Genomic DNA, 72089 nt, shown 5'->3' on the forward strand with positions numbered 1-72089 from the left:
CATTCCTTACATTTTTGTAAATATTTTATTATATCTTTTCATATGACAGCACTGAAGAAATGACACTTTGCTACAATGTCCATTTAAAATAACTCAACACACAGCCATTAATGTCTAAACCGTTGGCAACAAAAGTGAGTATACCCCTAAGTGAAAATGTCCAAATTGTGCCCAAAGTGTCAATGTTTTGTGTGGCCACCATTATTTTCCAGCACTGACTTAACACTCTTGGGCATGGAGTTCACCAGAGCTTCACAGGTTGCCACTGGAGTCCTCTTCCACTCCTCCATGAGTACATCACAGAGCTGGTGGATGTTAGAGACCTTGCACTCCTCCACCTTCTATTTGAGGATGCCCCACTGCGGCCCAGTCTCCATAGCATTCATGGTTCCCTCAATGAACTGTAGCTCCCCAGTGCCGGCAGCACTCATGCAGCCCCAGACAATGACACTTTAACCACCATGCTTGACTGTAGGCAAGACACACTTTTCTGAACTCCTCACCTGGTTGCTGACACACTGTCAGGGCTGGGCTCAGCCCTTCCTTCTCAAAGCTGGCCACTCAGCTGTTGGCAAATTGCCAGCTCCTATCTCTCCACAGTGACTCACTTGTTGATGATATCCTGCTCGTCGGTCCTGCTTATTTAAGCTGTCCAGTCCAGATGATCTATGATCTGTGCCTTCGCCTTGGTCACATCTCTAGAGACGCTCTCCTGTGTTCCTGTTAAAGACTTGCTCGGCTGACATTCCTTCTGGCTCCAGATCCTGCTTGCTGTTCTACTACGCTCATCTCTGGCTCCCTGACATTTTGGCTCGTCTGACTATCCGTTCTGGTTCCTGAACTCTGGCTATGTTTTGACTATGTTTGCTCTATTTATGTTTTTATTATTATTAAACAAGTGTGATTTATCTGTACTTCTGTCTCAGTCTGATTCATGGTTTCTGACAGTAGGCGAAGGCCATTAATTCAGAAGATGCAGCCAATCCACTTGTTGGTAATATTTTTTCCAGATTGGATGAGCAGGATCATTGCATGGATCAGTTTGCCATGGCGTTACAAATGCTCCTGAGTCGCACGGCTCACCTGGAAACTCCCACTGTGGCTGCTCTGGTACAACCTGTGTTGCAGGCTGTCCCTGCTGCTGCTTCAGGCAGGCACCCGCCTTGAATATTACCTCTATAAGAGGTATGTCTGGTTCCGCTCCACTTCCCAGGGATTTGGGGGCAATCCAGTCCAATGCAGAGGGTTATTCAACCAGGTTGAGATATACTTTGAGATGCTGCCCCAGGTGTTTCCCACGGACAGAAGCAAAATGAGTGAGATAGCAGACCGAGATATACCCACTGAGCTGGAGAAGTTGATCACGTTTGCCATCCTCATTGACTCCAGACTCTCTTTTAAGGAGCGCTTGCGGAAGCCTCCTGTACATTTGTTTCCAAACTTTGCAGTCCCACCCTTGCCTCCCTCACCTCCCATGCCTCCTGGTACCAAGTCAGCCTGTGAAGATGAATCCATGCACTTGGGCTTCACGTTGTCTCTTTTGTGGATGCGAGAACCCTTAGGAGGAGGGAGAGATTGTGCCTTTAGGCTGGATTCACATCTATGCATTTTTAGTGCTTTTTGCATTTTGCAGATTTGTACTACAGAACCTGTTCCATAGGAAACCATGTTAAATGGACTGTAGTGCAAATCTTCAAAATGCAAAAAGCACATAAAATGCATAGGTGTGAATCCAGCCTTATTGTGGTCAGGCAGGTCACTTTTTGAAGTCTTGTCTTACCCATCCAGGGAACGCCCAAACGTTGAGGTCCTGTCATGGATAGACCTTAGGTGGCGTTGTTTCATCCCCAGTTATCCAGAAGGATAAGCCCCTGGTTCCGGTTACCCTTTCTTGGGCTGAGTCGAAATACAAGCTCTAATTGACTCTGGGGCTGCAGGCCTGTTCATTGATGCTGCCTTTGTATCAAAGCACTCGATTCCGTTGCAGCTGTGTGATACTCCACTTGCCATTGAGGCTCTTGAAGGAAGATCTCTACAGTCTGCCCATGTGACTCATGAGACGGTTTCATTGTCCATGGCCGTAGGGGCTCTTCACCATGAGATAATTCAATTCCAAGTTATTTCCTCACCTAAATTTCCGCTGGTTATTGGTTATCCTTGGTAGGGATGAGCCAAACACCCCCCTGTTCGGTTCGTACCAGAACATGCGTACAGGCAAAAAATTTGTTTGAACACGCAAACACCGTTAAAGTCTAAGGGACACGAACATGAATAATAAAAAGTGCTAATTTTAAAGGCTTATATGCAAGTTATTGTCAAAAAGTGTTTGGAGACCTGGGTCCTGCCCCAGGGGACATGGATCAATGCAAAAAAAGTTTTAAAAACGGCCGCTTTTTCAGGAGCAGTGATTTTAATAATGCTTAAAGTGAAACAAGAAAAGTGTAATATTCCTTTAAATTTCATACCTGGGGGTGTCTAAAGTATGCCTGTAAAGGGGCGCATGTTTCACGTGTTTAGAACAGTCTGACAACAAAATGACATTTCAAAGGAAAAAAAGTCATTTAAAACTACTCGCGGCTATTAATGAATTGCTGGTCTGACAATACACATTAAAGTTTATTGATAAAAACGGCATGGGAATTCCCCACAGGGGAACCCCAAACCAAAATAAAAAAAATGACGTGGGGGTCCCCCTAAATTCCATAGCAGGCCCTTCAGGTCTGGTATGGATATTAAGGGGAACCCCGGCCAAAATTAAAAAAAAAAATGGCATGGGGTCCCCCCAAAAATCCATACCAGAACCTTATCTGGTCACGCAACCTGGCAGGACGCAGGAAAAGAGGGGGGGATGAGAGAGCGGCCCCCCTCCTGAACCATACCAGGCCACATGCCCTCAACATTGGGAGGGTGCTTTGGGGTAGCCCCCCAAAACACCTTGTCCCCATGTTGATGGGGACAAGGGCCTCATCCCCACAACCCTTGCCCGGTGGTTGTGGGGGCCTGCGGGCGGGGGGCTTATCGGAATCTGGAAGCCCCCTTTAACAAGGGGACCCCCAGATCCTGGCCCTCCCCCCTGTGTGAAATGGTAAGGGGGTACAAAAGTACCCCTACCATTTCACAAAAAAAGTGTTAAAAATGACAAGAGACAAGCGTTTTTGACAATAAAGTATTATAAAAATCACTGCTCCTGAAAAAACTGCCGTTTTTAAAACTTTTTTTTGCATTGATCCATGTCCCCTGGGGCAGGACTGGGGTTCCCAAACACTTTTTATGACAATAACTTGCATATAAGCCTTTAAAATTAGCACTTTTGATTTCTCCCATAGACTTTTAAAGGGTGTTCCGCGGCTTTCGAGTTTGCCGTGAACACCCCAAATTGTTCGCTGTTCGGCGAACTGGCGAACAGCCAATGTTCGAGTTGAACATGAGTTCGACTCGAAGCTCATCCCTAATCCTTGGTTATAGAGGCACACCCCCTCTTTTGATTAGCTCCGTGCTGAGGTTCTCTCCTGGTCGCCACAATGCAGTAAGACATGCTTCCAGAAGGTAGCCATGGTCCTGTGCACCTCTTCACTCTCCTCCCTGCCGGAGGAGTACCGTGATTTTAGCAATATCTTTGACAAAGGTAAAGTCAGTAGTTTGCCTCCTCACTGGTCATATGACTGCGCAATTGACCTTCAACCTGGTGCCATACCCCCTCGTGGCTGGGTTTACTCTGTCGTCTTGGAGGATAAGGCCATGGAGGAGTATAATATATGTAAATCTGTATAACATCGATCCCCTATTGAGAATCCGTCTTGGACCGATACCCTCTGCTATCTTGCAGCTCATAAGATTTTTTAGATTTCCAGGAATATAAGATTTAGGAAATTCCTGGTATTATTATATTTAATTGTTTTTGAGTCACGTTTTTTCCTCCTTTTGAACATAAAAATAGATAGCTACATTAAATTCATATATATATATTTGGCACCATTGCCTTAGTGCTACATATATATCTGCTACTAATATGCAGATACATCACCATTTGTCTTTATACACTTTTGTTGCACCTTTATTAAATTAAGTTTTCATAACTATATTTACACCTCCACAATCCTAGCATGATCAGGCCTATAATGAAAAATTTCATTTGGTTTTTTAATATAATGAACAAACACTAGGCTATTGTTTATATATAGCTGTCTATCTTTATAGCACACAGCACGCGCTGTACAGTGGAGCGTCCTTTCCCTAGTGGTGGGCGTGCCGACTAGAGCAGACCGCTGGTGACGACATCGCGCCATGCCTACTGTCGCACTGAGGCATGGCGCGCATGCGGCGGACGGCCGCCCAGCTTGCGTTCCACTCGGGCGGAAGTTGACGCTGTACATGTCACGTAGAGCGACCATCCGGTTCCACTCACTTCCTGTGAGATATCCGGATGATCTCTCTCCAGTTCACATTAGCTTTTTAATATCTTTCTGAACTTTTATAACTACATACATCATCACAGACACCCAATACTTATAATATTTGGAAATCCTGCAGTAGATGGGCATATTTATTCCTTATTCTTTTCATAAGGGAAGGTTGGAACGCATAGAGGTCATCAGAAAGAGGCCTGGAACGCACGCAGGGCCGCCATTTTGGCGATACCCGGAAGTGCAAGTAAACAAGTGGCACACGCCGGATTCTCATCAAAGGGGGTCTTGGTACATATATAAGTGAGTATGGCAGCAGTGGTAAGGTACCCCAGAGGAAGTCTGAGTAGACGAAACGCGTCGGGAGACTCCACTGCCTGCCATTATTTTTATTATAAGCGCTTTTTAACATGGAGAATGTAAGTGTTTTTCCTTAATAAATTTTACGTTAAGAAAACGGTATTATACTATGTGGCCCCTTTTCTTACCTTTTATGAGCCACCACGAAATTGGGTTATACATGAAGGAATTCTGTCGGGAGCCCTAGAAACGGCATCTGGATTCCACATTGTTCCATCGGGAGATCCTACTTCATTGCCCGGTGGCAACACAAGTATTTCTGACTCAGGGGATATATGTCTCTGTGAGTCCAACAGTTCCGGTAAGCCTGCATTGCTTCCATATGGGGGATTCTATCATTGTGTATTACCTCTTCTTGATTTATCTACGCAGTGTTTAGACACCACCACTTGTTTGAGACTCTCTATTTGGTCCCCAGAAGTTTTCATACAACAGATATTTATTGAAATCCTTCTCAGTACCATTTTGAATATATGTTATGAACAAAATGGAGGGATACATTTATTTTTCCTGATCTTAGTATTATGTGTTGCCTCTTTCAATTCATCTACGCGGTGTTTGGACATTACCACCTGCTTAGGACTCTCTATTGATTCTCAGCTTTTTTATGCAAACAGATACTTATTGAGGTCTTTCTCGGTACTATTCTGAATGTAATGTGATCCGAACAAACGGTTGAATACATCTGTTTTTTTGTCATTTTAACATCTTCTTGTGATCTAAACTAGCGCTACACTATATATACCCATACTGTTTACAAATTTCCTTATTTTGTGTGTGAGCTGCTACTACAGAGTAAGCGCGGTGTTTTTGAGTATTTTTTTCGCATTATGGGCTATTATAAGAGGTTTGTCCCCAACTTTGCCAGTCTAGCAGCGCCTCTGACTGATCTTACCAAGGGAAAGAACGCAACTGTTGTTCAGTGGAGTGCAGAAGCAGAAGCAGCATTCTGTCGGTTGAAGCAAGCTTTGTGCCAGGAACCAGTGTTGGTAGCTCCCGACTTCTAAAAAGAGTTCCTGGTACAAATAGATGCTTCAAAGTTGGGTCTGGGTGCAGTACTGCCAAAATGATTGGGGGGGTGAGCACCCCGTTGTGTACTTGAGCAGGAAGCTCACGCCAGCTGAGAGGAATTATTCCATTGTGGAAAGGGAGTGTCTCTCAATAAAATGGGCTTTGGAGACACTCTGCTATTACTTGTTGGGCCGACCCTTCAAGTTAGTTTCAGATCATGCGCCCCTTACGTGGATGGCCCAAAATAATGATAAAAACTCCAGAATCACTCGGTGGTTCCTTGCTCTACAGGACTTCAGATTTGTAGTGGTACATAGACTAGGAAAGGTACATCAGAATGCGGATGCCCTTTCCCGGGTCTATTGCCACTGGATTAGTGGTGTCCAGACCCCTGGCCTGGAACAGAAGGGGGGTATGTAGAGGGTCAGCCTGGGGCAGGGTTAAGAAGGGGTTAATCGAGGAGGGCAGGTACTTCCCCTTCAGACCTGCTTATTGTCAGCTGGGCTGAGAGTGTCAGAGAGGAGCTGTTTGAGTAGGAGAGAGAGACACAGCAGCACGCTGTGTGAAAATGTCCATTGCTGGATGGTGTACCTGCTGGGTGAGCTTAACCACATAAAAACTATAGCTCTGATTGAAGCCATGAACTATTACCTATAAGCCTGTGTGCTGCTGAACTGTGAGCTGTACCTGTGTGCACAACCGTGTGACAAGACAAGTCTGTCTTATCTTATGTTATGTTTATTTTGCTGAATAAAGCCAATTTGGTTTAATGGACTGTCTCTGAGCCAGCTGTCCACCCCTCTGGTCCCCTACAATATATATATATATATATATATATATATATATATATATATATATATATATATATATATATATATATATATATATATATATTGCAGGGGCCCTTTTATAGAGATAAAGTGCTTGTAAACCTCTGACATGAAATATGAAAAAAGCACATCATGCTATATGTGTACTTGCCTTTCTCCAAAGCACTAAGTGTGATTTCTCCTTGCTGCCTGGTTCCTCAGTTATCAGCACTTCTGGCAGCTTTAACTGACACCAAGGGCCAGTTCGCACCAAAGAAACGCAGTCCGGGTGCTGTGAACAAGACTTATCAGTCAATGCACATGAGTCCGTTTGTATCTGTTACATTTTTTTCATGTGTAAATAAAATTGATTAAGGACTATTAGAGTTGCCAGCTCTCATTTACCGATGGAAGAGGGAACATCCGAGCCTTTGTGGTTTCCTGTCTTACACCTGCTAAATTATTACACTGCTTTGAGCGGGGCACCATCTGTTTTTCATATATACCTGTATGTTATACCGCTTATAGTTTGTGGCCCTTTTATAAGATAAAGTGGTTGTAAACCTCTGACATGAAATATGAAAAAAAGCACATCATTCTATACTGTGTACTTATGTACCTATGTGTACCTATGATAGTGAACTATATAAACCCATGGGTGACCATGTGTATGTTTAAACAATGCCAAATATCATGTGTAAATAAACAGTGCTAAAAAACCTATATAGGTGCATAAATAGCAAAAAAATAATACAATTTAAACAAAAATAAGTCCCAACAAAAAAAATATATAAGGGCTACATCAGAGACCCAAATAATTCAGTCCCAAAAGGCAAACAGCAGATGTGCCATGAACAAAGGGTCATTCATATGCAGAGGCCAGGGTGTGTGCTAATGAGGTCAGCTGGTCAACTCCTTCCTGTTTCATGACCTACAGTCTGTGAGAAAGAAAAACCTTACTAATGGAATGCTCTGGATTCATGGATGAGCACAAGAAAAGTTGCAATAACACTTAACAGTTTTCGTGGCACAAGGTTTGAAATGAATGAAAACCTTTGACGGCATATGTTCAGCGATTTTAAGAGAGAGATAAAGAAAGCAAACACACACTCAGGTAAAAATCTCTGCCTTTGAGCTTGTCTGACCATTCCGTCCAGTTTTTCAATGCTTGCTGGCTCCTATTATCATCTTGATTCCACCGAGAGAGCACCGGACCGTTGGATGCTGTGCTGACCATTCCGGACTTACCGAATGATCCTTTGGACCTTCCTTACCGTTCCTGCCTTGGTGTGCTTCTATGCTCGTTTGACCTGGTGTCGCTGACATCCAGGTCCACTGGCTCTGGTAAGAGTACCCATCTTCATTTTACCATTGACGTAATTTCTTCCAGATACACACTCAACCGTCCCTGGCCTCTGCATATGAATGACCCTTTGTTCATGGCACATCTGCTGTTTGCCTTTTGGGACTGATATATTTGGGTCTCTGATGTAGCCCTTATATATTTTTTTGTTGGGACTTATTTTTGTTTAAATTTTATTATTTTTTTGCTATTTCTGCACCTATATAGGTTTTTTAGCACTATTTATTTACACATGGTATTTGGCATTGTTTATACATACACATGGTCAACCATGGGTTTATATAATTCACTATTTTTGTTTATTTTTAGCGCTACATTTTCTACTTTCACTCTTATATAATTTTTGTCACATTCTTGTGTAGCAGCTCCCTTTTTTCTTTCCACACAGGTTAGCGCAATAATTTTTCACATTCCATTTATACCATGTACTTGCCTTTCTCCAAAGCACTGAGTGTGATTTCTCCTTGTTGCCTGGTTCCTCAGTTATCAGCACTTCTGGCAACTTTAACTGACACCAATGGCCAGTTCACACCAAAGAAACGCAATCCAGATGTGTTCTGGATGCATTTCTGTCTGCATGTTTTTGATGCATTTTTGACGTTTTTCTTGTGCGTTTTTGATGCTTCTAGCGCATTTTCCCCTCTTTTTTTTCAACCTAACCACTTCAGCCCCGGAAGGTTTTACCCCCTTCCTAACCAGAGCACTTTTTACAATTTGGCACTTCGTCACTTTAACTGCTAATTGCGCGGTCATGCAATGTTGTACCCAAGTGAAATTTGCGTCCTTTTCTTCCCACAAATAGAACTTTCTTTTGATGGTATTGATCACCTCTGCGGTTTTTATTTTTTGCGCTATAAATGGAAAAAGAACGAAAATTTTGAAAAAAAATGATATTTTCTACTTTTTGTTATTAAAAAAATCCAATAAACTCAATTTTAGTCATACATTTAGGCCAAAATGTATTCATCCACAAAAAAAGTCAATCAGCGTATATTTATTGGTTTGCGCAAAAGTTATAGCCTCTATAAACCAGGGTACATTTTCTGGAATTTACACAGCTTTTAGTTTATGACTGCCTATCTCATTTCTTGAGGTGCTAAAATGGCAGGGCCGTACAAACCCCCCCAAATGACCTCATTTTGGAAAGAAGACACCCCAAGGAAATTGCTGAGAGGCATGTTGAGCCCATTGAATATTTTATTTTTTGTCCCAAGTGATTGAATAATGACAACAACAAAAAAATTTTACAAAAAGTTGTCACTAAATGATATATTGCTCACACATGCCATAGTTATATGCGGAATTGCATCCCAAAATACATTTTGCTGCTTCTCCTGAGTACAGGGATACCACATGTGTGGGACTTTTTGGGAGCCTAGCTGTATACTGGGCCCCCGAAAACCAATCACCGCCTTCAGGATTTCTAAGGGCGTAAATTTTTGATTTCACTCCTCACTACCTATCTGAGTTTTGAAGGCCATAAAATCCTAAGATGGCACAAAACCCCTCCCCCAATTACCCCATTTTGGAAAGTAGACACACCAAGCTATTTGCTGAGAGGCATGTTGAGTCCATGGAATATTTTATATTTTGCCACAAGTTGCGGGAAAATGACAAACTTTTTTTTTTTTTCACAAAGTTGTCACCAAATGATATATTGCTCAAACATGCCATGGGTATATGTGGAATTGCACCCCAAAATACATTCTGCTGCTTCTTCTGGGTACAGGGATACCACACGTGTGGGACTTCTTGGGAGCCTAGCCGCGTACGGGGCCCCGAAAACCAAGCACCACCTTCAGGATTTCTAAGGGCGTAAATTTTTGATTTCACTCCTCACTACCTATCACAGTTTTGAAAGCCATAAAATGCTAAGATGGCACAACCCCCCCAAATGACCCCATTTTGGAAAGTAGAAACCCCAAGTTATTTGCTGAGAGGCATGTTGAGTCCATGGAATATTTTATATTTTGCCACAAGTTGCGGGAAAATGACAAACTTTTTTTTTTTTGCACAAAGTTGTCACTATGGGCATATGTAGAATTGCACCCAAAAAAAACATCCTGCTGCTTCTCCTGAATATGGGGATACCACTTGTGTGGGACTTTTTGGGAGCCTAGCCGTGTATGGGGCCCCAAAAACCAAGCACCATCTTCAGGATTTCTAAGGGCGTAAATTTTTTATTTCACTCTTCTCTACCTATCACAGTTTTGAAGGTCATAAAATGCTAACATGGCACAAACCCCCCCCCCCCCCCCCAAATGACCCCATTTTGGAAAGTAGACACCCCAAGCTATTTGCTTAGGGGCATGTTGAGTCCGTGGAATATTTTATATTTTGCCACAAGTTGCGGGAAAATGACACATTCGGTTCGCACCAGAACTTGCGAACAGGCAAAAAATTGGTTCGAACACGCGAACACCGTTAAAGTCTATGGGACATGAACATGAATAATCAAAAGTGCTAATTTTAAAGGCTTATATGCAAGCTAATGTCATAAAAAGTGTTTGGGGACCTGGGTCCTGGCCCATGGGACATGGATCAATGCAAAAAAGTTTTAAAAACGACCGTTTTTTCGGGAGCAGTGATTTTAATAATGCTTAAAGTGAAACAATAAAAGTGTAATATTCCTTTAAATTTTGTACCTGGGGAGTGTCTATAGTATGCCTGTAAAGGGGCGCATGTTTCCCGTGTTTAGAACAGTCTGACAGCAAAATTACATTTCAAAGGAAAAAAAGTCATTTAAAACTACTCGCGGCTATTAATGAATTGCCGGTCCAACAATACACATAAAAGTTCATTGATAAAAACGGCATGGGAATACCCCACAGGGGAACCCTGAACCAAAATTATAAAAAAAAAACTATGTGGGGGTCCCCCTAAATTCCATACCAGGCCCTTTAGGTCTGGTATGGATATTAAGGGGAACCCTGGCCAAAATTTTTTAAAAAAATGGCGTGGGGTCCCCCTCAAAATCTATACCAGACCCTTATCTGAGCACGCAACCTGGCAGGCCGCAGGAAAAGAGGGGGGATGAGAGAGCGCCCCCCCTCCTGAAGCGTACCAGGCCACATGCCCTCAACATTGGGAGGGTGCTTTGGGGCATCCCCCAAAACACCTTGTGCCCATGTTGATGGGGACAAGGGCCTCATCCCCACAACCCTTGCCCGGTGGTTGTGGGGGTCTGCGGGCGGGGGGCTTATCGGAATCTGGAAGGCCCCTTTAACAAGGAGACCCCCAGATCCCGGCCCTCCTACCATTTCACAAAAAAACTGTCAAAAATGTTAAAAATGACAAGAGACAGTTTTTGACTATTCCTTTATTTAAATGCTTCTTTTTTCTTCTATCTGCTATCTTCTATCTTTTATCTTCCTTCGGTTTCTTCCTCCATCTTCTTCTTCTTCTGGTTCTTCTGATTGTTCTGGTTCTTCCTCCAGTGTTCTCATCCAGCATCTTCCTCCACGGTGTCTTCTTCCCTTCTTCTCCTTGGGCCGCTCCGCATCCATGATGGCATGGAGGGAGGCTCCCGCTGTGTGATGCTTCTCCTCTTCTGACGGTTCTTAAATAATGTTGTCACTAAATGATGTATTGCTCAAAAATGCCATGGGCATATGTGGAATTGCACCCCAAAATACATTCTGCTGCTTCTCCTGAGTATGGGGATACTGCATGTGTGGGACTTCTTGGGAGCCTAGCCACGTACGGGGCTCCGAAAAGCAAGCACCACCTTCAGGATTTCTAAGGGCGTAAATTTTTGATTTCACTCTTCACTACCCATCACAGTTTTGAAGGCCATAAAATGCTAAGATGGCACAACCCCCTTAAAATGACCCCATTTTGGAAAGTAGACACCCCAAGCTATTTGCTGAGAGGCATGGTGAGAATTTTGCAGCTCTCATTTGTTTTTGAAAATGAAGAAAGAAAAGAAAAATGTATTTTTTTTCTTTTTTCAATTTTCAAAACTTTGTGACAAAAGCGAGGTCTGCAAAATACTCACCATACCTCTCAGCAAATAGCTTGGGGTGTCTACTTTCCAAAATTGGGTCATTTGGGGGGGGAGGGTTTGTGCCATCTGGGCATTCCATGGCCTCCGAAACTGTGATAGGCAGTGAGGAGTGAAATTAAAAATAAAAATTAAGTACAGCGCTACGTTTAGAAAGAAAGTGAAAAGCAGCCAGCACACCTATAGACTCAAGGCAGAAAAAAAACAAAAGAAACAAAAGTGTGGCGCTATATATCACATCCACAGCCGTGTGTATTACAATAAAGACATAAAAAAAATAGTGAATACTGCCAAAAAATGTATGATCATAAAATGGATAGTGTCAAATAATTAATCAGTGTTGATCACATATAAAGTAAATACACAATAATGCTTAATCATCAGATGTGCCAGTGATTAGTAGAAACCCGTGCTGGTTCCATGAGCCAGACACCAAACATAAAAAACATAAAACTTTAAAAGTCCATAAAAAATGTGTAGAAAAATAGTGAAGAAAACATCAACAGAGTTCAAAGGGGGTGATGCATGGCCAGATGGTATTCACAGAATTTTAGTCAAATTTCTGTGAATACCAGAGAGACCATCCTTTTTCCACAACTTGATTGGATTTTATCCTTGTAAAAAGTGCTTGGTCTGTAAATTTAATACCTGTGGCAGAAGGGCTAGTCATAGTTTTTCTTCCACCGTGACCGGCCATACTTACAAAATTAAACATTTCTGCACGTGTGCCACTACAGGAATAGTTTATCTTTTAACTTGCCCTTGTGGCAAGCAATATGTCGGCCGGACCATCGGATCTTTTACTACACGGGTTTCGGAACACATCAATCTCATTAAAGCGGGCAGTACTAAACACACTGTCCCTAGACACTACAGGGAGGTTCACGATCGGAACCCCGTGGGTACTCAATTCCTCATTATAGATAGGTACGTGCCCCCCTGGCAGGGCAGGTCGATTCTTAGAGGTGTCTCGCGTCTAGAGACCTACTGGGTATATGAGTTGGGGTCCCATTTTCCACAGGGTATCAACGTGGAGTGGGACATCAACTCTTTTATTAATCAAGCTTGAATATAAATATGATCTCTCTTATTGTCTAAATGACAAAGAATACTGTTATGTTTTTACTATACAAGATGATTATTGGTTGTCTTAATTTATGTCATAGAATCCGGAATAATTATGGTTTAATACAGAATGCAATTTTTGTTATGTACACGGTTGATGTCCCCCATTGGCAGTGTCCCTTTAATATTATGGTCCATGATTCTAATATTGATCACTAATTAACCTTATTAGAATGTCCTTGTATCACCTTTATAAGGTGATGTTATTGCTAACATTAGCCTTGTGTAATAATTTTTATCCCCTTTTTTTCTTTTTCTTTTTCAATCTGTTTTTATTTTAACACTAATGCCTTTTTTCAGTGCACTGATTTTTTTCTCCTCTCTGCTGACACTTCACCTCAGATTGAGGTTTGGTTTCCTCCTTATGGAGTGCAGTGGTATTACTTCCTCTCTGTGTGATGGGAAGTGCATCACATATGAGAGTGAGGCTTGAGGAGCAGGCTGGCTGAAAGGGAGGCTTGGCTAGCGCTCTGACCAGTTCCTGATAGATGGACTGATTCAGGGCACAGCTTACCGTTTTTTTGTACTTATTTTTTCATTTTTAATCTCCTAATTTAGAAACATGAGATACATGGTTCTCTGTTTCATTAATTTGTTCTTAATATAACTATTCAATTAGTCATCCTATGACCCTGAAAACCGGAAGACCCTGAAAAACTTCCGGTTTGTGGACACTCCCAGTGGGGGTCATCTTCTGTTTATAAAACGGTGAGGTGAGGGTGGTCCATATCCTAGATGACGGCTCCTTAGCTGAAACATGTCGGGTGGACCCCTCACGATCGCCGCTATTTGATATTTGAGCTCTGTTTCGTTCTTCCAAATGTGAGTTTGTTTTTTATTATTTTAATAAACTAGTGTTTTAAAACGTTATTACGCTATGTGAGTTTTGTTTGCTCCTTGCATGGCATATGAAACTACACATTTGGCTTATGCTGGATTACCTATGGGAGAGGAAGTCGTGCGGACCCCCCCTTTTTCTTTCCACCATCTGTTGATGACATCTGACAAGACGCATTTCCCAGAACCAGTGGTTATTATGCTTTTTTGACTTGTCTGGCGTACGCCATTTCAGGTCAATTTTTTCCGGTAAGCCTCCTCTACTCCTGGTGTTGGCCCCGGCACTGATGTACAATCTATGCACACTTGTGGTTTCCCTTCTGCCCACTCGCCAGATTTGGTGCGACTTTGGTGCGACTTCTCCCCACTCGCCAGATTTGGTGCACTAAAATTCTGTGAATACCATCTGGCCATGCATCACCCCCTTTGAACTCTGTTGATGTTTTCTTCACTATTTTTCTACACATTTTTTATGGACTTTTAAAGTTTTATGTTTTTTATGTTTGGTGTCTGGCTCATGGAACCAGCACGGGTTTCTACTAATCACTGGCACATCTGATGATTAAGCATTATTGTGTATTTACTTTATATGTGATCAACACTGATTAATTATTTGACACTATCCATTTTATGATCATACATTTTTTGGCAGTATTCACTATTTTATATGTCTTTATTGTAATACACACGGCTGTGGATGTGATATATAGCGCCACACTTTTGTTTCTTTAGTGAGGAGTGAAATCAAAAATTTACACCCTTACAAACCCTGAAGGTGGTGCTTGGTTTTCAGGGTCCCGTACGCGGCTAGGCTCCCAAAAAGTCTCATACATGTGGTATCCCTGTACTCAGGAGAAGCAACAGAATGTATTTTGGGGTGTAATTTCACATATGCCCATGGCACGTTTGAGCAATATATAATTTAGTGACAACTTTGTGCAAAAAAAAAAAAAAAATGTTGTCTTTTTCCCACAACTTGTGTCACAATATAAAATATTCCATTGACTCGACATGCCTCTCAGCAAATAGCTTGGGGTGTCTACTTTCCAAAATGGGGTCATTTGGGGGGGTTTGGAACTGTCCTGGCATTTTATGCACAACATTTAGAAGCTTATGTCACACATCACCCACTCTTCTAACCACTTGAAGACCAAGCCCTTTCTGACACTTTTTGTTTACATGAAAAAAAAATTTTCTTGCAAGAAAATTACTTTGAACCCCCAAACATTATATATTTTTTTTTTGCAGCAAAGGCCCTACAGATTAAAATGGTGGGTGTTTCATTTTTTTTCACACAGTATTTGCGCAGTGATTTTTCAAACGCATTTTTGGGGGAAAAAACACACTTTTTTTCATTTTAATGCACCAAAACACACTATATTGCCCAAATGTTTGATGAAATAAAAAGGATGATCTTAGGCCAAGTACATGGATACCAAACACAACATGCTTTAAAATTGCACACAAACGTGCAATGGTGACAAAGTACATACATTTTTAAAAGCCTTTATCACTTTAGATTTACAGAGGAGGTCTACTGCTAAAATTACTTCCCTCGATCTGACCTTCATGGTGATACCTCACATTCATGGTGCAATTGCTGTTTACATTTGACGTCAGACCGATGCTTGTGTTTGCCTTTGCGCGAGAGCAGGGGGGAACAGGGGTGCTTTTTTTTTTTTCTTTATTATTTTTTTTTTGCTTTTTTATCTTATTTTGAAATTGTTCCTTTCAAATTTTTTTTTATCATTTTTATTGTTATCTCAGGTAAATATCCCCTATGATAGGAATAGGTAGTGACAGGTACTCTTTTTGGAAAAAAATGGGGTCTATTGGACCCTAGATCTCTCCTCTGCCCTCAAAGCATCTGACCACACCAAGATCGGTGTGATAAAATGCTTTCCCAATTTCCCAATGGTGCTGTTTACACCCGGCGAAATCTAAGTCATGAAATGCTCATAGCTTCCGGTTTCTTAGGCCATAGAGATGATTGGAGCCATTCTGGTCTCTGATCAGCTCTATGGTCAGCTGGCCGAATCACCGGCTGCATTCTCAGGTTCCCTGTTGGGACAGGAGAGCCAGAGAAAACCATGGAAGACGGTGGGAGGGGGAGGACATTCCCTCCCACTGCTTGTAAAAGCAGTCTAGAGGCTAATTAGCCCCTAGGATTGCTTTTACATGAAAGCCGACCGCTGGCTGAAAAGAATGATACCAAGATGATACCTAAACCTGCAGGCATCATTCTGGTATAACCACTCAAAATTCAGCAACATACCAGTACATTGCTGGTCCTTGTTGGGCATATATTGTAATTTTTTTTCATGCAGCCTGTGGGCTGCATGAAAAAAAAGATTGATCGGTGGGTATGCCCACCATTAGAATACCTCCCTTCATCCACCCACTTCTAATGATGGGCATACATGCACCATTTATTTATGCTGAAGCATGGGGGCATCCACCCCAAAAGTTAGGAGCAAATCTCTCCTTCGCCCCTGCTGCCCCCATGCTTCGGCATATATGCTCTTTTTTTTTAACTGTGGTGGTGAAATCACCTCCAACATCGCTGTAGTCACGGCTTTATGTATCATGGGAGCAAACGCTGTTGGTTTAAAGATAAATAAATCCGCGCTGCAACTGAATAGCGTACCTACTAAGCAAATTATGGTTAACAATAGAACAAAGTAACATTACAGTATAACAGTAAGACTTACCATACCTGCAAAGCAAATACAAAAAACCATAGTAAAAAATAAAACATTTTTTAATGCAACCTGTGCCTAAAATATATATATGCCGAAGCAGGGGGGCATCCACCCACAAATCGCTCCTCCGCCCCTGCTGCCCCCATGCTTCAGCATATATGCTGAAGTATGTAACTGTGGTGGTGAAATCACCTCCGACAGTGCTGGAGTCATGGCTTTATGTATCGTGGGAGCAAACGCTGTTGCTGTCAAGATAAATAAATCCACGCTGCAGCTGAATGGCGTACCTGAAAACAAAAAAATGGTTAACAATAAAACACAGTAAACAGTAAAGTATTAAAAAATTACATACTTGAAAAGCAAACATGATAAAACATAACAACAATAAAACATTGCAGAATAGAATACAGTAAAAAAGAGCAGAACAATAGAGAGAGAATAGAGAGAGAGAGAGAACAATAAAATGACAACTATTTTTGTTTTGTTTATTTTATATTTTTTTTGTGTGTTTTTTTTTTTTTTTTTTTACATTTTTTACTGTAACTTTTGTAACTGTAACCGGTTCCAGGTTTGGGTCTCTCAAAATGCGATGGCATCTTGGGAGACCCTGTGAAAGTGTGCCTAGTCTGTGCAATGCTGTACATTATGCTAAAACTCAACTAGTGTATGGTAGCCCTCAAAACATTCACCAATGCAAAGACCAGGATTGTCAGGACAGGATGGACAATAATAGCGGGTGTCACGCCTATATCCACGCTTTCTGCAGACACAACATTTTCTTTGGGGGGCTCGTTGGGTAGGGGTATGCTGGAGGACATAAGGAAAATGCCTCTCATGCAGCCAGCTTACTGCATTTGAATTGGGAAGGTGAGGTGGAGCACCGTCTGGAAACAGAAGGGCTCTGACGATCTCTTCCGGGAATTTAAGGAAGGATCCAGTCCCTCCTTAAGCCCTGTATAGCACATGAGCGTTCAGCAAAGCCAATTGAAATAAGTATACAGACACTTTTTTATATCAGCGTCTGGCCTTACGGGCAACTAGGTATGGCGCCAACAACTGGTCGTTAAGGTCCACCCCTCCCATATTTCGGTTATATTCGTGGACACAGAGGCGTTTCTCCACAACACCAGTCGCCGTAGTAATTTGGACCGTCGTGTCTGCATGAAGGGAGATAAGAACGAAAACATTCTTATTATCCCTCCACTTCATAGCGAGCAAATTATTACACTGCAAGCAGGCTCTCCCCCCCAGCCTAAGACAGGAATCTACAAGCCGCTGGGGAAAGCCCCGGCGATTAGGTGGCATGGTGCCACATGCTCCAATCTGATGATCAAAAAGGTGACTAAAAAGTAGCAAGCTCGTGTAATAATTGTCCACATATAAGTGGTACCCCTTTGCGAATAAGGGTGACACCAAGTCCCAAACAATCTTGCCAGCACTTCCTCTGTAGTCAGGGCAGTTTGTTGGGTCTACATGGCTATCTTTTCCCCCATAAACCATAAAACTACATGTATAGCCTGTGGCCCTGTCACAGAGCTTATAGATCTTGACCCCGTATCTGGCACGCTTGCTGGGAAGGTACTGTTTGAATGACAAGCAGCCAGAAAACTTAATCAGGGACTCATCAATGCAGACAACTTGATGGGGAGTAAACAAGTCTATTTTGTAGAGCCGATCATATCCAGGGTCTCCATGAGGACGACAGAGTTCATTATTGTTGAAGTGCATGAACCGCAAGATCTGCTTGTATCGTGCCCTGGTCATGGAGGCAGAGAACAAGGGCATATGGTGAATTGGCTCAGTGGACCAATATGACCGCAACTCACTCTTTTTAGTTATGCCCATGTTGAGGGAAAGGCCCAGAAAGAGCTTAAATTCGGAAACCGTATTTGGTCTCCAATCTCTGGCAAGGGAGGACTGGGGAACAGTGGCGATGTGTTGACCAGCGTACAAATTGCTTTGGTTGCACAATAGATCTATAGAGATCTTCGGTGAAAAACAGTGAATAAAAATCAAGTGGCGTAAAATCAACTGTTTCCACAAGAATGCTGGGTTGGCCAGTCAGTGGGGGAAGTACGGGTGCTGCAAAAGTGGTGGGTTCCCAATTAGGATTGGCGAATGCAGCAGGAAGGGTACTATGGGCACGACGGGCCTGTGTTCGTCTTCTTGGTGGCAGCTAGACACTACTTGTGCTTGCCACCTCGCCAGCTTGAACTGCACTTATGGGACTCGCCACGTCACCAAGTGTTACTGCAGTGCTGGATGTACGACCAGGGTGTACTAGGCCGCTGGTGCTTGCCAGTTCACCAGAAGGAATAGTGGCGCTAGTACTGCTCTGCTCCATACGAGAGCCCTGCAGTTCTTGCACCTCATAAATATAAAGGGAAACAAAAACGCGCTAGAAAGCAATTATAAATGCTGAACTGCAGCTGCAACAAAAAAACACTAATATCAGTGTAATAAACTAAAGCAAATAAAATAAGTGCGCTTACAGTCAGATATAGATTCATGTGTTACTTGCATAAATGAATAAATAAATGGATACATATAAGCTGTTAATTGATAACTCAAAACCAAAATCAGAAAGTGCTTATAGGTAAATAAACTCCAATATTAAATTGAGTGCACAGTAGATGACCAAATGTGTAAATAAATATAGATGGATCAAATTTCATAAATTATAAATGAAATCGAAAGTGAATATAAAAAAAGAAAAAAAGTGAGTACAGTCCATTCACAAAAAGCTCAATGAAGGCGCATCAGTCCCATGAAGGAAAAGTCACGTATCCACAGTTCATTGAGAACAGCCAGTGTGGGTGAAAAAAAGAAGGTGGTGTGAAGGAATATCCAGACAAGACAGTGAATCCGGAGGACACTATAGATGGACCCTTACCAAAAGCGGTGGACCTTCCTAATAGCAAGGTCTTGTGTGCGTGCAGATACAGCCCTCTGCAGGGACAGCTGGATGGCGGCGTCCGGATCAGCCGATGAATGCAGCGTTCCAACAGAAGGCGATCCCAGCGCGTCCACCTGGAGGGAGGCACCCACCGGTCCAGGGGGCTGTAAGTGCAAAAAGGCAAGAAAAGGCTCCGATGGTGTAGTAAGATTTAAAAAATGTATTGCTAAATAAAGGCAGAAAAAAACAACTCCATTGTACAATAACTGGCACAAGTTAAAAAGCCGGCATATAAAAAGCGAACACCCGCGTAAACATGGAGTGAGCGATGTGATGGCGTACAGTGCGTAGCCACACCCTACATGTTTCATCATTAATGACGTCTTCAAAGGGGCACAGGCGACACAATGAACCATCACCTACTGTATATAGCGCTGAACGAAAACCTGACCTTGTTTTCGTCTAGGTGTCATTCAGCACTCAGCAATAATAAGGAAGCACAGAAAAATACCAAACCTCGATCTGGTGCCTGCCACGTAGCAAAAGCTCCACATAGGAATCCCGGGAAGGGAGAAAAACTGAGCTGTAAAAATAAAGGGTATATATAAATGAGTCCAGGATTAGACCCAATGTATATGAGTCCAAACCAGATGACACAGGGAAAAAAAAGGATAATTTTTAGAACAGCTAAATTAAAATAATACCGCAACCAGCAGATTGCAGTTTTAAAATTAAGTCTAGCTCTGAGGGGATGACTCCAAATTTTTAAATAAACTAAAAAATGATCAAAAATATTAAAAATAATAGTAATAAAAATAATATATGTGAATATAGATGTATTCGTATCTTATTGTTCTACCAATCAGCTGATCGTAGTAAGGAATGGAACCTCTATCTGAGTGGGGGACACCAGATCGTCCAAGCATTCTCCTAGAGACAATATAAATAGTCTAACAAGGATACAGATTTGGAAAAATATAACAGTCCTGTCTCAAGACTTATCAATGAACGCATTTATCTCAATATCTACATTTAATCCTAGGGGTCTAAGACAACTAATTTTGTAGATCCATTCCATTTCTAACTTGGAGATAGCATGCCGTTTAGGTCCCCCTATCCATGGTAATTTAAGTCTGTCTATACCTACAAACGAAGTTCCCCTAGGGTCCTGCTTATGTACTTCTAAATAGTGTTTGGAAATCGGATGGCCTTTAAAGCCCCTCCTAATGTTCCCAATATGCTCATTGAGTCTCACCTGCAGGGGTCGCACAGTGCGTCCCACATATTGAAGCCCCCACGGGCAGGTGAGAAGATACACAACATTCATCGTAGAACAGGTAATGAAAGATTTGATGGAAAAATCTCAGGAAATGCTGTTAGAATGGAACTGACTGACCTTCCTATCCGTAATGGCATTGACAGAACAAACCGGACAATTTCTGCATCTATAGTACCCGACCAGATTTTGAAAGAACATAGGTTTTTTAGTAGGAGGATCACAAACACTAGGGGCTACACATGATTTTATTGAGGGAGCCCATCTATAGACAATTTGAGGTCTATCAGGGAGTAATTATCCCAATACGGGATCATTTTTAACAATATGCCAATGTTTGTATAGCAGTTTCTTGATTGAGAAGTGTTGATGGGTGTATCCTGTTATGAAAGGACAAACAAAATTACTATCAGTGTTATCACCTCTCCTAGTACCATCCATAAGAAGAAGGTCACGATCAAGCTGGTCCACTTGGTCCAATTTCTCTTTAAGGAAGTGGGCCTCATAACCTTTCTCCAGAAATCTGTCAGCGAGAACCTTGGATTGGGCCTTAAAGTCAGTGGTTGTAGAGCAATTCTGCTTCATTCTTATATACTGACTTTTGGGGACTGAGTCGAGCCATGCTTTATGGATGGCAGCTATCACAAGGAATGAATGAATTGCGGTCTGTGGCCTTAAAATGGGGGGGGGGGGGTGAATAGAACATCCCCTTCACTCCAGATCTTAAGGTCTAAAAAGTTGACCATTTGTTGACTTGCCTCATACTTCAGTATAATTCCCCTATCATTATTATTGAGACCCTCTATAAATGAGCAAAGGGATTCATGAGTACCGTTCTAGAGGAGGAGGATGTCGTCTAGATATCTGGCCCACAAGACCAATTCAGGTCTTTGCTGGGCATAGACGACATCCTCCTCCCATTTGCCCGTGAACAAATTCACCAAAATGGGGGCAAACTTAGCTCCCATCGCCACGCCCTTAGTTAGAAGAAAAAACTGGTTGTCATGCCAGAAAAAGTTATGCGTGGTGGCGTATTCTAAAAGATCCATGATGAAACGCTTTTGTCTCCTTGATAGTGAGAGATCTCTATTCAAAAAATGCCTAACTGAAACAATACCCCAATTATGGGGAATTATGGTATACAGGGATGTGACATCGGCAGTGACTAGCCAGTGTTCCTCCCTATAACCACAATTTTTAGGCAGATTGATGGTATGTCTTCTATCTTTGATATAGGCTGGCAAAAGTTGGACTAGGGGTTGGAGAAAGCTATCAATGTACTTACCTGCCCTGGACGTGATAGAATCTATTCCGCTAATAATTGGGTGGCCTGGGGGATGAACCGGATCCTTATGGATCTTGGGCAGGTAGTACATGATAGGAATTCTTGAAGACACTGGTACCAAAAAGGATTTCTCCTTTTTGTTAATAATGCCCAACTCAAAACCCCGGTCAACAATTCTTTTCAATTCCTTTTTAAATTTTACCCGTGGGTCAGACCTAAGGGGCATATAGATATCTCGGTCCCCAACTATGTTCCTGAAGGTAGTCAACCTTATCAAGGACTACTACCCCCCCCCCCCTTTGTCCGCTGGCCTAATCACAGGGCCTTTTTGTTTACAAAGCGAGTCCAGACCAAGTTGTAATTCCCTTGTCATTTACTGTTTTTTATTTTCAGAAGGTCAAGGTCTCTAAGGAGAACATCCCTAAAGACCTTGATGGAGGCAGGTAAGCCTTCAGGTGGATTGAACAAGGAGGCATTAGCTGAACCTAATGTCTGATATTAGTAGAAGTCATGCCTTGATTGCTGACAGGGTTGGACAACATGTATCTTTTAGTGTTTAATTTTCTGGTATACTTATGGATGTCCATATAAGTTTGAAACTTATTAAGTGATTTAGGGGGTGCGAATTTGAGACCCTTATCTAAAATAGAGGTCTCGGCCTGGGTCAGGGAGACTTTACTTAAATTAAAAATACCCTGTCCTCTCATTCCCGTTTTCTCTTTGCTCTTTGATCTCCTCCCCCCTCTGATTCCTCTCTTTTTTTTTTCTATAGGTCTTTGGGGATTTTGGTCTCCCTGAGGAAAACCCCAGTGTTGTGGTTGGGAACATTCTTCCCACTGGGGTTGGTTGGAAATACGCCGGTCTCTCTGTTGGGAGGGAGGTGGTTGGTGCCAGGGTGGCCTGTCATTCTGCATTCCTCTTCTGGGGGTCCGATACTCAGAGTGATGTTCGTCTCTACTCTCATATCCTCTATAGTTGTCATATTGATAGTCCCTACCTCTCAAAGGCTGGAACCGATTCTGAGTGGGGACAGAATATCTTGAGTATTGGTCATCTCCATAGGTTCTCCTAGGGGAACTATAATGGTAAGAGGAGTAGTCATTCTGGTATCCACCAGTTGGTCCATACTGGTGATAGCCATCATTGTATTGGGTATGGCCATTTGACTTACGGTTTCTTTTTTGGGGACTTAGAGGTACTCCCAGATCTCTGTGTTGAAGGGCGAGGTTTAGATTGAAAGGGCTTATTATGCTTCACTGGTGATCGGTAAGACACTCGTCTGGAAGTAGTGGGATGTTGACTCTGAGTGGGGGGAGGTCTGTGTAAATATCTATCAGTTTCATTAGATTGTGAATCATCCTCTCGACTAGAGGGATGAAGAGTGGTCAGAAGGCCAGTCGTCTCAGCCAGATCGGCTGCGATTTTACTTTGCCACTCAAACACAAACCCATTTTTATAGTCCCCCACATCTCGGTTGAACTTTTTCCATTTCTTATTCTTTTGTTCAGTTTCTTCCTTCTCAAGTAATTTTTTAAGGTTGGTAGATCTTTCCTTATATTCCTCACTATTAGTATGAGGGGAGAGTTTCTCCTTAATAGCCTTGATCTCTACATCAAGTCTCACTAGTTTATCATTTTTCTTCTGAATCAGAAACTCCAAGAATTTGACTCCAGCTTCATTGAAGTACCTGAACCAATCCTGGAGTTCTGATTCACCTTTTTGGGGACTAACCTCGCACCTAAGGCTTCTTGGGACCATCGAATCAGCCACATACTGTCCCAAAAAGGCTATATCCCACTGGGTATCGGAGATCATGAGATTTTTAAGTCTCATAAACAGACCACTTAAGTCACTCTCCGATTCACTGCTGGTTTCAAATACCCCATCTTTGGTAATTACCCTTGAAGAGTGGTATTCAAAAACGTCCATAATTGGGTAAGAACGCTCCCGGACCCACTGGTAGGGGTGAGTGAAATTAAATAAATTTAACAAACGTGAACTCCACTACTTATAGGGGAAATCTAGGCACCTAAAATCCACTATCTTGGATAAGTGATGATCAAAGCGCAAACCAAGATCAAAGAGAGGTGGTCTAGGTCACCAAAAATGAGCTCAAGCGACAGGTAGGTGATATTAACAACAAACATAAATATAAAGAAAAAAAAAACGCGCTAGAAAGCAATTATAAATTCTGAACTGCAGCTGCAACAAAAAAACACTAATATCAGTGTAATAAACTAAAGCAAATAAAATAAGTGCACTTATAGTCAGATATAGATTCATGTGTTACTTGCATAAATGAATAAATAAATGGATATATATAAGCTGTGAATAATTAATTTTTTTCACCCACACTGGTTGTTCTTCATGAACTGTGGATACATGACTTTTCCTTCATGGGACTGTACTCACTTGCATCTCAACAGCAGAAGAAGAAGATTGGGGTCTGGTTGGTATGCCTGACCTTGACAGGGACCACAACTCCGTCATCAGAGCTATCTGTTATGGAGCCGCTGCTGTCTACAGGTTTGTATTCTGAGCCTGAATCTGACAGATGAGTGACTTCCTCTTCACTATCTGTCATGCTCAGAAATGTGTAGGCCTCTTCACTAGTGTACCTTCGATTTGCCATTTTGGTCTCTAAATTTAGTGGTACACTAGTGAGACTCACAAGTAAAAAAGCTCCTGACTGTTAGCCACTGTATCAAAACGCTACTAAAAAACTGTTAGTGATCGCAGGGATCAGGCCTGACTCTGCGAACACTGCAGTTATATGTTTAGTGTTTTGTAAGTGACAGTGATCTATCGATACTGCACTTGGGTGGGCTGGGCTGGGCTGAGGGGCAAAACGCAGGTGCTAGCAGGTATCTGGGCTTATCCTGCTAACACTGCATTTTTGGGAACCCTAAACTGCTGGGGACGCTAGTATAGATCTGATCGGATCAGATATTGATCCGTTCAGATACTATACCACTAAGGGAGGTGTATGCTGCGTGCGTGGGTGTTAGCGGTACTGGCACTAACCTGACACTGCCTGGGGCGACGCAGACCCTATCTGACCCTAAAGCCTAACTTATATCACAGCCGGGCGATTAAACCTTAATTAGGTAATAAACGGCGGGTGCCCTGAAACTATAATAACCCCTTCCCGCCAACCGTACGCAGATCTGCGTACTCGGCTTTCTGGGGTTATACCGGGATGATGCCTGCAGCTGCAGGCATCATCCCGGTACCGTTGTTTCGAGCCGGCGTTCTGCTATCCGAGTATAACAACCGATGTGGCTAAAAGCCGCTCAGCTGTTATACCCCCCCCACTCCCACTGCCTCCCGCCGCTCTTACCGGGCCTCCCGTGCGATCGGGAAGCCTGGTGTCCAATCGGCCGCCTTCGGTGGCTGGGGGCGGGCTGGAACGAAGCTGTGGGTGGCTTCGTTCCAGCCTTCTCAATGTAAACGCAGAAGCGACGTCATGACATCACTTCCCGTTTACTCGGCTGCCAATGGCACCGGTTTTAAAAAAATATAGTGTTCAGAATCATAGTTTTTGGCAATCTGAATACTGTGAAGTGCAAAGGAGGGATCGGGGGTCTTTTAGACCCCCGATCTCTTCGTAAAGAGTACCTGTCACCACCTATTACTGTCACAAGGGATGTTTACATTGCTTGTGACAGCAATAAAAGTAAAAAAAAAAAGTTTTTTTCAAACACAATTTATAAGTATAAAAATAAATAAAATTAAAAAAAATTTTTTAAAGCGCCCTCATCCCCGCGAGCTTGCGCAGCGAAGAAAACGCATACGGAAGTCGCGCCCGCATATGTAAACGGTGTTCAAATCACACATGTGAGATATCGCAATGATCGTCAGAGTGAGAGCAATAATTCTAGCCCTAGACCTCCTCTGTAACTCAAACCTGGTAACCGTAAAAAAAATTTAAAGCGTCGCCTATGGAAATTCATAGGTACCGTAGTTTGTCGCCATTCCACGAGTGCGTGCAATTATAAAGGGTGACATGTTTGGTATCTATTTACTCAGCGTAACATCTTTCACATTATACAAAAAAATTGGGGTAACTTTACTGTTTGGATTTTTTAAAATTCATGAAAGTGTCCCTTTTCCAAAAATTTGCGTTTAAAACACCGCTGCACAAATACCGTGTGATATAAAATATTGCAACAATCTCCATTTTAATCTCTAGATTCTCTGCTAAAAAAATATATATTATGTTTGGAAACTCTAAGTAATTTTCTAGCAAAAAATACGGATTTTAACTTGTAAACACCAAATTTCAAAAAAAGGCTTAGTCATGAAAGGGATAAACAAACTAACTAACCAGCGTCATCCGTAACAGTTATACAGTGATCACTGGTGAAAGGGTTAACTAGGGGGCAATCAGAGGGTTAAAACCTTTATTAGGTAGTATATGGGGGTCCCTGATGCTATAAAAAGCTGACGGTGAACCTAAATACTTACCTCCCTAACTAGCGTCACCTGTGACTTTAATACAGCGATCAGAAAAACTATCGCTTAGTGACACTGACGGGGGTGATCACGGGGTTAAAACTTTATTAGGGGGGTACCCTAGACCTAAAGGGGCCTAACACTAACTGCCCTACCACTTATAACTGTCACAAACTGACACCAATGCAATAATCAGAAAAAAAAACTGCTATTGGTGTCACTGTGCTAGGGGGTACAGGGGGGTGATCGGGGGGTGATGGGGGAGAAAAGTGGGCCTAGAGTGTTCTACTGTAAGTGTAGTGTTGGTGCAGACTTACTTGATGTCTTCTTTCCTCAGCGCCGGAACGAAAAGACCGACTTGAGGAGAGATGACATCACTTCCTCCATTTCTGTTTACATTACAGAAGCCGAGGAAGCTTGTCATTCGCCAGGAGCGATCGTGAGGAGGTGGCCATGAATCAGTGGCCTCCCCCTCACCTCGGATCGCTACTGATGAGAATCCGACTGCCGCAGGCACTAGGGGGTTCAATCGGACCCCCTGCCCGTGGGCAGGCAGGGACGTACAGGTAAGCCCTTATGCCTGCCCGTGCCATTGTACATCGGCGAGCGGCGGTCGGCAACTGGTTAAATGGGGACACTCCAGCCTTCAGGTGCATTTTTGGTGCATTTCAGTTAATTTTGATGAGTTTGAATGCCATTGGACACCATATAACCTTCTATCCATGCGTTTCTGATGCAGAAAAAAAATGCTCTGGACTGCATGTGGTGGGATCCAGCCCTAAGTTAAAATGGTGATGGAGAGGGAGCTCCAGCACTTAGTCTGTGACTGATATTAACAGCTGTGCTGGTTCTCCATACTGTGTGACGGAGCTTGTGCCCCTTCCCTCAATTTAGGACTTACAGCTGTCCTCCCTGAGATCAGCTCTATGAAGCGCCCCTGCTTCTAGAGCTAAGAAGAAATACTTAGTGTTTGCAGAATGACCTACAGAAGAAATGACTGCAAATATACAGTTTCAACTTGTAGGAGGATTTGTTCCATCTTTGTGTATCACCTAATGCTAGTGTACCTGTCACGTACCTAGTAGATCTGCCCGATATGCAGAGGAAGGCCTCTCTTATGCCCCTGACTCATGGCCCCTGGTAGAGTGGACAGGAGGCGCAGGAGTACAGGGTAGCATGAGTGTCTGGCAGGATCGACAGCTAGAAAGTAAGTCTGTTCCGGATGATGCTGTGTCTGGGAGTCAGCAGACTGGAGACAGCAGACTCGGCTGAAGACTGGAGCAGGCTCATGTCAGGAAGCCACACGGTTACAGAGAGGAGGTTCCAGGGGCTGGAGCCCAGGAAGATCAGGCAAGCCAGGTCATACACAGAAAAACAGTACTGGAACAGATGCAGGAGACAAGAACAGAGTCATTGGACAAGCCAGGTTGGTAACAGGCAGGCACGGATGACCAGAGGATAAAGCAGATGCAAGGTCGTGGACAGGCTGGGGCCAGATGCAGGTGGATAGCAGAGGTAGTCACAAGGCAAGCCGGGTAATCGCAGGAACAGATCAGATAAGCAAGTAACTCACAGGGAATGCTGTAGATCAGACAAAGCTTCAGTGTAACAGCTGAGTTTAAATAGCCGGCCTGGCGCCGAAGATCGTGCACGCTCCCATGCACACGTGTGCATGTTCATGCATGCGCATTAGGCACCAGCGATCACGCACCAGCTTGTGTAGAACTACTGTTTCTAGCAAGCCTTTCTTGACATTCCCCCCCCCCCAAGGGGAAGCCTCTGGCTGCACAACCGGGCCAATTTCTTAGGATGGGACCTTTTGAAGGATTGGATCAGTCTCTTGGTGTGGATATTACCTTCAGGCTCCCACAAATTTTCTTCTGGTCCATACTCCTTCTATTTGATAAGGAATTGAATTTGCTTGTTTCTCCTTCTAAAATCCATGATTACTTCCACTTCAAATTCTTCTTCCCCATCGATCACTACAGGTTCAGGAGGACCTATATCTCACCGTAGGAAAGGGTTGGAAACAGCAGGCTTTAATAAAGAGACATGGAAAATGGGGTGCACCCGGAATTAATCTGGCAGTCCCAGCTTGTAGGCTACCTTGTTGACCCTTCTTTTTACTGGAAAAGGACCCACAAACCTAGGACTCAACTTCTTTGAAGGGCACGCCAGCCTTAGGTTTACTGTGGACAGCCATACCTGGTCTCCGGGTTCCAGAATTAATTCTCCCCGTCTTTTTTGTCAAAGGTCTTTTTGTTGAGTTCCTGTGCTTTAGCCATTGTTTCTTGTAGTAATTTGTTATTGGTGCTAAAGAAGTTTACAGTTTTGAGAACAGCTGGCACAAAACATTCCAGAATGGAATTAGGCAAGATTGATGGGTTTTACCCATAGTTGGCAAAGAAAGAAATCTGTCTTATGGTGGGTAGAGTTGTTGTAAGCAAACTCAGCTAACGGCAGTAGAGAGATCCAGTCGTCTTGGGAAAATGAGGAAAAACAGCGTAGGTACTGTTTGAGGGTCTGATTGGTCCTCTCCATATGCCCATTTGTCTGTAGGTGGTAAACTAAGGAAAATGATAATTCAATACCAAGGGACTCACATAGTGCTTTCCAGAACCTGGAGGTGAACTGTACTATTGGCCGACACTTCGTGAAGCTTAATAATCTCCCTGATGAAGACTTGCGCTGTTTCAGGGGCTGAAGGTGTACCTTTCATTGGAATGAAGTGCGCCATCTTGAACAGCCAATCCACCACCACGAAGATGGTGTTACGACCCTCTGTGGGAGGAAGTTCTACAATGAAGTCCATGGATATCATTTTCCAAGGCCTATCTGGAACAGGTAGCGGTTTAAGCAAGCCCCAGGCTTTGGTTCTACTACTCTTTCTTCGGATACAGGTGGTACAAGATTCCACATATCTCTTAGTCTTTTCCTACTTGGGGCCACCAGAATGTGCGTTGTACCAGATCAGAGGTCTTGGATATCCCAAAATGCCTGGCTAACACATGGTCATGACAGAGTTAAAGTATGGTGACCCGAAGACTCTCAGTATGAAGATCTTGTCATTGTGCCAAAACAGGCCATCTTTTGCCAGCAAATTTGCTTCGGGGGGGGGGGGGGGCGTAACTTCAACGGAAGCCTGTTTGACCTGGGACAGTAGATCTTCCTGTATTAGAAGAAAATTTTCCGTGGGCAGAATGGTATCCGAGAATGTAGTTTCTTTAGTCATTGAACATGCGAGGCAAGGCGTCTGGTTTCGTGTTATTCGAGCGGGGCCAGTAGGTGACATGGAAGGAGAATCTGGAAAAAAATAATGCCCACTTGGCTTGACATGGCCTTAATCTCTTTGCAATTCTCAGGTACTCCAGATTCTTATGGTCAGTATAAATCAGAATCGAGTGAGCTGCCCCTTCTAAAAGATATCACGACTCATAGTCATAGTTCTCTGCCGTAGATAGCTTATGGGAGAAGAAGGCAATGGAGTATAAAAGAGCCTTGGCTCCCTGTCATTGAGAAAGCAGTGCTCTGACAGCAACTTCAGAAGTATCGACTTCCAAAACAAATGGTAAGGAAGACTCATTCTGCATACACACGATCGGAAAGATGGAAGCTTGTTGTCGGAAATTCCGACCGTGTATAGGCTCCATCGGACATTTTTTGTCGGAATTTCCGACAACAAAAATTTGAGAGCTGGTTCTCAAATTTTCCGACAACAAAATCCGTTGTCGGAAATTCCGATCGTGTGTACACAATTCCGAAGCACAAAATTCCACGCATGCTCGGAATCAAGCAGAAGAGCTGCACTGGCTATTGAACTTCATTTTTCTCGGCTCGTCGTACATGTTGTACGTCACCGCGTTCTCGACGTTCGGAATTTCCGACAACATTTGTGTGACCGTGTGTATCCAAGACAAGTTTGAGCCAACATCCATGGGAAATAAATCCAGGATTTTGTTGTCGGAATGTCCGATCATGCGGCATCAGGGTGTTTTAACACGGAAGCAGAGGTGAATAGTCTTTTTAGGGCATCAAAGGCAACTTTAGCTTCAGGAGTCCAGTGGAACCGGTTTCCCTGCCTGGTCAACTGCATAATGGGGGAGATGATGGCTGAGAACCCTTTAATGAACTTCTGGTAAAAGTTTGCAAATCCCACAAACCGTTGAATCCCCTTCTTGTCTGCAGGGACTGGTCATTCTAAGATAGCGGAAATCTTTTGGGGATCCATCTTAATGCCTTTGCTTGAGATAATCAGTCCCAGAAATTGGATGCTTTATTGTTCAAATTTGCATTTCTCTGGTTTGGCATATAGGCCGTGCTGCTAGAGCTGACCCAACACACACTTTGACATGTTTGTGATGACTGTTAATGGAGGAAGATAAGATAAGAATGTTATCTAGGTAGACAATAACAAACAGGTCTAGGTAATCTTGGAAAATGTCATTGACAAAGTGTTGGAAGGTGGCCGGAGCATTGCATAGCCTGAATGGCATCACCAGGTACTTGAAGTGTCCGAATCGGGTGTGAAAAGCTGTCTTCCATTCATCACCTTCCCTGATGCGGACCAAGTTATAGCCCCCCCCAAAGGTCTAGTTTGGTGACGATGACTACAGCCCCAAGTCTCTGAAATAATTTGGGCACCAAGGCGAGAGGATAGAAGATGCCAGCCACTGCCGGAGATGTGGATAGGCGAATTAACCCCTTTTTCAGATTGTCATTAATGTACTCCTTTAGTGTACCCAGCTCTAGTTAAAGGGAAAATTCTTCCAAAAGGCACCTCGGCCCCTGGAAGGAGTTCCATTGGACAGTCATAGACTTGTTGGCTAGGAAGACTCTCTGCACCCTTTTTACTGAAAATGTCTAAGGTCATGGTACGCCACTGGGACAGATTGGCATACTTCAGAGTCCAGACACATGAAGGAGGAAGAGTCACTGGCAATTTCTTGAAGGCAGTGTTGATGACAATAAGATGAAGGGAAGGTGATTTCTCTGGTGGCCCAATTGATGTGTGGGTTGTGGGCCTGTAGCCAGGGCATGCCAAGAATGACTGGGAACAGTGGTGAAGTGATTATATTCTGACATAGCAGTTCTTGGTGGAGATTGGCAGTGGTGGCCAGTAGAGGGGTCATCTCCTGCGTCACAGGACCTGACTTGATGGCAGACCCATCGGCTAGATGTACCATAAGTCCTTGAGCCTTGGGCAGTAAAGAGATCAGATGTCTAGCTGCGAAAGTTGAGTTCATGAAGCAGCTACACACTCCTGAGTCAATGATAGCAGATACCTGGATGTTCCTTCCAGGGGGCTGCAACAGAACGGGGAGAGCAAAGTGAGATGAAGTGTTGGTTACAGCAAGAGTGTGGTCAGCAGAAATTGAGAGGCACTTACGGAGCTTTGCCGGACAGGATCTCACATAGTGCACAGTTTCTCCATAGTACATGCTTAGGTTGTTCAGACAACGTCATTGGTGTTCTTCTCCCGTGAGTGAGGGACGTAGACGCTCAACTGCATAGGTTAAGACGTGTCAGGAGCGGGTGCTAAATGTACCGGTGGGGCCGTATTGGAGAAGCTGGGAACTCTTGGCAACATCTAGGTGGGATGAGGTTGTCCCACAGCCCTTTATGATCTGCGTTCTCACAGACGTCGGTCGATCTGTATAGCCAGACCTTACTGTAATGTATGAAGTGCGGCTTCCACAGTTGCAGATAACTGAGGATCTTTGTAAAGTTGAGCCATGGCATCGAAGAACGTAGTCAGGCTAGTCAGTTCTGCTGCTTTTTGTTCAAGCAGGTGGTGTGCCCAAGACTGAGGCTCATTCTGTAGCAGGGAAATCACAAAGCCCGCTTTGGTAGCCTCTAAGGAGAAGGTGTGTGGCTGCAGAGAAAAATAAAGTTCACAGGTATTGCGGAAGGCCCTGAATTTGCTGTGTTCTCCTGAGAACCTTTCAGGTATAGGCACACGAGGCTCAGGGGGTAGCATCACTACTGCAGGTGGAGCTGGTGCACTGGCTGTGGTGGCAGAGGGATGCGGAGACCCCTGGGTTGCAGCAGGAGATGAACATGTACCTCCAAACAGGTATAGCCCTCTTGTAGACTCTTGCCAGCCTGTGTAAGGCCTGTCAGATGTAAACCAAGTTCATCCATAGGAGAGGTTCCTTGCTCTGGTTAAGACATGGCTGTCTGATACTGTCACGTACCTAGTAGATGTGCAGAGGAAGGCCTCGCTTATGCCAATGACTCGCTGCCCCTGGTAGAGTGGACAGGAGGCGCTGGAGTACAGGGTAGCACGTGGTCCTGGCAGCTGGGAAGTAGGTCTGGAGTTCCGGATGATGCTGTGGCTGGGAGTCAGCAGACTGGAGACAGCAGACTCGGCTGAAGACTGGAGCAGGAAGCCACACACGGATACAGGAAGGAGGTTACAGGGGCTGGAACTCAGGAAGGTCAGGCAAGCTGGGTCATAGACAGACAGTAGTGGAACAGATGCAGGAGACAGGAGCAGAGTCACTGGACAAGCCGGGTCAGTAACAGGCAGGCATGGATGAACCAGAGGATAAGGCAGGTGCAAGGCCGTGGACAGGCCGGGGTCAGATGCAGGCAGATAGCAGAGGTAGTCACAAGGCAAGCCAGGTAATCACAGGAAAAGATCAGATAAGCAAGTAACTCACAGGGAATGCTTCAGCTGAGTTTAAATAGCCCGCCTAGCATCAGGGATCGCGCGCGCTCCCGTGCGTGTGCACATGTGCACTTGCGCATTCGCACATAGGCACCTGTGTACGCGCATCAGCTTGTGTAGAACTACTTTTTCCAGCAAGCCTTTCCTGACAGTACCTTTATTGGGTAAATGTGAGGGTTTTCAACCACTTTAATGATCCTTTACAAGGGCTATATGGAGCTTTTGTCAGGACTGGGCTCAGCCCTTCCTTTTCTGAGCTGGCCGCTCAGCTGTTGGCTGATTGCCAGCTCCTATCTCTCCACAGGGACTCACCTGTTGATGATATCCTGCTTGTCAGTCCTGCTTACTTAAGCCGTCCAGCCCAGAGGATCTCTGCCTTCGCCTTGGTCAACATCACAAAGACTTTCTCATGCGCTCCTTGTTAAAGACTTGCTTGGCTGACGTTCCTTCTGGCTCCAGATCCTGCTTGCTGTTCCACTACGCTGATTCCTGGCTTTCTGACTTTCTGGCTTGTCTGACTATCTGTTCCGGTGACCGAACTTTGGCTATGTTTTGACTACGTTTGTTCTATTTACTTTTATTAAACAAGTGTGATTTAACTGTACTCCTGTCTTGGCCTGATTCATGGTTTCTGACAGTAGGCAAAGGCCTTTAATTCAGAAGATGCAGTTAATCCACTTGTTGGTAATATTTTTTCCAGATTGGATGACCAGGATCACCGCATGGATCAGTTTGCCATGGCGATACAGATGCTTCTGAGTCACACGGCTCATCTGGAATCTCCTACTGTGGCCGTTCTAGTAGAACCTGTGTTGCAGGCCAACCCTGCTGTTGTCCCAGTCTCTGTGCAGGCACCCACTTTGAGTATTACCTCTATAAGAGGTATGTCTGGTTTCGCTCTGCTTCCCCAGCAATTTGGAGGTGATCCAGTTTAATGCAGAGGGTTTCTCAACCAGGTTAAGAAATACTTTGAGATGCTGCCCCAGGAGTTTCCCACAGACAGAAGCAGAGTAGGTTTCATGATATCTTTGCTTTCTAGGAGACCCTTGACCTGGGCAAACCCTCTATGGGAGAGGCAAAAACCCATAGTCTTGAGTTACCTAGAGTTTGTGGTTTCCTTTAAAAGGGTATTTGACATTCCTGCATGCTCCATTTCTGCTGCCAAAAGCCTCATGTCCATCAAACAGGGTATGAGAACTGTTGCCGATTACGCCATTGACTTCCATACTCTGGCAGCAGAGGTTGCGTGGAACAGGGAGGCCCTCGTGTGTGCTTTTTCTCGTGGTCTCTCGGATAACATCAAAGATGAGATACTAGCCCGAGAAATACCCACTGTGCTGGAAAGGTTGATCTTGTTTGCCATGCTTATTGACTCCAGACTCCTAGAGAGATCTTCCTTTAAGGAGTACTTGCGGAAGCCTCCTGTATCTTTGGTTTTGTAGTCCCACCCTTGCCTCCCTCACCTCTCATGCCTCCTGGTACCGAGTCTGTTAGTGAAGGTGAACTCATGCACTTGGGCTTCACACGTCTCTCTGCGAATGAGAGAGCCCTTAGGAGGAGGGAGAATTTGTGCCTTTATTGTGGCCGGCAGTCTTGTCCTACCCATCCAGGGAACGCCCGAACCTTGAGGTCCTGTCATGGATGGACCTTAGGTGGCGTTGTTTCATCCCCAGTTATCCAAAAGGATAAGCCCCTGGTTCAGGTTAACCTCTCTTGGGCTGAGTCGTTCATCAAGATACAGGCTCTAATTGACTCTAATTGGCTCTAATTGACTCTGGGGCTGCAGGCCTGATCATTGATGCTGCCTTTGTATCAAAGCACTCGATTCCGCTGCAGGTGCGTGAGACCTCTGCCCATGTGACTTATGAGACTGTTCTATTGTCCGTGGCCGTAGGGGCTCTTCACCATGAGATAATCCAATTCCAAGTTATTACCTCACCTGGTTATTGGTTATCCTTGGTTACAGAGGCACAACCCCTCTTTTGATTGGCTCCATACTCTCCTGGTTGCTACAATGCAATAAGACATGCTTCGAGAAGGTAGCCGAGTTCCTGTGCACCTCTTCACTCTCCTCCCTGCTGAAGGAGTACCACGATTTTGGCAATGTCTTTGACAAAGGCCAAGCCGGTAGTTTGCTTCCTCACCGGTTGTATGATTGAGCAATTGACCTTCAACCTGGTGCCATACCCCCTCTTGGCTGGGTTTACTCTTTGCCGGTCTTGGAGGATAAGGCCATAGAGGAGTATGTTGCAGACGCACTTTCGTGAGGTTTCATCCGCAAATCCTTGTCTCCTGCTGTTTTCTTCTTTATGAAGAAGAGTGGTGAAATGAGACCTTGTATTGATTATAGGGGTTTCAATCATTTCACGATTAAGAATGCCTATCCGATTCCATTGATTACAAAGATATTTGATCACCTCAAGGGAGCAATGGTTTTCGCAAAGCTTGATTTCAGAGGGGCATACAATCTCGTGAGGATTAAGGAGGGAGACGAGTGGAAAACTGTGTTTAATACCAGAACAGGCCATTATGAGTACCTTGTAATGCCATTTGGCCTTTGTAACGCTCCGGCAGTTTTCTAGGAATTTATTAACAATGTCCTCAGAGATTTGTTGCAGTTACGTGTGGTGGTTTATCTCGATGATATCCTCATATTTTACGAGTCCCTGGAGAGCCAGCACACAGATGTCTGTCGTGTGCTTCAGAACCTATGAGAGAACAATCTCTACTGTAAAAAGGAGAAGTGCGAATTCCATCGTGAACAGGTTAAATTCATTGTCATTGTCAAATTCATTGTCATTTCCACTGCTGGTATTTTGATGGACCCAGAGAAACTTTCAGCAGTCCTACAGTGGCCCCGACCCGTGGGGTAAGGTCCTCTGCAGCGTTTTCTTGGCTTTGCCAACTATTATCGAAAGTTTATTTGTAACTTCTTGTCTCTGGTCAAGCCCTTGACTGATATGACCAGAAAGGACGGTAACCCAAAGAGTTGGTCTCCGGAGTCCATTAAGGCCTTTGAGAGTCTCAAGACTGACTTTGTTTCTGTTCCTGTGTTGGCACATCCTGATCCTACGTTACGTTTTATCCTTGAGGTTGATGCTTCTGAGACTGGAGTTGGCATCCTTCTGTTGAAAACATCCTACCTCTGAAAGCACGCATCCTTGTGGCTACTTTTCCAAGAAATTGTCACCTGCGGAGTGCAATTATGAAATTGGGGACACAGAGCTGTTAGCGATCATTTTAGCCCTGAAAGAATGGAGACAACTCCTCGAAGGTACCAATGTGCCGGTTCTCATTCTTACTGACCATAAGAATCTCAAATTCTTGTCTCAGGCTAAACGCCTCTCTCCCAGAAGGGCACGATGGGCTCTTTTCTTGTCAAGTTTTAATTACATTGTCTCATTCTTACTCGGTACTAAGAATGTAAGGGCTAACGCTTTGCACAACAATTTTCCTCCACTTCCAAAATGGAGTTGGTTCCTGTGATTCCTCCTGATCAATTGTATTCTGGCTACAGTTCGCACCAGTCTCACTTCTCCTTTTGTTGACAAAATTCTTGCCACTCAGGTCCATGCTCCTCCTGATAAACTTTGTGACCGCGGCTTTGGACAGTCTCCATACTGCCATGCTCCAGACTTACCATTCTCCCAAGGCTGCTGGCCACTCTGGGAAGAATCAACTCTTTTGGGCCATTTTCCAACATTTCTCTTGGCCTAGTCTATGCGCTGATGTAACCGTCTTCGTAGCTGCCTGTTCCATATGTGCACAGAGTAAGACTCCACGACACCTTCCAGCGGGCCTCCTGCAACCCATACCCAATGGAGAGAGGCCCTGGACCCACCTGTCTATGGATTTCATTGTGGAGTTACCCAACTCCCAGGGCAACACAGTTATCCTTATGGTGGTTGACCGGTTCTCGAAAGTGTCTCATTGTATTCCACTTAAGAAGTTGCCCACTTCTAAGGAACTGGCTTCCATTTTTCCTCAGGAGCTATTTCACTTACATGGGCTACCCAAGGTGATCATCTCGAACAGGGGTAGTCAGTTTGTGTCCCGGTTCTGGCGAGCCTTTTGTGCACAGTTGGGAATTCAGCTTGCTTTCTCCTCTGTGTATCACCTGCAGTCTAATGGGGCCACAGAACGAGCCAATCAGTCCTTGGAGCAGTTCCTATGTTGCTATATTTCTGACCATCATAACTGGTCAGACCTCTTACTGTGGGTGGAGTTTTCTCACAATAGTGCCTTGAATTCTGCTTCCCGATTGTCCCCATTTATGCCCAACTATGGTTTCCAACCTTCCACGTTGCCTGACTCATTTGTTCCGCAGAGTATTTCTACATTAGAGGAGCATCTCCGTGGTCTCCACTTGGGCACAAGTCCAGGAGGCTTTGTGACATGCTAATGATAGGTACAGACTCCATGCTGACCACAGACGCCTGCCTGCACCTTCCTACCAGGCTGGGGACAGGGTCTGATTGTCATCTCGCAACCTCCGACTTCGTGTTCCCTCTCTGAAGTTTGCACCTCGGTTTATTGGGCCTTTTCGTATTCTCCGTAGGATTAACCTGGTGGCTAATGCATTAGACCTTCCTTCTAATATGCTTATCTCAAATGTATTTCATGTCTCCTTATTAAAACCTTTGGTCTGCAACCGCTTTACCACCTCTGTGCCACATCCTCACCCTGTACAGATTGAGAACCATGAGAAGTATGAAGTACAGTCCATTGTTGACTCCTGTAGGTTCCGTGGGTGCATACAGTACCTGGTGCATTGGAAAGGGTCCAGTCCGGAGGAACACTCTTGGGTCTCATCCTCGGACGTACATGCCCCTGTCCTCCGTGATTTCCATAGATGTTTTCCCCTCAAGCCTGGTGGTCCTCCGAGGGGGGGTCATTGAGGAGGGGGTACTGTCAGGGGCTGGGCTCAGCCATTCCTTCTCTGAGCTGGCCGCTCAGATGTCAGCTAATTTCCAGCTCCTATCTCTCCACAGTCAAAAGAAAAAAAAAGGGGGTTCAGAGAGGAGCCCCTGATCGGACTTTAAGGCACAGCAAACCAAAGGGACCATATTCAGAGTAACAATATGATAAACTTTATTAAAACATATACAAAAATGACAAGGACATTGACAAAGAATAAAAATCATCTATGTAAGAATATACATGGTGTGAGCCCCATTGCGTCTATGAGTTTCATTCTAAAACTTCCTCAGGACACATTCAGGTTTCAATTAGTGCAGAAAAAAGGAGAAAGGTCTCACTATCTAAAGATAAAAACAGTAGCATAAATTAATATAGACACATAATACCATAAAGCAACAAATGAGGCTCAATGACCTTTGCACAGAAAAACAAATACTATATAAGTCCACAACATTACCTTGCAGAGAGGCTTCCATAAGCTGTAATAATTGGTTATAAAATTTTTTTATAATGTATGTTTCCGCTGTAGGTGCAGAAGACTTGTCATAAAAGTAAGTGACCGTCGGCTAAAAAAGGAAAAAAAAAAAAAGTGATGCAAGAAAGTCATAATACAGATGGACGGCATAGTATATATACCTGTTATCATATAAGTCCCAGGCTATGGGTTTATTCCCAACAAAGGAAATCCAAACTTTGCCAATAAGCCGCAAGAATGAGTGTCCATGCCACAAGAAAGCTCCACAAACCAAGATAGGGCTAAAAAAAAGGCCCATATAACACGTTCACTCAATAGTCCATGTGGAGGTGTGGGAATACACTAATGGAGCCTATAAGAATAAAAAATAAAAAATAAATATAAGAAACCCAAGGTAGGCATTACAGGTGGCCAATATATGTTCCAAAGAACAAATTAAGCAAAAAAATACAGTAAAAACAAAGTACATACTTATAATTGAATCTGATATGGATTCCAGGGAGGAAACAAAGACGCTCCTGAGTTAGAGGCCAGTGAGCAGCTGCTAAATAGCCTATTTTGGCATCAAGGAAGGGAGGACGCATTGTCCGCTCTTGGTGCCAAAATCAGTGTGCTGAGGAACAGCTGGTACGTGCTGAAATCCCACGAGACAAAGGGGCGGGACAAGCCACGCTATCCAGCATGGGCACGCAATACGCAATGAGAGGCGGGATCCCCGTACATCCCTGCGCTGGAAAAGACCAAGCGCCACCACACGTCCCCTCCCCCACCAGTACACAGGAAGGGAGGAGGCGGGGCAGTGGCCCACAAACGCAATAGCACAGCGGAACTGGGGACGCCAGAAATCCGCCGCAACACAACAGCAGCACAGGGCGCATCCAAAACACCGGACAGCCCGATGTATCATATTACACACCCAACAGAGAACAAAGCAGCGTATCCATCGGAAGTTCGCCCCAGCACAAAAAAACCCCCAAAAAACCAAAATATAGATCGGTCACACATGACACAAAAAAGCCAGGACATAGTAGATCTGTCGCAGGTCATGAGTCAGCATGTTGGAGTACAGTATAACATAAAAACAATACAATGTCCATTACATGAATTCATTTATAGGTACAAAGAATTTTTAATTGTTGTTAATGGTATGCTTACAGATACAAAGGATTATTCTCATACAGCATATAGTAATGCAAATAACTATTGTATGTATATCAGTGATATAATAAAAAAAAAACACCAAAGGAGGAGATTCACAGTATGAGAGATATAAATGGAATACATTTATAAGAATGGTTTAAAACTAAACATGTCATTAAGACCAGGTATGATGTAGCCTGTAGGTTGTACACCCATTGGGTCTCCCTCTGGAGTACCCTTTGATCAAAGTTACCGCCTCTTGAGTCATCATCCTTTGTCTCAGTAGGCAAACCATTAACAACAATTAAAAATTCTTTGTACCTATTAATGAATTCATGTAATGGACATTGTATTGTTTTTATTTTGTTATACTGTACTCCAACATGCTGACTCATGACCTGCGACAGATCTGCCTACTATGTCCATAACTGGCTTTTTTGTGTCACGTGTGACCGATCTATATTTTAGTTTTTTGGGGGTTTTTTCTGTGCTGGGGCGAACTTCCGGTGGCTGGATGGATGCGCTGCTTTGTTCTCTGCTTGGTGTGTGATATGATACATCGGGCTGTCCAGTGTTTTGGATGCGCCCTGTGCTGCTGTTGTTGTGTTGCGGCAGATTTCCGGCGTCCCCAGTTCCGCTGCGCTATTGCGTTCATGGGCCGCTGCCCCACCTCCTCACTTCCTGTGTACTGGTGGGGGATGGGACGTGTGGTGGCAGTTGGTCTTTTCCGGCGCCGGGATGTACGGTGATCCCGCCTCTCTTTGCGTATTGCGTGCCCGTGCTGGATAGCGTGACTTGTCCCGCCCCTTTGTCTCGCGGGATTTCAGCACGTTCCAGCTGTTCCTCGGCACACTGATTTTGGTACCAAGAGCGGACAATGCGTCCTCCCTTCCTGGCCTGTCCGGTGTTTTGGATGCGCCCTGTGCTGCTGTTGTTGTGTTGCAGCGGATTTCCGGCATCCCCAGTTCCGCTGCACTATTGCGTTCGTGGGCCACTGCCCCGCCTCCTCCCTTCCTGTGTACTGGTGGGGGATGGGACGTGTGGTGGCGCTTGGTCTTTTCCGGCGCCGGGATGTACGGTGATCCTGCCTCTCTTTGCGTATTGCGTGCCCGCGCTGGATAGTGTGACTTATCCCGCCCCTTTGTCTCACAGGATTTCAGCACGTACCAGCTGTTCCTCGGCACACTGATTTTGGCGCCAAGAGCGGACAGTACGTCCTCCCTTCCTTTGCGCCAAAATAGCTTACCTCCAACATCACAGCAGTGAGCTTTTCTCTCTCCTGACGCAGTACCTGTGAGTTCAGCATTTGAGATTACACCCCTGTGATGGAGTAGGTGAGTAGTAACAACTAGGCTTCAATTAGCAATGTCCTAACAACGCCCTTGGAGTATTCCAGTCAGGCTTCATGAGTTAAATAAAAGGCCTTCACCTACAGCAAGCGCATTATTCTACTTCAGTCAGAGCTGCACAGTTTTTTTTAATTTTATTTCAAAAGGGTTTTTTTTCAGGTTTCATGGAATTCCAACAAAATATATCAATCAGCATGTACGTTGTATGCATACATACAATATGGTTGAGGAGAATTCACATCCCAACCAAGGGTAGAAATGAGAAATACATTGAATGCAAAGGAATATATACTGTACGAGCAAAACAATGAAGCATTATATCATTCAGTAGGTTAGTCTCATTATAAACCTTATAAACTCATATGGGGGCAAGGGGGGTCAAGTGCCCCCCCCCCTGGAATCGGCAAGGTGTCTGCACACAGACATTGGTGTCCGTGAGTAGTCCTTGCAGGCACGGTGAGGAGGAGAGGGCACCAGATTGTGAGCTGCACTATACTCATAACACTCAATAGAAGCTCTTCAGCAACTTGCTCAGCTGTCACACTACCCCATGCTCTGACCTCTGATACAGCCCATACACTGAACTGAGGCTGTGCTTTCCTTCTTCTCTGTAGCTGCAGCTGCAGCTGTACCACACAGGAGAAGGACAATCCTCCCAGGTTTGGCTGCTGTCCAAGTCAGAGTGATCACAGTCAGCTCAGCAGTGAGGGTGGGCGGAGCAGGAAGACAAAGTTCACTCAGGAGCCACTGCCCAGCCCACCAGTCACCGGAGCTCACCCCAGGCCAGCTAAGAAGTTCCTGAATCATGCCATGGAAGCTGCCATTAAGGTGAAGTGCTAAATTATATTTGTAGAACAAGACACCCAAAATTTAGCGCAGTGTGGCATCTTCACCCTGGTCACCAGATAACCTTGTCCAGGCACTGGCAGCACTGCAAGCAGTGGTGTATTTAGGTTTTGTGGTACCTTAAGCCTGACTAAACTTGTGCACCCCTTAATTTAAATATGCCACACCTCTTCCTGTCAATGCCACACCCCTTCCTGTTTAATGCCCGCCCTGTCATCCTGTAAACCACACCCCTTCCTCTTGATTCTCCACCCTTTGCTCTTAGAGCTCCACCTCAACTGCAGTGGACTCCTGCAGTTGGATTTTCAGGTGCTTGAAGACAGTTGAAGCTGCTCAGGCTGTTCAAATCAATGAAAGGCTGACAGCAGCCTCAGCCATCCTCAATGTTTACATGTAATCAGTTTATGGAATGATTATCTATGGTGAGGGACATATGACTGTCCTTGGACAAAAGTAGTTTGTGTCCTAGAGTGATCATCTGTCCCGAACCCCAGGTAATTGCTTCATGTGAGATTACATTTGAAATCCAGTGGACAACTGCTGCCAGCCTGTCACCGGTTTGTATGGGCTTAGCCGTTTTTGTGTGGAAGTCGGGAGAAGGAACTTTTTTGTGCAGGTTGGGGTAGTGAGCAGCTTTGTTGCTGCTCCCCCCCCATCCCTGTAAAGTGCTGCCCTAGGCCTGGGCCTTGTTAGCCTAGGCCAAGATAAAGTGCTGGCTGCAAGGTCAGTGTCACTGGGCACAATAGTAGAGTAGCATTTGTATGGCCACAATAGAATATCATCTTTATGCTATTGTGCCCATATAACTGCTATTGTGCCTATATAGATGCTGTTGCACCCATATAGAGGCACACCAGCATCTATTTGAGCACAAAAGCAGCTATATGGGCACAACAGCATAAAGATGCTATTGTGTCCATATAGATTTTAAAAGCTCCACTGGCTTAAGCCAATGCTGCACCATGCAGGTGTGTTTTTTTTGTAATTGATTGCCTAATTGTATGTTTATTTATAACTTGACTTGCTGTGGTCGCTCACAGCATATTTTGCATGATTTTGCATGTGGCTCAGATCGCTACGGCAAAATTGGGTACACTCTCTCCCCCAAAAAGTGCCAAATGTGGCAGTGGATAGGAGGAGGGAGCAAACAAGTAGAGCTTCCCATTTTGGGTGGAGCTCTGCTTTAACACTGCCACAAGCCACCAATAGGGAGGGTAGATTGAAAGTAGAATTCCAGCTTGCGCTAGCCTTAAAAACTGCCCCCGCTCACTTACCCCTAACACCTATGCAGACTAACCTATTTTCGGCCTGTTACAATCTGGTCCTGTTATTTCACCTGTGTGATCCAGCAGCGTATGCAAGGGAGAGGAGGGAGCACCAATAACAACTGTGACATGGGAACCTATGGGTGACATCACCTCATCAACCTTTATCAGCCATCATCAAGCGCTTTCTCCCCTGCATCCGCTGTTGAATGACACAGGTAAGATCACACGACCAGACCTTAAAATGATGCTTCCCATTGAAAAAAGTTCTGCGGGCACCAATGTATGGGTGTAGAGTCTCAAAAAAGTGTGGTATAGTAATTACCGAAAAATAGGAATCAGGAAAGGCAGACCAGAGCGGTTACAATATGCACTCATAAGTGCGTATAAATCAAATCTAGAATATAAACCTTACAAACTTAGGTGGAAAAAAGGCGGAATTGCGGGGATCTGAGGTGTATTACATCTAAATCAGGTGAGGCAGCACAGGAACTTTCAAGAGCCTAAGTTTGGAGAAAGGCACTGGGCATGAGGACTGTAAGCCTTAGCGTCCTTTCACACGGGCTTGTCTGTTATACGGATTCCGCTTAATCAGCGGGGGATCAATCTTCTGATTCCCACTGAGCAGATGGATGACAGCTCTGTCTTCGCTCACTGTGTGGAGACAGACCTGTCAGAGCTCCACTGTTTTCATCCGATCCGATCCTCCTTACGGATGGAAAATAGGGTTTCCATCATCTGGATTTCACAGACAGAATTGAATCGGATATCAACGGATGTCAGCGGACATGTCACCAGTGACATCAACCGCTCCATAGAGGTGAATGGAGTGTCCGATCAGGTCCGCCTGAAAAACTGACAGGCGGACCTGATCGGAGCACCCGCGTGGAAGGGGCCTTAGTTTGCAGTTTGTTTTTACATACAGATGCCCTCTATCTGCATAGGCAGTTTTTCAGTAAAGGTAAACTTACCCAATAAAGCAAACCTGTCACAATCCTGGGTAATTCCATCTGAGCATATGATAAAATACGTAAGCATGAAAATACTATCAATGCAGATCGATGATAACTTAAATGGAAAATCTATAGAACAGCAAGAGTTAAAAAGCTCCCATCCATTAAAGAAAACATGTACTAAGAAAAATATGGGCGCTGTCATTGCTAACCTTCTTCTAAAATATGATTCTGTGCCCAAGCTGGAGTTGGGCTTTATAAGGAAGATCTAAAAAAAAGCACTACCTTTCTTTCTTAGGATCCTACCTGACTCACATCAATCATTTCACTCATCTCGCCTGAGGATCTTGATATGTCTGTGCTTTTTAAATACTTCTCACCCCATTCTTATGAATTACACTGGGAGCTACAGACAGTATACATATCATTCTTCCTAACAACCCTTGGTAGAGGAAAAACAAATATTTTCATGATTTTTCATAATACATATTCCCTTAATACATTTCCTATGTTGTACTCTTAGCCAATATTTGTCATTTGTCTGAATCACATTAACATTTATTTTTCTTCAAATCACATTTTCCATCAATCTATAAAACTGAAGTTTGCATGAGTAAATTTGAATTCCGACTCCTAGATTACTTAACTGTAATAAATTTAATTTTCCTCACTGTCATTATTTGACAAGTCAACAAAAATTAAAATATGATGAATTCTTTTAATAGGAAACTTGATTATCCTTTTATTTAGGACAATATATCTAATGTCAAGAATGGAAATTCACTGCAAAAAGGTAAACCAAATTCCAAAACTGCAGAAATTAAGAGAAAATGACATAAGTATATTGTATAGTTAGAAATTTTGCTCTGTCAAGAGCTAATGCTGTTTTACTTTAAAATTAATGTTAGTGCGACTGTTAAACCTCTTCTCCCCTCATTCTAATCTGTGCATATAATCAACATAAAACATCAAAAGAATATTTTGGATCATTGTTGTATATTTAATACAACCTTAATGGTTAACCCCCATCTCCAGTCAAAACTTTTTTAAAAGAATTATAAAGAAAAAATATTTATGTAAAAAAAAACAAAAACAAACATGTTATACTTACCTGCTGTGTGCAGTGGTTTTGCACATAGCAGCTCCGATCCCCCTCTTCTTGGGTTCCCCGCTGGCACTCTGGGCCCCTCCCCCTTGTCCAATGCCGCTTGCTGTGGGGGCACTCATGCATGCTCGCTCCCAAGCCGGCTCTCTGCATCCATAAGACACAGAGAGAGCGGCTTAGCCCCACCCCGCCTCACTGGCTGTGATTGACAGCAGGGGGAGCCAATGGCTCCTGCATCTCAGCCAATCAAGAGGGAGAGACCTGGGAGAGCCTCAAGTTTGGTGCACATCACTTGATTGAGACGGGGCTTAGGTACATATAAGGGGGGGGGTGGGAGCTGCACACTGAAGTTTTTTTTTTTTTTACTTTTTTTTACCTTCATGCATAGAATGCATGAAGGTAAAAAACCTTCAACCTTTACAACCACTAGGGATGAGCCGAACACCCCCCTGTTCGGTTCGCACCAGAACATGCGAACAGGAAAAAAGTTTGTTCGAACACGCGAACACCGTTAAAGTCTATGGGACATGAACATGAATAATCAAAAGTGCTAATTTTAAAGGCTAATATGCAAGTTATTGTCATAAAAAGTGTTTGGGGACCTGGGTCCTGCCCCAGGGGACATGGATCAATGCAAAAAAAAGTTTTAAAAACGGCCGTTTTTTCAGGAGCAGTGATTTTAATAATGCTTAAAGTCAAACAATAAAAGTGTAATATCCCTTTAAATTTCGTACCTGGGGGGTGTCTATAGTATGCCTTAAAGGGGCGCATGTTTCCTGTGTTTAGAACAGTCTGACAGCAAAATGACATTTTGAAGGAAAAAACTACCCGCGGCTATTGCATTGCCGACAATACACATAGAAGTTCATTGATAAAAACGGCATGGGAATTCCCCAAAGGGGAACCCCGAACCAAAATTAAAAAAAAAAAATGACGTGGGAGTCCCCCTAAATTCCATACCAAGCCCTTCAGGTCTGGTATGGATATTAAGGGGAACCCCGGCCAAAATTAAAAAAAAAAATGACGTGGGGTTCCCCCTAAATTCCATACCAGACCCTTCAGGTCTGGTATGGATTTTAAGGGGAACCCCGCGCCAAAAAAAAAAAAAAAAAAAAAAAAACGGCGTGGGGTCCCCCCAAAGATCCATACCAGACCCTTATCCGAGCACGCAACCTGGCAGGCCGCAGGAAAAGAGGGGGGGACGAGAGTGCGGCCCCCCCTCCTGAACCGTACCAGGCCACATGCCCTCAACATTGGGAGGGTGCTTTGGGGTAGCCCCCCAAAACACCTTGTCCCCATGTTGATGAGGACAAGGGCCTCATCCCCACAACCCTGGCCGGTGGTTGTGGGGGTCTGCGGGCGGGGGGCTTATCGGAATCTGGAAGCCCCCTTTAACAAGGGGACCCCCAGATCCCGGCCCCCCCCTGTGTGAAATGGTAAGGGGGTACTTGTACCCCTACCATTTCACTAAAAAACTGTCAAAAATGTTAAAAATGACAAGAGACAGTTTTTGACAATTCCTTTATTTAAATACTTCTTCTTTCTTCTATCTTCCTTCATCTTCTGGTTCTTCTGGCTCTTCTGGTTCTTCCTCCGGCGTTCTCATCCAGCATCTCCTCCGCGGCATCTTCTATCTTCTTCTCCTCGGCCGCTCCGCACCCATGGCATGGGGGGAGGCTCCCGCTCTTTTCTTCTTCTTCATCTTCTTCTCTTCTTCTCTTCTTCTTTTCTTCTCTTCTTCATTTTCTTCTCCGGGCCGCTCCGCACCCATGCTGGCATGGAGGGAGGCTCCCGCTGTGTGACGGCGCTCCTCGTCTGACAGTTCTTAAATAACGGGGGGCGGTGACTTGACAGGACTTCCCTGTGACATCACGGGGAATGCCACAGGGAAGTCCCGTCATGTCCCGTGCGTCAGAGGGGGGCGGGGTCACCGGGTGGCCCCGCCCCCTGTTATTTAAGAACTGTCAGACGAGGAGCGCCGTCACACAGCGGGAGCCTCCCTCCATGCCAGCATGGGTGCGGAGCGGCCCAGAGAAGAAAACGAAGAAGAGAAGAAGAGATGAAGAAGAAGAGAAGAGCGGGAGCCTCCCCCCATGCCATGGGTGCGGAGCGGCCCGAGGAGAAGAAGATAGAAGACGCCGCGGAGGAGATGCTGGATGAGAACGCCAGAGGAAGAGCCAGAAGAACCAGAAGAACCAGAAGATGAAGGAAGATAGAAGAAAGAAGAAGTATTTAAATAAAGGAATTGTCAAAAACTGTCTCTTGTCATTTTTAACATTTTTGACAGTTTTTTAGTGAAATGGTAGGGGTACTTTTGTACCTTCTTACCATTTCACACGGGGGGGGCCGGGATCTGGGGGTCCCCTTGTTAAAGGGGGCTTCCAGATTCCGATAAGCCCCCCGCCTGCAGACCCCCACAACCACCGGCCAGGGTTGTGGGGATGAGGCCCTTGTCCTCATCAACATGGGGACAAGGTGTTTTGGGGGCTACCCCAAAGCACCCTCCCAATGTTGAGGGCATGTGGCCTGGTACGGTTCAGGAGGGGGGGCGCACTCTCGTCCCCCCCTCTTTTCCTGCGGCCTGCCAGGTTGCGTGCTCGGATAAGGGTCTGGTATGGATGTTTGGGGGGACCCCACGCTTTTTTTTTTTTTTCTTTTTTGGAGCGGGGTTCCCCTTAAAATCCATACCAGACCTGAAGGGTCTGGTATGGAATTTAGGGGGAACCCCACGTCATTTTTTTTTTTTAATTTTGGCCGGGGTTCCCCTTAATATCCATATCAGACCTGAAGGGCCTGGTATGGAATTTAGGGGGACTCCCACGTCATTTTTTTTTTTTTTAATTTTGGTTCGGGGTTCCCCTTTGGGGAATTCCCATGCCGTTTTTATCAATGAACTTCTATGTGTATTGTCGGCAATGCAATAGCCGCGGGTAGTTTTAAATTAGTTTTTTCCTTCAAAATGTCATTTTGCTGTCAGACTGTTCTAAACACAGGAAACATGCGCCCCTTTACAGGCATACTATAGACACCCCCCAGGTACGAAATTTAAAGGGATATTACACTTTTATTGTTTGACTTTAAGCATTATTAAAATCACTGCTCCTGAAAAAACGGCCGTTTTTAAAACTTTTTTTTGCATTGATCCATGTCCCCTGGGGCAGGACCTGGGTCCCCAAACACTTTTTATGACAATAACTTGCATATTAGCCTTTAAAATTAGCACTTTTGATTTCTCCCATAGACTTTTAAAGGGTGTTCCGCGGTATTCGAATTTGCCGTGAACACCCCAAATTGTTCGCTGTTCGGCGAACTTGCGAACAGCCAATGTTCGAGTCAAACATGAGTTCGACTCGAACTCGAAGCTCATCCCTAACAACCACTTTAAAGCTTGGCCAGGTAGCAAAGTGGCAGGAGAGTGTCAGGGTATTTCCAATCCTAGGCAATACTTTCCCACCAGAACCAACCTAGCCTCCCTGCTGTACTGATCAGCTCCTGAAGCTCTCTTCTTCCAGTTTTTTGCAGCTCTCCACATGAACATCTATGGGCGTGCCTTCCTGAGCCCCCTTCCTGCCTTCCCGAGTCTCAGCTTCTTCAGTGAGCGATGCAACAGGCATACCTCCTAAGACTCCATGTGTATGGATAGCATGGCAACTTGTTTACTTGACAAAATCCACAAGCAGTTTACCTCTCCAAGAAGACACAGAAATTAAATCCAGTGTAATTATACTTTAGCTTAGCACATTACAAAGATATTTTACTTAGCCCTTTAAAGCATAAAAAGACAATGATGAGGCATGGCTTTGACAAGAGAGCATGAGGACGTGTGGCACCTGAGCTGTGCTATACCCACTTCATCCCACATTGATCCTTTCGGGGACCCCTGCCCGCCTAAACGAGCCAACTAAGTGGCGACCATCCCTTCAGCCCCAACGCATGCTGAGGCACCACCCCAGCTCTATTGATGCCTACTTTCTGAACCACCAGAGGGAACCCACCACATCTTCCAAAATGGTGCCAGGTAGAGACTTACTCACGGCACCACAGCACTCCGACCATGCGGCCTACCCGTGTCCTTCCCCAAGGTTAGTTAGGACCTGCGCTCACACATATAGTCTCTCCCCACTAAGGAAAACCTAGAGTGGTTTGCCAGCTGACTGGAGAAGGCTCTTAGACAGGACACAGAGAACCTGCAGGTGGAGACCACACAACTTGGCGGCAGAGTGGAAACTCAGGAAACTAGGCTGGATGAGATCATTCTTTCACTGCAGGCTCTTAAGGATAAATGTGCTGCTCAGGACATGTGGGTTGAGTCCCCTCTTAACCAGCTGGATGACTATAAGGAGAGGAGCCGCAGAACTAACATCCACATCTCAGGCAACCTTTCCAGGGACATTATCTGTAAGCTCCACAAGCACTCAAGGAATGCATCATGTACCACATGCGGGGTACCCTGCACTTTGATTTTGATGGAGCTAAATTGTACTTCTGAAAAGGCATTTGACAGGGTGGACTGGCTGTAGGATAATGAAAAAGTCTAAGCCAACTCTCTAAATAGGTGTGGTCTCAGCAACCCAAAATCAACAAGAAAAAGATGGGGGAACCAATAAAAGAAGTAGGGCCCCAACATATAAAGTAGCTGCCTAAATGGACACTGGTGGCCTCAAACTTGAAAAAACAATATAAACTTTGTTAGTATGAAAGTATTCAATACAAAACAGATTATAACCGCTGTCTAGTAAACACACCCAATTAGACCTCACTCCATATCAAAGCTGTTTGCACCTTCATAGGGGTAATAAATGTTGAGTCAAATGGACCCTAACCAAATACACCCCACAGAGGATGCAACATTAGCCCCTCTATAAATTATCTTAACCAACCAGTGGGAATACAAGTAAGGGCAGTAAAATCACTTTCCAAAATTGATGACAGGTTGCCAAGCACTCTGTATTCCCCTAAAAGTTGAAATGACAGCTCACTGAGCTGACAGATCTCGCCTGTTGTTATTGGAAACACACGGCACTACTCTAAATTAAAGATGTTTGTAACGCTTATTTATGTTCCCCAATTGCTGGAAATTAGTCAAATTATAATTCAACCAGAGTATAGATATTCAGTTCAGATATTTGATAATCAGATGAGTAATATATAGTGCACAAAAGTGCAATGTTCAGAAGTAAGGTTGTATAAGTTATTTATCCACAGATGTGATTTTAGCAAAAGAAACTTGCTTGGAATGATTATCCAATGATTGCACAGCCCAATAGAAGGTAAATATGTGAACCGCAAGCAGTCCATTGGGATAAATAGACTGTCCAAACAAGTCCACCTGAAAAACTGACAGGTGGACCTGATCAGAACATTTGTGTGACAGGGGCCTTAATCTTAATGGTATACTTACAACTTACAAAAAAAAAAATTCTAGTGCCTCTATAGCAATGTAGCGTCAAAAGGGGAATACAGCTCCCCTATATTAAAAAGCATATTTCCAGTTTGAGGTATACCATTCTGCTGCGTTACAGAAAGCCTACTATTTAAATAAAAAAAGTTTAATTGGCGAACGTTACATTTTGAACCCATTCCCAATGATGTGTTATAGTACACCATGGCACAAAGCAAAAGCCATATGCTGCTTTATATGTTCAGTTCACTGAAAAACTCTAGTTTAGTTATGGATGGAGTCTGGGTGCAGGCATCCTGACATAGGGATTTTATTTAAAACATCTCAGTCACTAAAAAAATAAGTATTAAATGATTCTGTCCCTGGAAAAAATACATGGAATATTTACCTTCCTACCTGCACTGCTGATCTCCGCTGTAATGAAGGGATATTGCCAGCTGAATAAGCTACAGAATGTGACATATCCTGGAGAGCTAAATCGCTGGTCCCCCGCTATGTGCTGCAGTTTTTTCCCTCTGCAAACACAGTAGTGTATTTCAAGTGTGCAGACCTATTTTGCCCCTCAAGCTGATCCATTTCTTTTACAAAGCACACACATGTACATGCACACATTAACACAAGCATTATGGTCTGAAGGCCCCCAGAGTCTAATGTCCCTTTTTACAAGTAACATGTTTTATAAAAAGGCCATTTAAAATTCAACAGGCCAAGCGAGACTCTTATGTATTCCCTGAAGTAAGCTGAAACTATGGAATTCTAATACAGCAAGGAAAACTATCAAGTGATTTAATACCCCAGCAACTACCGTTCACTGAGATATAAATTTTAGCTGGAATAAATTGTAGCCATTAAAACAGTTTATAAATAATGTGGAACAATTACAAGCAATCTTTTCCATATCAGAATCTTAAACAGTTAACATAAGGTAGTTTATTGAATGATTACACATTGGTACGATTTTTATAATTCATGTTTGTTCATACATAGATAATGCCTGGTAAGTAAGTGCTTAAATTTACCTATAAGTTATATAGCAAGAAATCTTGCATAAATAGCATGTGATTTTAGTTTGCATAGTCATACAGTGTATGTTTCAGTTCTTTAATGATAACATTTTCCCCTTAGCCACCTTCTTAAAGGGTAACTCCACTTTTGTGGCGAAAAAAATAGCAAATAAAGAAAAAATAATATAGCATATACAATTGCGACACAAGTCATATTGTAATTTAATGTTATCAAAAATTACCTTTCCTTATCAATCAGCAGCTGCTGTAATTTTCTGTAAATGCAGTGCAATATGGCTACCTGGAGTTGTTCTGTACACAGAATGTGTACTGACCACTCCCCAGAAACATCATTTCTTGCTTGTGTGTTTGGCCCATCGATTTTCCCAAAAGTCTGCCTTAGATACAAGTCAGATTTCAGGCATCCCTTCCAACAAAAATTTCATTTTTGGTGAGATACTCCCTGAAGGAAAACATCTGAAGGGATGCAGGCCTAGCAGCTTTTCTCATTAGTGCCCTGCAGGTGCGCAGCTGATGGATAATTATGCAACCACTCCCATTAGACCCACTCAGTACAGAGGCATAGAGGCACAAACAGGGATATCTTCAGAATAACAAAAGGTAGGAATGTGCAACAAAGGTTGTTATAATCCTTGTAATGTGCATAGATCACCAGAGGGGAATGTTTTTTTTTCTCAACAAAAGTGGAGTTATGCTTTAATGGATTTGCAATTTGGAAGTGTAACTAGCAGAAGCACAAGTTATATGGGTTAACCACTTCCCGACCGGCGCACGCCGATGTACGTCGGCAGAATGGCACGGCTGGGCAATTTGACTCACAGGTACGTCCATTTGAATTCCCCACCGTGCCATTGCACGCGCGATGGCCGGAAACTCCGTGAGTCAGGTCGCGGGTCCCGCGGACTCGATCGCCGCGGGGATACCTGCAATCGCCTCACGGAGAGGACGAACGGGGAGATGCTGATGTAAACAGCATCTCCCCGTTCTGCCTAGTGACAAGTGTCACTGATCACAGCTCCCTGTCATAGGGAGCTGTGATCAGCGTAGTGACACACACAGCCCATCCCCCTGACAGTTAGAATCACTCCCCTAGGACATACTTAACCCCTCCCCGCCCCCTAATGGTTAACCCCTTCACTGCCAGTGTCATTTACACAGTAATCAGTGCATTTTTAATTGCACTGATCGCTGTATAAATGATAATGGTCCCAAAAATGTGTCAAAAATGTCCGACATGTCCGCCATAACGTCAGTCACAATAAAAATCACTGATCGCCGCCATTACTAGTGAAAAAAAAAAATATTAGTAAAAATGCCATAAAACTATCCCCTATTTTGTAAACGCTATAACTTTTGCGCAAACCAATCAATAAACGCTTATTGCGATTTTTACCAAAAATATGTAGAAGAATACATATCGGCCTAAACTGAGGAAAAAAAATGCTTTTATATATTTTGGGGGATATTTATTACAGCAAAATGTAAAAAATGTTTTATTTTGTCTTATTTTGTTTATAGCGCAAAAAATAAAAATCGCAGAGGTGATCAAATACCACCAAAAGAAAGCTCTATTTGTAGGAAAAAAAAGGACGTAAATTTTGTTTGAGAGCCACATCGCACGATCGCGCAATTGTCAGTTAAAGCGACGCAGTGCTGAATCGCAAAAAGTGCTCTGGTCAGGAAGGGGGTAAAATCTTCCGGAGCTGAAGCGGTTAAAGTGTTACTAAACTCACAATAGTAAAATCCTTCTGTATATAAAGTAAAGCATGCTTATTACTCACTTTGGAACATAGGGGGTTAATCCTTTGCATTGTCTAAAAAGGCTGTTTAATCCTGTCTTCTCCGATTATCTCCTTCTTCCACTGTCCCCTAACATTCTCCTGATAAGACAGAGCCTTTGGAATCACTCTGCACATGCTCAGTTTGGTGTGTACTGTATTGCTAAAGTTTTTTTTTTTTTTTCTTGGGAGGGGGCATGTGATCAGCACAGGGACAATAAGCACTGTCCAGACAGAGGGCCATGGGTCATGCAGCCTTATTGGACAATCAAAGGAGAATGAAAACTCCTCCTACAAGCTTTAACGAGACACTGATAGTAGTCACAAGACTGCTTTATACTGCTGATGAGAAAAGGTATTTAGCAGTTTATATTTACTAAAATAATTGCATTTCCATGTTCTGTGTATTGTGAGAGACCAGATATAGTGAATGCAAGTTCCTGGGTTTAGTAACACTTTAAAGCCTAAAGCTTTAGATGAGTAGAAAAATGAATGAACGTTTGCGTCAATAGAGCAATCATTCAAATTTAGCATGTTGGAGTGAACTGTAAATAGTTTGTTTGGACCAAGCTAGTCCAAACTAACAATATCCTTCATTAACATATGCAGCAGTTGTCAGAGCTTTATGGAGTGTATGTAGCCTCAGCTACAAACAATATACAGTGTTGTGTTCTGGCAGTAAAACTCAGACTTCCTGGAACAAAATCCAGTCCGGCTGAATGCTTCTCAGCCATTTACAGGGAGTTTTGTATTTTCTGAATGAAAGCAAAGCTTCCTCTGAGGCGGGGATTGTGACATAAACCACCCATCTCTGTCTCAGCCATTCAGAGGAAGCTTTGTATTCATTCAGAAACTCAAGGTTTCTTGTAAATGGCTGAGCAGCACTCAGACTGACTCAATTTTGTTCCAGGAGTGGGACTGGAAATCCCTGTCCCTCTTCTGGAACCCAGCACCGTATACTGTATGTATACATCACTGACAGTCACTACGTGTGTTAATAGTTTGTTTGGTTCATTTTGGTCCAAGCAAACTACTTAAAGTGGTATTAAACCCAAAAGCAAACATTTATTATATTGCAGCTTGGAACTTCTTGGATGTGATGGCTGCATTATTTTTCTTTCTTTTCTCAATTGTAAGTGTCTAAATCTGCTAGTGCATCTTCCCTCTAACCAGACTGACAATGCTGCTGGTGTCTCTATTGCTCTTTCATCCAGAGTATAGACACCAAAATACAGGAGGTGTTACTGCCCAGATCACCAGATGAAAACAAACAGAAAAAAGAAAACGAATGCAGCCATCACATCTAAGGATTGTTAAGATGCAACATAATACATTTTTGGTTTTGGGTATAATACCGCTATAATGTTTACTAAAACATGGAGTTAGGCATTAAAGTGCATGTAAGCCCAATGACTTAATTTTAATATAAGTGTTCACATATTTTTTTCCTTTCAAACGTAAATTTTAAGTCCTCATGCACACTGCAGCTGTCAAACACCCATTTTACAGGCATTTGATTTTTTTTTTCTGCCCCTAAATGCCCTTTTATTTTAACCTATGTGTCCATGCACACATGAGGCAGGGGCGTTTAAGGGCAGAAATCTGAACGTTCCAAAATTGCATTCAGGAGAGAGGTGTTTGGGCAGAAAAAACACCCAACGTGCCTAAACATGTGTAAACGTGTCTAAACACTAGGCACATTTAGCGCTTTAGAATATATTCCTTTCAATGGCCCTGATAAATTTATATACTGGCCAATTGAAGAAATGAATGACGAGTCTAAACGCACCTAAATGTGTTTGAAAAATGCTACTTTAGGCACATTTTAGGTGCTGCTTTTCTCCTGTCAGAAGCAAGGTAAGCGCGTAGTATGCATGAGGCCTAATACTTTTAATTCAGCAGTTTTCTCTAAAATAAAACTTGGTGGTCCAACTAGGAAGGTCCTTGATCAGGCACTTCCCCTTATAGGGTGGAAACGCTTTGTTTCTGTCTCCTAAATGGGTTCATGCATTGCCACCTTGTCATATGGACTTCCAATGAGACTACATGCGATCGTTTCAATACACATAACACAAACATAATTCCATCTTGAGAAGTGATATTCAGCTAATGCTGAAGCACGTGCATGTAGACAGAAAGTAGCTGCAAAGAGGGTACAATTAATCAACAGCATTGAGATGCAACAAAGGGTAAAAATAAGTACTTTATTTAAAAAATTGTAATTTTCTATTGACATTCAGCTCGGATTTACAGCTACTTTAAGTTTACCAAAATAAGACCTCTATGGGTGAGATAGTAAATTTATACAATTTGGTTGATTAATAAAAACAAAGACTGCTCAATTTACAAGGAAATTAGCCCCAGAGCTTTGTGAATGTGGTGAAATTTGCAAAGAATACCTGAGAACATTCAAGGAAAAAAAAGGTGTAACTTCCCTTGCAAAAGTGAACAACCTATTTGTCTTTCCCTCGCCTCTCCAGCAAAATTTCAAATATCACTGGTGTTCCCATGCACTTTAATATTTAGGTGTTTATCTAACCCCTTCCTACTCTATCCTTCATCAGGTCAATTTATCCCCCTTATTTACAGATATCAATCATTTACTGAAGCATTGGACCATTCTCCCTCTCTCCCTCCTTGGAAGAATTAACGTGCTTAAAAATGTCCATACTTCCAAAATTGCTGTATCTGTTTGAGACACTTCCAATTCCGATCCCGCTATCTCAGTTGAAACTACTTCAAAGAACTTTTCTTAGTTTTATATGGAATAATGCTTCCCATAGGATTGCATTGTCGGTGGTCCAGTCTTTGAGATCTAGATGTAGTCTGGGTGCACTAGACTTACTTAAATACTACTATGCCACAAGCTGTCATCGCCTGGACATAACGTTGCACTCCAAACAGATGCTCCGAGATTGAAATGGGAATTACATCCCCTGTACACCCCTGTTTTATGTTATGCACACCTTCAGACAGACATATGCTTCAATTAAGGAGTCTCTAGCTCCAATGCTATTTACATTGTCCATTTGGAAAAGATGTTCTGGAAAGTACTTTCTCCCTTCTCCTTGCCCTCTACTTTCAAATGTATTATTCAACCCAGATATCCCTAATAGCCTATCTTATAACCGTATGCTTCCCTGGACCCAAGCTGGGGTTTTTCAACTACGCCATTTAGTCCATCCAGTTACTCGTACACTTTTATCCTTTACAGATCTACAATCTAAATATCAGGTTCCAAAATCCCTTTTTTACTCCTATTTACAAATTAAACATTTTCTTTTCCTGCTAAATCTCCTAGCTTATCTCTAGACAAGCCTATTTGTTTGGAACTCATGTGTGCTCAAGACCCATATGAACCTCATCAAATTTCGGCTATATACAAAATTCTCCACGAGGCTACTCCTTTTACTGAGTCTAGCCATTCCTATATGAGTAAATGGTCCCATGCTCTCCAACAATCTATCCCCCTATCAGATTGGAATACAATTTGGGAATCTGCTTCTAAGGTGTCACAATGTGTGGTGCAGAGAAACTGCTTTCATAATTCTTATGTTCTGGTATAGGACCCCAGACTTTTTACATGCTCTTAATCCAGAAACCTCCCGGATGTGCTACAGATGTAGGTACCCATTATCATATTTTTTGTGATTGTTCTCTTATAAAAAACCTTTTGGGCTTTTGTCCAGACCCTTTTACATAACCTATTGCATGTGACTATACCTTTAAATCCTATACATTATTTGCTGCCCCCCCCCCCCTCCTGGGTATCCCTAAACCTGCACGGAGGCTGATGGCCTTTATACTATTAGCAGCCAAAAGAGTAATCCCATGTTGTTGGCTGTCTCCTTCCCCTTCTAACATAGCTGATACACGCAGAATGGAATACCTGACTGGGTCAATTGATGATTCCATATCACAATTCAATAAAATTTGGGAGCCTTGGGATGATTCTGTCTATTGCCCTGAAGCGTCCCTTCCAGAGCACTAAATGGATGTCTCTTATGTTCATTTGTTCTTACAATGCTGAACCCTTTTTCCATAGTTTCCTTTTCCATACTTAGTTTATTATCTGACATGTCCATGTTTGCTATGTTTGAGGATTATATTGTACTATGCCAATTGATAACAGTGGGGTTTATTTAATACAGGCAAATGCACTGCTAATGCACTTGGAAGTGCAGTCACTGTAGGTCTGAGGGGAACATGCAAGAAAAATAAAAAACAACATTTTTTCTTGTACGTGATTGGCTGATAGAAATCCCCTAGTTTCAGCTCTTCCCCTCAGATCTACAGCGATTGCACTTCCAAGTGCATTAGCAGTGCACTTGTAGTGCAAAGTGGATTTGCCTTTAGTAAATTAACCCCATTGTGTTTTATTCTGACTCACCAGTCATGTCAGAAGTTTGTTTTTCTATGATTTAACTTAGTTAGTTAATATGCTCCTCTTATTTTCTATTTTTTTTTTTTTGTACTTGCTGCATACTCTGTTTTCTGTAAATTCAAAAAATCCAATAAATATACCATTGAAAAAAAAATTAACCCCAGTAAGTCAATATATATTTTTTAAGAGAGCTATCACACCCTAAGGTCCCTTTTACACTTGTGCGACTTAAAAATAACGTGATTTTAACGCGATTTTGTGGCCACTATTTTGCCGCAAAATTTATCAAGTTTTTGCACAATTTTGCCATGATTTGGGAGCTGTACGACTTTGGCATTAACCATTCTCAGCTTGTGCTTACAAAGTCGTATTGAAATCGTGTCTATATTATTCAGGTACAATTTGCATGCTACTTGAGGGTTTAACATTGAGGTCTATGGACATCAACTCGCATGGAAGTTGGACCAAAGTAGTGCAGGGACTACTTTGAAGTCTTAAAGTCGTGCCAATATGAATGGTAGTCATTGAAAATCATGGAGAATGACTTGTCATACGATTTTGCAGTACAAAATCATGGGACAAGTCGTATAAGTGTGAAAGGAGCCTAAGTGGTTTAGGGAAAAACGGGTGAAATGTTTTTACCTGTAAACTGTGGGGAATAATTTTAATGTTATAAACCAAAATATTGATTTCCAGCAGTAAATGAGGGAAGATTGAACATCGTGAAACATATAATCCCTTGGGCTAGGAAAACTCATAATTAATTTTCATTCTCCTCTGCACTTCCTACTGCCTGCAATACTTCTGTTTCCTAACAAATGTATTTCTCTGAAATATTTTTCTTGCTATTTCAGCTCAATACTAATAGTCTTAAACTCAAGCAAAGTCTGTGAAAATGTCAGAAATACATAAACATTAGGAAATATATTATTTAGTGTGAAGCGTGAATATGTCACAATGAATGCATTTTATTATGAAGGGATTCTCATTAGCATCACCACACTCTCCATTATGATGAAATGTCTGGACAGCAGAGCTTGTGTCACAATACTATAAAAGAATAAATAACCATAAAATCGTTGATGTGCTTAGAAATCTGACACTATATTCATGCCATGTAAATATTAAAGACAAGGACATAACACAAAGTTAAAAATATTGTTCTGTGTCAGACTGATTTAAAGACTGTGTGGGTTTTGTTGTGTGAGGGTAAATTGGTTTGCTACTTGAAATGAAAGAAAAGTCAAATCAATTTAACTTTTTTACAGGACCAAAGAGTATTACAAGATGCTTAAACAAAAGTGCAGCATTTATAAGACAATAGACACAGCAATAGATCTCTTTTTTTTCTGTCCATTTCTTGATGTTTTTAAAATGCCAGAAACTTGGACAATTCACTTATCTTAAGTGTTGTTTGGACTACTGAATGAGGTATAGATGTTGTTTGCCAGACTCCAAGAAAAGCTTTGTTGTGGAGTGTTGCTTATCAAGTCTGTATTAACCTTCTAAAAGCCACTCTTCCTTTCTTTTTGCTCTTACTGTTTTTCTGATGTCTCTTTTTTCTTACATATATTTTTTTTTTACAGGGACAGTCTCTTTCTCCCCAAAAAATTAATAAAAAAAATTGACCTCCATTTTAGTTTTAAATCTGTACAGTTCATATAATCAAGTTTAGATTTCTGATTTCTGCTCTCTTTGTCCAGTTGTCTTGTGTCTCCACTCTCCTATTAGGTGTCATAACTGTACAAGTTTAACCTTTACTAGGGGCAGAGAGGTTGAAAGAAGCAGTTTGTCTGATCTGTTTCAGTTATTCTGAAACGGATTAAGACAAACTGTCACCTACCATTTTGGTTCTAAATATACAGATACAGATTGTAAGTACATAATATACTATTCCACCAACTAAAACACAAAGTGTGCAAAGTATCTGGTTGAAAGGTAATAGCATGGTGGTAATCTGGAACAGTTTATTACGCAACAGAATTTATTATTGGAATTAAAATAATGTGTGGCTGGCGACAGCTTACGTTGGCTGAATATAAAACCAGCCCAGCATGCAATTGTGACTTCCAACCTTTATGCACAATATTTGTTACTGATCTTAACTTAATGTAGCTCACTCTAGTGTGCTACTAGTGTTAAAGCAGGTAAACTATAGTCTGACTCAGGGCTAAGCCTGAGTCATAGAATATGGGTCAGAATTTCCTAAAGTTCAGGGCTGGGTGACTCATACAGGCAGCTCTCTGGTACCTCCCCCTGAATCTGAAAGTGTGCATGTTTAAGGGAGTTTGGCCAATCCCCGGGTGGTGGGCCTCACAGGGGATTAATCCAACCCTTAAATAGGGATGAGCCATGCCAGCAGGGGAGATGGAGATGCAGTGCTGAGGGAGACTGTTGGTGGCCCTCGAGGGGCTCTACATTGGGCTGGGGCTTAGGTGGCTGGTCTGGAAGGATCCTACCACAGGAGAAGTTGGAAGGAGACTTTCCTGAGAGGCAGCAGGAGCAAGGAGGATAGTGTGAGTACTACAGCACAGTGAGGGACTTAAAGGGGGGGCTGCCACATATAGCAGGACTCCCTGGAAGATAGCTGTGTGCCTAAATCTTCCCTACCTTGCCCTGGGAGAAATCCAGAGAGTCAGTCAGGTAGACTGGTGAGGAAAGCCTACCAGGTGGGCTGATGGAAGAGCAGCCAGGTGGGCTAGCATTTCCTGCCGTGGGTAGAGGTGGGACCAGTGTCTACAGGGGAGTGGAGGTACTCCAGGATGCAGTTCACACCACATTATGCTACTTTCAAAAAGGACTGAGAGTTCCTAGCCTGTAATGGGCTGTTGCTGAACCAACAGAGACTGTTAGATACCACAGAAGAAGAAACTGGAGTTGTACAGGATAAAGGAGAAGGATTAAGAGGAGCTGTAAATAGGGAGCAAGTTGTCCCTAGTTTTGTTACTGTCAAGTTGGGAATTCCATAATTCCCCTACCTATCTGAGTTATTACCCCCTAATAAAACATAAAACCAAAGCTCAAGGACTGTTCATTGACTTTGGATGAAAGCTGAAAATGTTATGTGCCTGGCTGTGCATCTGTGGGGAACCCTGTCACTTGCAAACCTTATGGGGGTAGTGCTACATTTACGTTCTGCCAATGTCACAACCTTGTAAACAGAAGTCCTCACTGCCAGTTGTTCTGGCACTGCTTCATTCTGCTGATTCAGCATTATCTCACAAAACACTGAACTCCACTCATCAGCCAAATATCATAATGAAAATCCAGCTCGTACTTTGCTGTACCACACTGGAGAGGCAGTCACATGCGGAGGTTAATATCTATCCTGGAGACTAGTTGAGATTTATAATCTAAAGATTTATGTCCCATTCACATCAAACATGGATTGGGATGTAAATAGTTAATTTTATTTTTCTCCCCTAATAATACAGTAGGAATATAGAGGTACCCCTGGTGAATTGTTGTTGGTATATTACGGTAGGGTGATATAGATTTAATTTTTTATTTTTGAAATTTGTTTTTAAAAGCAATTTTTAAATAACATTTTCCATTATTTTTAGTATCCATTAATATTATAGTAAGGGTTTTTTTATATGTATTATTATTTGCTTAATAAACGGATTGTTTTTATTTGTATTTTATGTGGGCTTCAGGGAAAAAAAATACCCGGCATTATATATTTTTTCAACTCAAGTGACACCCCAATACAGGGACATTTTTTTCCTTCCAGTAACACCACCAACACAGGGACATGTTTTTCTTTAACGTGACACCACTGATGCAGGGACATTTTTCTTGCCAGTGACACTACTGATATAGGGACATTTTTTCTTTTTAGGGACTCCATTGGTGTAGGGACATTTTTTCCTTTCATTGACACTAACGCAGAGATATTTTTTCCTTCCAGTGATGCCTCGACACAAGGACATTTTTCCCTCCAGCAACATCACCAACATAAGGACATTTTTTCTTTCCAGTGAGGAATCTGCATGGCTTGACTCATTTTGCTCACAAGTTGCAAGCTGTGGCATCTGAATATGCTGATTATCAGGTCTCTCCTGCTTTTAAAAATCTTATGGCTCAGTTACCCAGATTGACCTAATTCTGTTACACTCTTTGCTCCTCCCTTTGCTAGACAATGTGGGTTGCTTTCATATGCATTCAATGTTTCCCAAGAATGGTTTAGCTTTTTAAAAGGAATGAGGTATCCACTGATTCATTCCTTGGTGATCTGGGAAGCTTTTTCTTTGGGATTCATTCCTGCGCCACGCACAGCAGTTAGATCACAAGTTTAAGTAACTAATAAGATACATTTAGCTAAAGCCAAGGGACAACAGTTCTTTTTGTCAGCAGATCATTTTTGAACAAGGAGAGGGCTGTAGTAAGCTCCTGGAATATTTAGATAATTATGAACTTAAATGGTTATTGCTCTCTGGTCCATGGAGGGCTTCCTGTTTGTAAACTTGTAGGAGGTGCTTTTGGTTTTTGTCTTCTTTTACCAGCAACTTTATGCCTCTATGTCCACTTATACAGTTGACAAAATCTAAAAAAAATACAATCTGTTTCTTTGCCACAACTTGCTTCTGAACAGATTACCAAGCTGAATGTGCTTCTTACGCCTACTGAGGCCCAAACTGCTATTTCCAAATTTGCCTGTGCTATGGCTCCCAGCATCAATGACTTACCACCTTGAGTTTTATGCCACCTACGTGGAGATGCTTGCCTCTCACCACCTGGCTTTATATAAAGAAATATACAGTATGTGACACTCCTTTTGATCCCCTTTTGTGCAGCAACCTAAAGACCTATATCTTTAATGGAAACAATTTTAGCAAAATCCAAGCTATTATACACCTGGATCAAACTGCCTTAATGTCTGGTAAAACACCTCATTTAATATGAGACGTTCACCATATGAATTTACAATCCTCCCTGTTGAAGCCCCCTGGTTTATGTACCTTCTGGCCCCATCCAGTAATATTGCTGCCCTAGACTCTATTACTCTTATTAATTGCAGTTTTAATGGTTACACAGGCCTACTTTCTTCCAACTAGACATGTGCAGAATGAAAACATTTGTTTAGTTTTGTTTCGTTTCGATTCGTTATTTACATAAATTTGTTTAGTTAAATTTGTTTAACCAGTTTAATTCATTTTTGGAATTCGTTTTTATTTATACGATTATAATTGATTCTAATTTTCTGAATTCAAATTGATTTGAATAGTTTTCTAATCGATTTGAATAGTTTTCGAATTCAAATAGTTTTCAAATTTGAATTAGAAAAGTTTCCATATTTGAATAGTTTTCCAATTTCCAAAATGAATAAAATAGAATAGAAAATAAAGGAATGGAATAGAAAAAATATAATTGAATAGAAAATAATATAACAGAAAATAAAAGAATAGAATATAATAGAGTAAAACAGAACAAAATAGAATAGTAAATAAAAGAACAGAATAGAATAGAAACTAATAAAAACAAATAGAATAGAATAATAAAAAAAGAATAGAATAAAATAGAAAGAATATGACCATCTTCTGAAATTCAAATAGAAAGGAATAGAATAGTAAAGAATATAATAAAAAAAATAGAATAGAATAGAAATTAGAATTTAAATAGAATAGAAAATAATAGATTAGAATAGAAAATAAGAGAATAGTGTAGAAAAAAAAAACAGAATAGAATAGAACAAATATAATCATCTTCCTATTCTAATCTTTTCTATTCTATTCAAAATGAATTGATTCTATTTGAATTTTGTGAAATAGTTATATTATTATTATTATTATTATTATTATTATTATTATTATTATACAGGTTTTATGAAGCGCCAACAGTTTGTGCAGCGCTTTACAACATGAGGGCAGACATTACAGTTACATTACAATTTGGTACAAGAGGAATCAGAGGGCCCTGCTCGTTAGAGCTTACAATCTAAAAAGGAAGGGTCAATTGATACAAAAGGTAATAGCTGTGGGGAGATGAGCTGATGGAGGAAGTAAAACAGTGTTAGTTAGAAGCAGGATAGGCTTCTTTGAAGAGAAGGGTTTTCAGGGATCGCCTAAAGATGGATAGATTAGGGGACAGTCAGACAGATTGGGGTAGGGAGTTCCAAAGGATGGGAGAAACTCTGGAGAAATCCTGGAGGCGAGCATGGGAGGAGGTGACAAGGGAGCTAGAGAGTAGGAGGTCTTGGGATGACCGAAGAGAGCGGCTTGGTTGGTATTTTGGGACTAGATTAGTGATGTAGCTGGGGCAGAGTTATGGATGGCTTTGTAAATTATTGTTAGTACTTTGAATTTTATTCGTTGGGTGAGTGGAAGCCAGCAGAGGGATTGGCAGAGAGGGGTGGAGGACACTGAATGGTTGGTAAGGTAGATGAGTCTTGCAGCGGCATTCATTATGGACTGAAGGGGGATAGTCTATGTAAAGGTAATCCAATGAGGAGGGAGTTGCAGTAATCGAGGCGAGAGATGACCAGGGAGTGAATTAGAAGTTTGGTGGGGTCATTAGTTAAAAAGGGGCGTATTCTGGAAATGTTGCGGAGGGTAAGGCAGCATGATTTTGACAGGGATTGTATGTGGGTCTGAAAGGACAGTTCAGAGTCTAAGGTTACCCCTAGCACCCTGGCATGCGGGGACGGACTGATAGATGTGCCATTGATCTTGACAGAGAAGTCAGGGGAAGGGGAACGTGGGGGAGAAAATATTAAGAGCTCAGTTTTAGAAAGATTCAGTTTGAGGAAGTGGTTTGACATCCAGGCTGATATGACTGTTAGTAGATCAATGATGCGTGAGGAGATTGATGGGGTGAGCTGAGGAGCAGAGAGATAGATTTGGGTGTCATCAGCATATAAATGGTAGTGAAAGCCATGGGAGGCTATCAGCTGACCCAGGGAGGACGTGTAGATCGAGAAAAGTAGAGGTCCAAGGACAGAATCTTGGGGGACCCCAACGGTAAGAGGAGTTAGAGAAGAGGAAGTGGAGTTGTAAGTGACACTGAAGGTGCGATGAGAGTTTTTTGAGGAGGAAGGGGTGGTCAACTGTATCAAAGGCAGCAGAAAGGTCCAAGAGTAATGCCCCGTACACACGGTCGGATTTTCCGACGGAAAATGTGTGATAGGACCTCGTTGTCGGAAATTCCTACCGTGTGTAGGCTCCATCACACATTTTCCATCGGATTTTCCGACACACAAAGTTTGAGAGCAGGCTATAAAATTTTCAGACAACAAAATCCGTTGTCGGAAATTCCGATCGTGTGTACACAAGTCCGACGGAGAAAGTGCCACGCATGCTCAGAATAAATAAAGAGATGAAAGCTATTGGCCACTGCACCGTTTATAGTCCCGATGTACGTGTTTTACGTCACCGCGTTGAGAACGATCGGATTTTCCGACAACTTTGTGTGACCATGTGTATGCAAGACAAGTTTGAGCCAACATCCGTCGGGAAAAATCCTAGGATTTTGTTGTCGGAATGTCCGATCAAAGTCCGACCGTGTGTACGGGGCATAAGAGTATGGAATAATGACCTTTGGTTTTGGCTGTTAGTAAGTTGTTTGTGAATTTTTTAGGAGGGCAGTTTCTGTGGAGTGCTGTGGGCGAAATCCAGACTGAAGGGGATCAAGAAGGTTATTCTCAATGAAGTGGTCGCTCAGTCGATTGTAGACTAAATGTTCAAGGAGTTTGGAGGCAAAAGGGAGTAAAGAGATGGGTCTTAGGTTGTTAAGATTGGTGAGGTCTAATGAGACCTTTTTTGGTATGGGAGTGACTAGCACATGTTTTAGAGTGTTGGGGAAGATGCCAGTAGAGAGGGAGAGGTTGAAGATATGAGTTAAGGAGTGTAGGATTGAGTCAGATGGTGACCGTAGTATTTGAGAGGGAACAGGGTCCAGGGGGCAGGAGGTTAGGTGGGCATTAGAAAAAAGTTTAGTGAATTCCTCTACAGTAGCTGGGTTAAAAGAGGGAAGTATTGATTGTGCAGAAGGACAAGGAGTGTAAAGTGAGGGAGATATCTGTAGAGCGGAGATCTTGAGACGAATTGTCTCAATCTAATTTTTGAAGTCATTAGCAATCTTCTGGGCAGTGAGTAGGTTAGTGGGTGGGGGTAATGGAGGACGAAGTAGAGTGGTAAAGGTAGTAAAGAGTTGACGGGGACTGCATGAGAGGGTGTTAATGAGAGTGATAAAGTAGGTCTATTTGGCAGTGTGGAGGCAGGAATGGTATTTTTGGAGGGCAAATTTAAATTGGCTGAAATCTTGCTGTGACTTAGTTTTACGCCACAGATGCTCAAGATCGCAGCTATGTTTTTTGAGGCTTCTGGTATTGTCTGTCTGCCAGGGTTGTAGCGGGCCTTATTCTGTGGGTCGTGAAGTGGACGAAGGTATCCAGGGTGGATGACAGTGAACTATTGTAGACAGAAGTGGCCAAGTTGGGGCAAGACAAGAATGAGATTTTGTCGTAGACAATCTGTAGCAGAAAAAAGAAGAGAAGGGTTAAGATGCTGAAGGTTTCTACGGGTAATAGTTTGGTAGTTGGAAGGCAAGGAGGAGGCAGACAAGGAGAGAATGAAACTAATAAGGTGGTGATCAGAGAGAGGAAAAGGAATATTGGAGAGGTTGTGCAGAGTGCATAGGTAGGAGAATATGAGGTCAAGGCAGTTGCCAACAGAGTGAGTAGAAGCGCTTGTCCATTGTTTTAGGTCAAAAGAGAAGGTTAGGCTCAGCAGCTTAGAAGTAGCGGGAGTGTCAAGATTAACAGGGATGTTGACGTCACCAAGAATGATTGTTGGAATTTCAGAAGAGAGAAAGTAGGGTAGCCAGGCAGAGAAGTTGTCAAGGAAGTTTGATACCGGTCCAGGGGGCCGATAGATCACAGCAATTCTCAATGAAACTGGAGAAAATAGAGGAATACAGTGAGCTTATATTCTTTCTATACTATTCTAATGTTTTTTGAATTCTATTCTTTTTCTATTTGTTTATTCTATTCTATTTTTTCTATTCTATTTTAGTTTCAGTTCTATTCTGTTCTATCCTTTTCTATACTATTCTTTTCTATTCAAATTTATTCTATTCGAAATTCAAATTTCGGAAAATGGTTATAATTTTTCCAAAAAAGAGTTTTATTAAAGGAGATAATGCATAATATTACAGTAACATCTTATAAAAAGATAGGTAAATTCGTAAATACAAAGCGGTATTTGCTATAAATGTGTGAAATACAACTTATGCATAAACAAACAGCAAGAACAGTAAAAACAATGATTAAGTCTAACATCCAAGTTGGATTTGTATAACCGATTAGACAAAATGAAAGCTCAATTCAACTGTGTAGTGTTTTATGTGGAAGGGAGAAGTTAATTAGTATACCAATGGTGTGCTTATGGTTGTTTATCATGACACAATTCCTCCCCGTCTCATCCCTTGGGTAGGGGCAGGGGGTCTTGTGTCAAAGACACTAGATCGGTGAAATACTGTGTGTCTGACCCATCAGTGTCATGTATTCGTCTGTAGTTCGGAAGTGAGTCCAGCAATCCCAGGTGTTTGAAAAGTTAGTTGGGGAGTCTTTAGCGATATGGATTAATTCTTTAATTTTTGCAATTCTATTGATGCAATTGAACCATTCCGGGATGGTCGGGGTACGTGAAGATCACACAATCACACAATATTCACAATCATGAATATCTGTTCCCATTGCTCTTCTGTCAGCTCTAGTTGCAGATCTCTCAACTTGGACACTCCCTTCCCAGAGTTAGGGGTTATGTCCGCAAAGAGCATGCTGTGAATGTTGGAAATTACGTGTTGGGGATCAGGTTGGGAACAGAGATTTTCAAATGGAGGGAGTGATCAAGAAACTGAAGCATCTCGGTCAATGTCTCAGGGAAAGTGGTGAATTTGAAAGTATGTTCAGTAAGGAAGAGAATTGTTGGTTGTATGAGCTTCCAGCATGTTACGATCTAAGAGTGCCGGCTCTAAAGAATTGATGTGCCAATATTACGGGGTGGGGCCAGGCGTCTACTAGGAACTGTGTGGACATACCGTGGAGAAAGGCCGGGTTGAACCTAATAGGTGTGAGGGGTCCAGGATTGGAAAAGAGATGAATTTTTTGTTGTTGACCTCTCTAAAGATATTAAGAGTTAAGTTGATAAGTGGATGTCCTTTCAGGGCCAGAGGGATATGGTGTGGTAGGAGCCATGAAGTTAATTTTAATGGTAAGGAGGAAAAGGAGTCTTCAAGGTTTACCCAATCTTTACAGTTATGATGTACTGCCAAATCCACTATTCTGGCAAGGTGGCAAACCCAATAATTTTAAGATCTGGAAGGCTGATTCCAGCTTTCGTTTTTGTTAATTGGTCATAGCTTATTCTCGAGCTTTTGTTTCCATAGAAATTTTACACAGCAGCATTTATAAGAGTGGAAGAAGGTCTGGGGAAGTTTGATAGGAATTGCTTGTAGAATGTATAATATGCGCGGAAGGATGTTCAACTTTAGAATCGCTGCTCTGCCGAACCATGAAAAGTAAGGTTTGTCCCATTTGTGTAAGTCATCTAAGATAGCTTTAACCATTTTACAACTGGCCCATAACCGAATGATGGCAGCAGGGTGGTTGCTTAACTCTGGGATCAAGGTCATATGACGTCTTCCCAGAGTTTCCCTCTTGCGCGCCCCCTGGGCACATCCGTGACCGCCAGGTCCAGAGGACCCGGCGCATCACGGATCCCGGTAAATGGCCGCTGATCGCGGCCGTTTACCATGTAATCGCTCCGTCAAATGACGGAGCAATCACATGTAAACAAACCGGCGTCATCTCATGATGACGATCGGTACACTGTGAGCGGAGAGGGGGATGGATGGATGGCAGTAGCGCTGTGGGCTGGATGTGTAGTGCCCACAGCGCTAACCAGTGACATCCAGTCATCCATCCATCCATGCTCAGCCATCCCTAATGCTCTGCAATGCCTTGCAATACTCTCCAATGCCCCGCAATACTCTGCAATGCCCCACAATACTCTGCAATACCTCACAATACTCTGCAATACCTCACAATACTCTGCAATACTCTGCAATACCCCACAACACTGTGCAATACTCTGCAATACCCCGCCATACCCAGTCATACCCAGTCATACTCTGTGATACCCAGCCATACCCAGTCATACTCGGCGATACCCTGCCATACTCAGCCATACTCGGCGATACCCTGCCATACTCTGCAATACCCAGCCATACTCGGCGATACCCTGCCATACTCTGCAATACCCCGCCATTCTCTGAAATACCCTGCCATACTCTGCCATACCCCACAATACTCTGCCATACCCAGCCATACTCTGCAATACTCGGTGATACCCAGCCATACTCTGCCATACCCTTCCATGCTCGGCCATACTCAGCCATACTCTGCCATGCTCTGCCATACTCTGCCATGCTCTGCCATGCTCAGTCATGCTCGGCTGTACTCGGCCCCTGTATGTGGCCAGGCTGTGGAAGTCTCACACATGTGGTATCGCCGTACTCAGGAGGAGAAGGAGAATTTATTTTGGGGTATCATTTTTGGTATGTACATGCTATGTGTTAGAAATATTGTATAAATGGACAACTTTGTGTTAAAAAAAAAATGCGTTTTAACCACTTCCCGCCCGCCGTCTGTCATACGACGTTATTGACTTTGTGTGGGGATATCTGAATGATGCCTGCAGCTACAGGCATCATTCAGATATCAGCTTTTTTAGCCGGCGATTCCCTACACCATAAGAATGATCATAGAGGCTGTTCCACTGCTTGATCATTCTTACAGGAGGCGAGAGGGGATGTCCCCCCTCCTGCCACCCTCCGGTGCTTCTACCGACTCACCGCTACGATCGAAGCCAGGATCTTTTTTTTTAATTTTATTTCAGGCTTCCCAGCCTAGAGGTGAGATGTGGGGTCTTATTGACCCCATATCTCACTGTAAAGAGGACCTGTCATGCCATATTCCTATTACAAGGGATGTTTACATTACTTGTAATAGGAATAAAAGAGGTCAATTTTTTTTTTTTAAAAAAAAGCATCAAACTAAAATAAATAAAGTAAAATGAATAATAATAAAAATAAAAAATTTAAAGCGCCCCTGTCCCTGTGTGCTTGCATGCAGAAGCGAACGCATACGTAAGTCCGGCCCACATATGAAAACGGTGTTCAAACCACACATGTGAGGTATCAGTGCGATCGGTAGAGTGAGAGCAATAATTTTGGCCCTAGACCTCCTCTGTAACTCAAAACATGTAACCAGTAAAAATTATTTTTAAAGCATCGCCTATGGGGATTTTTGAGTAGCAAAGTTTGACGCCATTCCACAAGTGCATGCAATTTTGAAAGGTGACATGTTGGGTATCTATTTACTCAGCGTAACTTCATCTTTCATATTATTCAAAAACATTGGGCTAACTTTACTGTTTTGTTTTTTTTTAAAGCATAAAACTGTTTTTTTTTTTTAAAAAAAACGCATTAAAAAAATTGCTGCGCAAATACCGTGCGAGATAAAAAGTTGCAATGACCGCCATTGTATTCTCTAGGGTCTTTGCTAAAAAAACATATATAATGTTTTGGGGTCTATGTAATTTTCTAGCTAATAAATGATGATTTTTACATGTAGGAGAGAAATGTCAGAATTGGCCTGGGTGCTCCAGAACGCCTGAAGGTGCTCCCCTGCATGTTGGGCCTCTGTATGTGGCCACGCTGTGTAAAAGTCTCACACGTGGTATCGCCATACTCGGGAGTAATAGCAGAATGTGTTTTTGGGTGTAATTTGTGGTATGCATATGCGGTGTGTGAGAAATAACCTGCTAATATGACAATTTTGTGAAAGAAAAAAAAAAAGTAAAAACAAAAACTTGATTTTGCAAAGAATTGTGGGAAAAAATGACTTAAAAAAACTCATCATGCATCTTTCTAAATACCTTGGAATGTCTTCTTTCCAAAAAGGGGTCATTTGGGGGGTATTTGTACTTTTCTGGCATGTTAGGGTCTCAAGAAATGAGAGAGGCCGTCAGTACTTCAGGTTTTCAGATATTGGCACCATAGCTTTTGGGCTCTATAACTTTCACAAAGACCAAATAATATCCACCGATTTGGGTTATTTTTACCAAAGATATGTAGCGGTATAAATTTTGGCCAAAATATATGAAGAAAAATTACTAATTTGCGAAATTAAGAAACTAAGAAAAATGCATTTTTTTACAGATTTTTCGGTCTTTTTTCTTTTATAGCGCAAAAAATAAAGAACCCAGCGGTGATTAAATACCACCAAAAGAAAGCTCTATTTGTGTGGAAAAAAAAGGACAAAAATTTCATATAGGTACAGTGTTGCATGACTGAGTAATTGTCATTCAAAATGTGAGAGCACCAAAAGCTGAAAATTGGTCTGGTTATTAAGGGGGTTTAAGTGCCCAGTGGTCAAGTGGTTAAGTATGGGTAGGTAGTTTTTGGTGTATAGATCTGACATGTTTGGTGTTATGTGTATACCTAGGTATTTAATTGCATTACTTTTCCATTGAAAGAGGAAATTGTTTTGACATTGTGTAACCAGTTCCTTAGAGAGAGTAATGCTCAGTGCATGAGATTTAGATTTATGAGATCTATATTCTGTTTATTCTGTTGTTTACTCTATACTATTCTGTTTTCTATTCTTTTCTATTCTATTCAAATTTGATTATTTTAGAAATTTGCTAAGTGGTTATATTCTTTTTATTCTATTCTATTATATTGTTTTTCTAATTCTATTCTTTTCGATTATAGTCCATTCAATTCTTTTTTTTTTTTATTCTATTCTTTTTTATTCTTTTCTTTTCTTATGTATTCTAATTCAAATTTATTCTATATGAAATTCGAACTTCAAAAGAAGGTTATATTCTTTTTATTTTATTCAATTCTTTTTTAATTCTATTCTATTCATTTCTATTCTATTCAAATTTGAATTGATTATATTTGAATTTTGGGAAATGGTTATATTCTTTCTATTCTATTCTATTGTTTTTCTATTCTATTATAGTCTATTCTATTCTTTTTTCTATTCTATTCTTATTTTCTTATGTATTTCTTATGTATTCAAATTCAAATTTGTGAATCGAATTTCAGAAGATGGTTATATTCTTTTTATTTTATTCAATTATTTTTTAATCCTATTTTATTCTGTTCATTTCTATTCTATTCTGTTCTTTTATTTTCTATTTTGTTCTGTTTTACTCAATTATGTTATATTCTTTTATTTTCTGT

Source organism: Aquarana catesbeiana, linkage group LG01, assembly GCF_042186555.1.
Source record: "Aquarana catesbeiana isolate 2022-GZ linkage group LG01, ASM4218655v1, whole genome shotgun sequence".
NCBI lineage: Eukaryota > Metazoa > Chordata > Amphibia > Anura > Ranidae > Aquarana > Aquarana catesbeiana.